Below are 72,089 nucleotides of genomic sequence, written 5' to 3'. Positions count from 1 at the left end.
TATGAGATGGTCTCCTTAGAAGAGCATCTGGTTACACAGTTGGATCCAAGCAGCCCTCTTGGGGTTCATGGTCGTGAATTCAACGAGGCCTGTCAGCATGACTGTGCTTTCTGCCGCCCTATTATAATGCCGGCGTGGCCTTGGGTGGGTATCTGGACTCAATTAGGTTATAGGTTTGCCAGGCTAGCACCAAGCAAGAAAGATACCAAAAAAATCTGAAATTATTTGCAAAGGGCTTATAATAGCTATTAACCATGAAATTTGTGGTGGGTAAGGCACAATCATATGAAGCAGGTGAGAGATGGTTAAATGACAGTAACACCAATGGATTCAGGGATCTTGGTGTTTCTGAAAGGCTTCTGGATTAAGCGTGAGCTGTCAGGATAGGAAGAATAGTAAGAATAGGCTGCATGAAATTTAGGTTTTAGAAGGGATATAATTATTGACAAAGTCTAGTACCATTCATGAAGTACGAAAGACAAGTCTAATACATTCAAGTATGAGGTATTTCTCTTTAAACTTACTGAGTAGCTCTCTATTATTGGCAATATTAAAATCGCCACTCCAGGCCTTTGATAGTTCAACTCTTTCCATGCCCAATTCTAATTTGACCTCTCACCCCTCTCTCTAACGCACCTGACACTTCAGAAATTCCAAACTATCCCAGTTTCTCTTAATATCACTTTTACTTTAGGACATCTTTATATATAAATACTGTTCCTTTTCCTTGCAGTGTTTTTTTTCTTCCCTGCCTAGTTGATAATTTCCATTATGCTCAATCACCTGTGAACTTTTTCTTGATGATTTATTTATTTACATACATGTATATATACATACATAATGTTTATTAGGAAAATAGGAGTTCCTTGAGAAAGAAGGCCAGCTTACTCATGTTTGTACATATTGTACCTAGTAGAAATGCCTGATACATAGATATATTTGAGATGAATAAATGGAGAGATGAATATTAATCATTTCATTTCTTGACAAAGTGTCAAGACTCCACATCCCAACACAGTTTAACTCTCATTTATGGCTATTTCCTTATGAAATCAAAGGCCACTAAGTTGATTGAAAAGTACCGGCTACTAATACAGAAAAAAAAATGTTTCTATTCTTCATATTCCCCCATGAGCCAAGTATCTTCAGGTTGTCATAACCCAGAAGGTCCAACAATCCTATAGCTTCCCTCCTACATGAGTTAAAGCACACACTTATAACTCATCCATACGATATGTTTCAAAAAGCCCTATTTCACAGAAGTCTAAACATACCTCGTTATAATAGGAAGGCTTATATTGAATAGCATCATTATATTTTTTAATTGAAAAATAGTATTGTTAACCAAATGCTGTAACTTAATTAAAAAATAACCTGGGGATGCAGGAGATACCTAATAACTTCTGAACTCAGCAATTAATGCGCATCTTGACTTAGTGCAAAGGCAGCATGACTTGTAAGAAATATTACTCTGTTGACTAGCATTAAGTGGGAAAAAAATAACTAAAAGTATCTGATACAGCACATGTGAAATAGGTAAGGTGCTAAGTAATGTAATGGAAGTCTCCCCCAAGCCACCAGAGGCATCTCCAAAGAGGGAATTGTAGCAGAATGGTTATTTTGTGGTTCAGCTCTTTTTTTCTTACTGAAAAGATAGGAGTGGCGGCTAGCATGTGTCTTACTTCCTGTATTAGTTCTTCCCATGAGTCACTGCAGTAACAGCATATGACTAGGACATTTACAAGTTGCCCAGAGAATTCAAAGCTTCTTTTTTTAAAAGAAAATAGCAACTGTTGCTTCTCTATCTACAGACTGTGAGCAAAACATTATTTCACATTTTTGTCTTTGAGGGCCTTGGGAACCATAAAAAAGCCACAAGATGCTCTTGTCTTAAACCACTAGTCCTGGGAGATGACTGCTCAAAACAGAATGGTGAAATCTCATCCACCTATCCTGTGGGGACTACTGGAATCTCTCACCCAAGCAAATAAGCTTCATTCTTTCAATTTTTCCCCCACTCAAGAGGCAAAAACTTTGGGTAAACCAATAAAGAATTCCCCAATAGAAAACTTCTAGAAATGTATAAAAATAATGATGAATGTGTGTGTGTGTGTGTGAGAGAGAGAGAGAGAGAGAGAGAGAGAGAGAGAGATCTATAAGTACAGAAAGAAATGATTAGAAAATTTGAAGAAAATCTTCAGAGCAAATTCGTGGAGATGCCCATGAACTGAAGCTCTGACTGACTGAGGGATTCAGCTGATCTTAGTAAGCTCAGGCTTAAATCAATACACACATAAGGATGGGCAAAGAGGTCTTGAGAAATTGTTATTGAGAACTCCATCCACTCCGTATATACTTTGGATGAAGATATGATAAAAACATAAAATAGGAAAAAATTCCCACTGATGGAGGAAGACCAAAAATACAGTTTGCCTGTCTTAGCCTGGGTTTTGCTCAGAAAATTTTAAAATCTCCTGGAAATTTATTAGTGCAATAGGCTGGAGGCCTGAATGCAAGTATTAATACAGTTCAGAAATTCCTACTTCAAGAAAACAACATTTAATACAGTCTGAGCTGCTGCAAAACCAGCAGGACCTGGAAAACGCAGATAACACCACCACCTCTCTTGAGGGTTGTACCTATATGGCCCTAAAGTTTTACTGCAAATAAACTCTCACTAAAGCTTTTCTCCCAAATTCCCAAATCTTACAAATATACTAGAAAATAACCCAACATTAGTGTGAGCCAGCAGACACAACAGGGAGCAGGAAGAAATACTCAAGAAGTGCAAACTTTATCATAGAACTCTCAGATATGAACAATACAATGAGTCCAAATGACCAAGAAATAAAAGCATTCATCAGAAACATAGAACGTCCAGATCAACAGACCATAAAAAGGCATATTTAAAGAAAACAGAAGCATGAGTATTGAAAAATAAAGTAATTGTAGTCAAAAATTAGTTGAGGCTTGACAGTAAACAACAAAATTCTGTAAAGCAATTATTCTTCAACTAAAAAATAAGTAAATTTAAAAATGCTTACAGAAGAAATGAAAAAAAATAATTAAACACGCTAAGGAGTCAGTTAGAGCTAAAAAAATAATTGGTGAGATTGAATATTAATCTGAAAAACTAGTGAGAATTTAACAGAAAGTTAAAACAGATATGGAAATATGAGAGTGTAATAAATACAGAAGTTAAAATAAGAAAATCTAAGGAAAGGCTAAGATAGTTTTTTTTTTTTAAATTGGGGTACAGTAGCTTTATAATGCTGTGTTAGTTTCTGCTCTACAACAAAGTGAATCAGCTATGCAGATACACATATCCCCTCCCTCTTGGACCTTTCTCCCACGGCCCCCCATCCCTCCATCAAACCATCTAAGTCAGCACAGAGCACCGAGCTGAACTCCCTATGCCATAGAGCAGGTTTCCACTTAAGACTATTTTAAAATTTTAAAAGGAACTACATTAAAATCACATTAATCAGTGAAACTACTACACTCTGTTTTGAAAGAAATAATTTCTAACTATTTGTTCATACAGAGAAAAGCAAAAAATAAAGACTATCCATCAAATCATTATTTATGATTGACTTTAGAGGACTTTCCATTCATTGTATATTTCTAATGTTTAATAGCCCTCATAGTCAACAAGTCTGAAATGTAGTCCCTGGGTGCAATCTCACAAATGACAGAATGATCTCAGTTCATCTCCAAGGCAAACCATTCAGTATCACAGTAATGCAAGTCTATGCCCCAAACACTGATGCCAAAGAAGCCGAAGTTGAAAGGTCTATGAAACCTACAGGCCTTCCAGACTTAACACCAAAAAAGATGTCCTTTTCATCATAGGGGACTGGAATGCAAATGTAGGAAGTCAAGAGATACCTGGAGTAACAGGCAAGTTTACCCTTGGGGTACAAAATGGAGCAGGGCAAAGGCTAACAGACTTTTGTCAGGAGAACACACTGGTCAGAGCAAACGCCCTCTTGCAACAACGTTCTCATGGGTTATCTCTTTTACACATGGTGGTGTTATATGTCAATCCCAGTCTCCCCATTTGTCCCCACCCCGTGTCCACATGTCCATTCTCTCATCTGCATCTCCTTTCCTGCCCTGCACCCAGGTTCATCTGTACCATTCTCTGGACTGCAGGTATATGCATTAATATGTGAGATTTGTTTTTCTCTTCCTGACTTACTTCACTCTGTATGACAAACTCTAGGCCCACCCACATCTCTACAAATGACCTAACTTCATTCCTTTTTAGGGCTGAGTAATATTCTAGTTCAGGGGCCCCCTGTGATGCCATGTTGAACCAGAACCATTCTCTTTCCATTTTAAAACTTTATCTTATTCCGTGTCAGATACGACAAAATTTTTAAAATGGAAAGGGAATGGTTCTTGCTCAAGATGGCAATGCAAGAGTTCCCTGAACTCATTTCTTCCCACAGATACACTGAATCCACACCTACACACAGAACAATTCCCCCGAAAGAAATCTGGGAGCTAGCTCAGCAATTCCCACACACCCGGTGGGCAAGGAAAAACCCACATTGGGTAAGAAAGGTGAGACACACTCTCACCCCCAGCATACCTCCAGCACAGGAGCAAACCATCAAGAGGGAACCCACAAATCCCAGCCTCCCTGAGGAATGAAGGGTTTCAAGCCCAAATTTTAAGACTTCCACCTGAGGGACAGGCCCCCAAATCACCTAGATCTGAAACCCTACAGGGCTTTTGTCCATTAGACCCAGGAGACAACAGCCAGCAAAGGAAGAGTCCCCGAAGTCCCCAGGCCCGCTGCAGCTGTCCCCGGGGACCCGGCACAGTGGTGGCAGACAGCAGTGCACACCTCCTGGTCTCTATCCGAAGAGGTCTGCAGTAAGTGCCTACATAAGAGCCTGTAAGCTGTGAACTTTCAAAGATGTAAATGTACCCAGACATCCCAGGATGGTTTTTCCAGGAGAACAGAGACAACTGAATCCAGCAAGGGACCGGACCCTGTGCCTTCAACATCAGGCATGAGTTACTCACAATTTCGCCATCTGCAAGCCAAGGAAAGAGGCCTCGGAGAAACCACCCCTGCCAGCATTTTAGACTTCCAGCCTCCAGGACTATCAGAAAAAAAAAAAAAAAATTCTATTGTTTAAGCCACTGAGTTAATGGTGTTTTTTAAAATTACTTCCCTGGTGGCTCAGATAGTAAAGCATCTGTCTGCAATGTGGGAGACCCAGGTTCGATCCCTGGGTCGGGAAGATCCCCTGGAGAAGGAAATGGCAGTCCACTCCAGTACTGTTGCCTGGGAAATTCCATGGACAGAGGAACCTGGTAGGCTACAGTCCATGGGGTCCCAAAGAGTTGGACATGACTGAGTGACTTCACTTCACTTCACTTTTAAATGACGGCCAGTGCAAACCAGTATAACCAGATATCAAAGTATATAAATATTCCACATATATTTTATATATTTTATGTAAATATATAAGTATAAAAATATACATGGATACATGAAAATCTATTTTACAAAAGTTGATTTTAAAAATCTGTAGCTATATAAAAATCTAGGATAAAATTCAAACTCTCTAAACAACTCTAAAAAGAAAATTATTAGCATAATAGAAACAGATGCATTGATCAAGCATGATACATACTGGCAAAACATGAGAGACCTTTCCTTTAAAAGTCAGGGACATCAGAGAATGCTTACTACTGTAGTTTATAAGCAGTGACATAAAAACAGGGGAAAAAAATAAAACCACAAATGTTGGAAACAAAAAAGGAAACTCACTATTTACATGTGTTATAATTGTGTAAATGGAAAATCTAAACATATTTACAAACGTTTAGAACAAAAAGGCAAATTCAGCAAGTCGGATGACAAGAACATTGTAAAAAATCTATTGCTTCCCTGCAAAATAGCAACAACAGCAATAATAAAAAAATCCTTAAAAACTCAACTTTACAATGACAAATAAACCTATAATTTATCTAGCAAATAAAAACTCTAGCAAAGATATGTAGTCTCTTCATGGAATTTTTAAACAAGAGTAGATACATTAATTGAAGATTCAAAATTGGAAAAATGTCAATTCTGCCAAAATCTCTACAGCCAAAACAATTCCCGTCAACGCTAAAACAAGCAATTTGTATTTTTCTGCTGTTGCTTAGGAGAAACTTAACAAATGGATTCTAAAGTGTATATAAAAATTTCAGTGTCCAAAAATGACCAAAATACCTAAAGATAAACAACAGTGATACTTAAGAATGTTATTATAAAATAATAATAAATAAAATAGTGTGAATTTGTGCAAGAACAGACAAGCAAACAAGTGGAATTCAAGAATGCTTGGGCCTGGAATCCCACATTTTTGGAAACTTGATACAAGATATAATTATCATTGCAGATCAGTGGGGAAAGAATGCCTTTTCAATAATTTGTTCTGGGATGATTGACTTCTCATGTAGAAAATGAACAAAATGATTTTAGATCCTTACTTCAAACCACATACAAAAATAAATGGATGGACTTTTTTGGAATAAAATATGGAAGAATGTCTTATAATTTCAAGATTAAAAGGAAATTTTTATATAAAACAAAATTTAAAAATTTAATATGAAAGATTGTCACTTCTGCACAACAAAATTCAATGAACGAAAGCACAAACCGTAAGAACATACATGTAATCTATGCCAATAAAAAAAAGGTAAGTATTTAATATATTTAAAGAATCCCTTTAAACCAACAAGAAAAAGAATCCAATAAAAACATAAGCCAAAGAGAGCGACCAATTTGCAGAAGAGTCATATAGATGAAGGACAGAGTTGTCCAATGTGTTGGGAAACCACCTCTTCTTCTAGGTACTTTCTCACTTTACATGTCAAGTTAGGAAACTTAAAACCTAGTTTTCAATTCAGACTTTCCAGTTATTTGGGTGGATCTTTTAGCTGTCCCAAGTTTTAGGTAATCCTCTTTCTCTGCTGAGAATCAGAGTGCTGACTATTGTTTGTGTTGAAGAAACAGAACCAGAACACAAAATCTTCCCTTAACCTAGAAAATTTTCCACTAAAGTAGAAGAGAAAGAAAGCAATTTTATTATTGAGTGAGCAATAAACCAGAATGTGATGTGCCTGGCACACAATCCAGCAGAGGAGTGTGAAAACAAAAAGAAATCTCACCTTTCACAGAGCCAAGCAGATAGAGCCCATTGCACACATGTTCTTAAGATCAACAACTAGTCCTCACACAAGAGGACCTGACAGCACCATATGCCACATACAGCTCACACACGGAGTTCACTCACCCACATAGTTGGGGTAGCCATCTGTGTTCACTTTGCCAACTAACATCCGCAGAGTCAAAGCTATGGTTTTTCCAATAGTCATGTATGGATGTAAGAGTCGGACCATAAAGAAAGCTGAGGGTGGAAGAATTGATGCTTTCAACTAGTGGTGCTGGAGAAGACTCTTGAGAGTCTTGGACTGTAAGGAGATCAAAGCAGTCTACTCTAGAAGAAAATCAACCCTGAATATTCATTGGAAGGACCGATGCTGAAGGTGAAGCTCCAATACTTTGGCCACCTGATGCGAACAGCTGATTCGTTTGTAAAGACCCTGATGCTGGGAAAGATTGAGGGCAGGGGGAGAAGGGGATGACAGAGGATGAGATGGTTGGATGGCATCATCAACTCGATGGACATGAGTTTGGGTAAACTTTGGAAGATAGTGAAGGACAGGGAGGCCTGTCATGCTGCAGTTCATGGGGCCTGCATGGACTAAGGTTGGACACAACTGAGTGACTGAACAATAATAAAAAGAAAAAAATAAATAATATCTTTATGAAAGGGAGTGCTTTGTGGTTTGGAGGGAGGAAACTACCAAAGCAGACTTTCATCTTCCCACAGACACTGGAAGCTAGAGGTGCTTACTAATAATTACATTTTAAAGAGATAGTGAAAGAGGAGAGTGAAAAAGTTGGCTCAACATTCAGAAAACAAAGATCATGGCATCCAGTCCCATCACTTCATGGCAAATAGATAGGAAAACAGTGGAAACAGTGGCTGACTTTATTTTGGGGGGCTCCAAAATCAGTGCAGATTGTGACTGCAGCCATGAAATTAAAAGACACTTACTCCTTGGAAAGAAAATTATGACCAACCTAGACAGCATATTAAAAAGCAGAGACATTACTTTGCCATCAAATGTCCATCTAGTCAAAGCTATGGTTTTTCCAGTCATCATACATGGATATGAAAGTTGAACTATAAAGAAAGATGAGCACTGAAGAATTGATGCTTTTGAACTGTGGTGTTGGAGAAGACTCTTGAGAGTCCCTTGGACTGCAAGGAAATCCAACCAGTCCATCCTAAAGGAGATCAGTCCTGAGTGTTCATTGGAAGGACTGATGCTGAAGCTTAAACTCCAATCCTTTGGCCACCTGATGCGAAGAGCTGACTCATTGGAAAAGACCCTGATGCTGGGAAAGACCAAAGGCGGGAGGAGAAGAGGGCAACAGAGGATGAGATGGTTGGATAACATCACCGGCTCAATGGACATGGGTTTGGGTGGACTCTGGGAGTTGGTGATGGGCAGGGAGGCTTGGCGTGCTGCAGTCCATGCGGTTGCAAAGAGTCGGACATGACTGAGTGACCGAACTGAGCTGAAATGAAAGAGACAGTCCCTGGGACCTTGAGAAAGTTAATCCTGAGTGATAAATGTAGCCAGAGGCTTATTTAACTTTTAAAAGTATTTACATACATCTTAAAGAGATAGAGAAAAAACTTAATTGCAAGTTTTCTAAAGTAAATGCTTTAAGAAAAGGGAAGGGAGAAAGTCTTTTACCTTCAGCAGAGAGAATCAAGTATCTTATTTAATTTGTATTTGCCCTTACACTTGTCACTTAAAAACCTAATGAATGGACTTCCCTGGTGGCACAGTGGATAAGAATTCACCTGTCAATTCAGGGGACATAGGTTCAATCCCTGGTCCAGGAAGATTCCACATGCCATTGAGCAACAACGCCCATGGCCACAACTATTGAGCCTGTGTTCTGAGCTCGCAAGACGTAACTGCTGAGCCCATCTGCCATAGCTACTGAAGCCTGCGGTCCTCGACCCACAACTAGTGAGCCCCTGGGCCACAACTACTAGAGCCTGTGCTCCACAACAAGAGAAGTCACTGCAATGAGAAGCCTGTGGACCACAACTAGAAGGTAGACCCCTCTCTCTGCAACTAAAGAAGGCCTGCATGCAACAATGAAGACCCAAGGCAGCTGAAAATAAATTCAAAATAAACAAGTCTGGCAGTGTGTAAATATAAAGAAACCCTAATGAATGAAGAGAGATGCTATCTTTAAAAATATATTTGATAGATTTTGAATTTTTTATGTTCATATAGTATTTATCATGAATACAGGTATTTCAACTTAAATATTTATATATATACTGGATCATCAAAAAAGCAAGAAAGTTCCAGAAAAACATCTATTTCTGCTTTATTGACTATGCCAAAGCCTTTGACTGTGTGGACCACAATAAACTGTGAAAATTCTGAAGGAGATGGGATTACCAGACCACCTGTCCTGCCTCTTGAGAAACCTGTATGCAGGTCAGGAAGCAACAGTTAGAACTGGACATGGAACAACAGACTGGTTCCAAATAGGAAAAGGAGTACATCAAGGCTGTATTTTGTCACCCTGTTTATTTAACTTATATGCAGAGTACATCATGAGAAACGCTGGGCTGGAGGAAGCACAGACTGGAATCAAGATTGCCAGGAGAAATATCAATAATCTCAGATATGCAGATGACACCACCCTAATGGCAGAAAGTGAAGAAGAACTAAAGAGTCTCTTGATGAAGGTGAAAGAGGAGAGTGAAAAAGTTTGCTTAAAGCTCGACATTCAGAAAACTAAGATCATGTCATCTAGTCCCATCACTTCATGGCAAATAGATGGAGGAACAGTGGAAACAGTGGCTGACTTTATTTTTCTGGGCTCCAAAATCACTGCAGATGGTGACTGCAGCCATGAAATTAAAAGACGCTTACTCCTTGGAAGGAAAGTTATGACGAACCTAGACAGCATATTAAAAAACAGAGACATTACTTTGTCAATAAAGGTCTGTCTAGTCAAGGCTATGAATTTTCCAGTAGTCATGTATGGAAGTGAGAGTTGAACAATAAGAAAGCTGAGCACCGAAGAATTGATGCTTTTGAACTGTGGTGTTGGAGAAGACTCTTGAGAGTCCCTTGGACTGCAAGGAGATCCAACCAGTCCATCCTAAAGGAGATCAGTCCTGGGTGTTCATTGGAAGGACTGATGCTGAAGCTGAAACTCCAGTACTTTGGCCACCTGATGTGAAAAGCTGATTCATTTGAAAAGACCCTGATGCTGGGAGGGATTGGGGGCAAGGGGAGAAGGGGACGACGGAGGATGAGATGGTTGGATGACATCACCGGCTCAATGGACATGGGTTTGGGTGGATTCTGGGAGTTGGTGATGGACAGGGAGGCCTGGCGTGCTGCAGTCCATGGGGTTGCAAAGAGTCGGACACGACTGAGCAACTGAATTTGACTGAAATTATGGGGCTTCTCCAGTGGCTCAACAGTAAAGAATTCATCTGCAGTTCAGGAGATACAGGAGACACGAGTTCGATCCCTGGGTCGAGAAGATCCCCTGGAGGAGGGCATGGCAAGCCACTCCAGTATTCTTGCCTGGAGAATTCCATGGACAGGGGAACCTGGCGGGCTATAGTCCATAAGGTCACAAAGAGTCAGACACAACTTGAAGTGACTGAGTGTACATGCATGCACATGTAAATTATACAGTTTTTACAAGAGAGAACTAAAAGAAAAATGATAATCCAGTTCAGACATAGAAAGTTAAAAAACTGACTTTAATTGTTCTCTGTGTAATAACTATATAAGTAATCCCAACTATTTTTCCCATTCACTTGTTTATATGGAATCAGACTAAACTCCAAGAGGCAATTTAGAGGCAGATTAATCCTTGTTAATTCAACAATGCACTGCAATGAGCTACGAGGATGGGGGCAGAAACAGATTCTGATTTGTGGTCACAACAGCACCTCTGACTTTGTCACCACCATGTTGAAATAGCATTTTAACATTTTGAAACTCAGCAACTCCATTTAAAAAATACAGTAAGTCTAATTGCCAGCCTCATCAGGGTCTTACTTGGTTGATTAAGCCTTATTGAAAGGTCTAGTGGGGAACCTCCAAGCTGCTCGGTTGTCTAATAAGCTTGTATTAAGCGATTCCCCTCACTCATAGTACAAGCAATTCCGAGACACAAGGGACCTAGTTAGGGGATGGTTTTTAAAAGTGTCTGGTAAGCTTCTTAATTAAAAGAAAGAATCTCTGCTACAATCAGGATATGAATTTTTTTAAAGGCTGCCAGAAACCAATAATGTATACCTGAAATGTGAATGTTTTATGGCTATGCATCTTATTAAAAATTATTTTCAAACAAACATAAAATATTCTGTGAAACAGTTTTTTATTTAATCAAAGTTAGCATCATATTGGTCTATAATTGTCTTATATTCCAGAATAAATTCCTTGACGCCTTTTCTTAAACATCTCTTCACAGGTAAACTATTTCAAATTGATCCAGTCCTTTAAACATCACTATGATATTCTTGGTAAACTTATTAAATCCTCAAGCATTCCTTTCAGGCTTGACTCACACGGTTCTCAGAAATGCGTCTCTCCTGTATATCAGTGGCAATTTCACACATTTTCAAAGTAGGACCAAACACTAGAGGCATATCTAGCTTTTGCATTTCATCCCGGTTTTACTTGCATTGCTACTTAGCCATTTGTTTTGTTTTGTCCAGGTTTCTATTTGTTCGCTTGCTTTCCTGGTGCAATTTGTTTTTCTTTCCCAAGAATTTTTGTTCCCAGTGAGCTCCACTTACTTCCTTTATGGTTGTGGTTCCAATTCTCAAGGGTCATTTTCTAATCATTCTGTCACTAAAACTGACCATTCACAGTGGCAGAGGGAAGAGTTCAAGCTGGTAAATTGGATGAAAGACAAGTCACCACTGTTGGATTAAATGCCTTGAACTCTAAAGGAATTCAAGGGAAAAAGAGGGGAAGCACGATCAAAATCATCACACCTGTCACTGTGAAAGGTGATTGCCAAAGAGTCCTGACCTGTGGGAGAACCATCAGTCAGGGCCCCCATGGACAGACGGCCACTCCCTACAGCAACCAGTAGGATCTGGCCAAGTCGCGCGGCTGTATTCCCTGGCCCCGTGAACTTGAAGGATTTGAATAAAGACCTTTTCTTTTCAGGGAACATGTCTTTTATTAGCTTTAAAATTTCCTAGTAAATTAATTTACAACATGTTTCCCTTTGAATAATTCACTGTGTGTGTGCGTGCTAATTCGCTTCTGTTGTGTCGGACTCTCTGCGACCCCATGGACAGCAGCCCACCAGGCTCCTCTGTCCACCCAGTTCTCCAGGCAAGAATACTGGAGTGGGGTTGCCATTTTCTCCTCCAGGGGATCTTCCCAGCACAGGAATCCAACCCACATCCCTAATGTCTCCTTCACTGGCAGGCAGGTTCCTTAATGCTAAGCACCACCTGGGAAGCTCTAATTAGTCATAAGGTAGAGGAATTTTTTTAAAAGAAATTGTATTGAAGTATAGTTGTTTCACAATGCTGTTAGTGTCTGCTAGACAGCAGAGTGAATCAGCTCTATGTACACATACATCACCATAGAGCGCTGAGTAGAGGTCCCTGTGCTGTAAAGGAGGCCCTCGTTGGTGATCTGCTATATACCTAGTAGTGTATGTTGTGCCAATTGCACAGGCGTGGATGGACCTACAGACTGTCATACAGAGGAAGATGAGTCAGAGAGAAAAACAAACATCATAGATTAATGAACACATGGAGAATCTAGAAAAATGGCACAGATGAACCCATTTGCCAAACTGAATACTGTCTTGCTTCCCTGAGCTCTGCCCAAATCCCATCTAGCCCTTCACTCCTTGCTCTGAGTGACCCCAGAAAATCAGGTGCCCCTCAGGCTCTCTCTGTGAAATACTTACACAGATCTTCTCCTAGAAGTGTGATACTTCAAGTGGAAAAGTGAGCTATCCATCAGACCATCATCAGGAGACCACATTCTGCCTCCAAGCTTCCCACGTCCACTGCCACCACACGCCTTGCTACCTGAAAGGAGAAACAGCCACAGGGGAGGTGTAAGCCATCAATGAAATGCTCTTGACGTCACCTCTTCATAGAGCCCCTCCTACATAAATTTTACTTTAAAAGCAGAAAGAGAGTCACAGATGGAGAAAACAAATTTATGGTTACTGGGGAAAAAGGAGTGGGGAGAGGTAAGTACGGTGCTTGGGACTGACATATATACACATCTGTATATAAAATAGACAGCTAAAAAGGACCTCCTCTATGGCACAGGGAACTTCACTCAACACTCTGTTATGACCTATATGAAACGGTTGGATGGCAGCATCAACTCAATGGACGTGAGTTCAAGCAAACTCAGGGAGATAGTGAAGGACAGCGAACCCTGGTGTGTTTCAGTCCGTGCGTTCACAAAGAGTCGGACATGACTAAGCAACTGAACAACCACATGACCTATATAGGAAAGGAATCTAAAAAAAAAGTGGATATATGTATAACTGATTCACTTTGCTATACGGCAGAAACTAACACATTTTAAATCAACTATAGTCCAATACAAATTTTAAACACAGATAATGTATCACATCTTTAAACTTCTAGCCACAAATACCCATCAAATCTGTAGCAATGCACACAGAATTTAGCAAATTCATTTACTGTAATTATTCTTCCCTGTCTCTTCTTTGTTTTTATTTGTTTTACATGTACTGTTACTTTTTTCTTGTTCTGTGTTGTTTTCTGTGTTGCATAAGACCTATGAGCTTGTTAAAACTCTTTATCACACACTCAATACTATTTTTGCTTGATGTTTGCTTTTGCTGTTGTTACTTTGAGCAAAATAATACTAAGGGATGTCAGAGGCAGTATCAGTCAGCAAGCATGCAGGTGCAACCAAGAATGATCCTGCCTACAACATACTTCACAACTCAGCATAGCCCAGCTGACCAATCCATAGACAAGTCATTCAAGGTTCAGGGGGCAATGATAAACCCGATATGGGCAGGGTGATGTGAACAGAGGGATCTGCCAAACCAAACTGAGATAGTTAGAGAAAATTTCCTACAGAAGGTGATAGTTCAGTTGCTCCTAAAACAACAATATATAAACAGGGGATGTTGGCTATTTCAGGAAGAAAGGAAAGTGTAAATAAGTGTGGTAAGCAAGCAGCTCTAAGAATGTTTTGTATCACTGATTAATGCACTGCAAATATATCATGCTTCTCTCTGAACTGTTTTTGTTTACCCTTCAATTTCAGTATGAGACACGCTCCCGCAAAAGGAAACCTACTTATTTAGTAGCCACAGGTAAAGTTATAATTGGTTACAAGACAGATATGTAAATAAGTAGAAAAGATAAAACCTTATGTGTCACCTCTGGAAACATTCTCCACTTAGCACACAATTAAATTATACCAGGAAATAACAAAAAAATTATTTGAAAGGTGAATTACATTGTGTCTAATAATTGGGACCTCATTCAATCTCTTGTCCTACAAAGTTAGTTAAGGATCTGTGCTTTGTTGCTGTCTCCTTGTAAGGACATCTTGCTCGAATTTGATTTGTATTTGGATGAGACATTCAACATGCTAATTTACTGGTTAATATTCCCCTTCGGCACGTACGGGCAAAAGATAATTGGCAGTAATGTGATTTAAACTTACTTGAATTTGTAGCTGTAAATTGAACCTTCATTCTTAGTAACTCAGCACCACAGCATAGAAATAACTATATTCACAAAAGATGTTCCCAAATCTCCTTCTGAAGAGATAACCCTCAGTTTGGGAAAGTTTCTGAATCCACCCTTCCATCTGGAACACAGGGGATCAATTCTAAATAACCTCCAGCATTATCATCTATACTCATGATTTGGTGATAATGGAATGGGCTACTTATCTATTTATCTCTCAAGGAAAGGAGAGCATAGCACTGGGTGAGGAGGAGTCATTAATCCAAGGAGGGGACTTTGAGCTAATTTCAGTGAGGGATGAATGTAGTCAAGAGGGATTCTAAATTGCAATGATGAAGAAAGCAATCAGCTGATGCAGATTTTAGATGCTGTACCAGGAACAATAATGAGAAAAGAAGATACTTAATCACATTCACAGAAGAATTATAGGAATACATAATTAAAGCAATGATAATGAGCAATAAAACTCGTGGTGAGATAGCTTTCAAATATCACTAGTAAAGGAGAGCAAGAAGCAAAAGAGACACCTCTGTCTCTATTAGTGACAGAGATTTTGCATAGAGATTCAAGAAGACAGTGGGTAAAGAGGAAATTCGAAAGCTAAGTGGAAATAGCCATTGGATTTGTGATGAAGGGGTTTATTTGACAAATTTGTAGGGTGTACACTATACACAAACCAAAAGACAAACTGCAAGAAGACATCTAGTAGTTGTATATATTCTAAGTGCACAGAAGTAGCAACAAGGATTTTATACATGAAATTTAGGAAAAATTGCAGAAAAAGTAAATGTCTTTCAAAAACACCAATGTTAGCACAGAGAAACAAAAGATCTGAAAATTAGGGGGAAAAAATGGAAGCAGGTAACTTTGTAGAGAAAAGTATTAGTAGATGATTAAACAGAATATGACAGTGATTGAAACAGATTCACTGCAGGAAATAAACTTGGCAGGGCATATGTTTTGAATCCTCCTTTGAAATAGTTTTAACATCTTGGTCCCTCATTAACTGATATATCAGAAAAAATATCTGACATGTATTCTCTTTTTATATTTGTATGAGTCATACTCATAACTTTAAAATATTTTATCTTTTAAACATCTACTTGCATGTGTATATGTATAGAGTAAGTATAAACATACAAGGAAATTAACATGCCATGATTGTATGTATACACAAATGCATGTGGGTTCCCCCAACGGCTCAACAGGTAAAGAATCGGCCTGCAAGGCAGAAGACACTATTCTTGCCTGGAGAATCCGATGGACAAAGGACCCTGGCGGGGTACAGTCAAAGCGCCACAAAGAGTCAGACACGCCTGAGCACACACAAGTGCACGCACACACACATACACACACACACACATATGCATGTATACAGAAAATATAATGGTGTATGTGGCAAGATAGAGAGCCTGATACACAACACATGTAAATATTACATACATAAATGAGAATTAATACTCCTTGTGACCACCAGGCGCCATGTACAGTTTTAAGTGATCTGTACATTCACCCCTTTAATCCTCGTAATTACTCTATGAAGTGGATATGAGGTAGGTCCCACTGTGGCTCCATTTTACAGAAACATGACATTCTTGAAAAAATACTAAGTAGCAAAGTTGAGGTTCTGAACCCAGGACCCTTAGCTCCATGGTCTCACCTAGTTTTACTATTCTCCACTGCTTTCCATGGTACAGAGCTGGTTGCGCACAAGCAGACAAAATTTCCTTCAAAGGAAATTAGCAACATTTTTCAAGAACTAAAAGAGGTGATCCAAAATGCCAGGCTTTAAACTGTATTTTCTTTGCTCTTCCCAAAAGGCATTAAGCGTGATCACAGCTCTCACATAAATTTCCACGTCGATGGCATAGAGACTGTAAACAGCAGTTCACCAGATGAGAGGCTGCTCAGTCAGGCTGCACGCTTTCACGTGCCCGAGACCTGATGAAAGTGACCCTGGGGCACTCAGAAGCTACTGACAGAATCTCAGTGTCTTTACCTATTATATTTAAAGGCTCACTGAGGGACAGTGAGATCCCGTATGTCTGCGCAAATGCAGACATATTACCCACTTTACAAAAATACATAAGTACGTAATGTTATCCTCAGGAATTGTAGACTAGTAAACCCAACAAAAGATCTGAAAAGATTCTGCCACAATAAATGAAGGAATCAATGCACAAGACTCCCACAGTTATGGGGGTGATGCGTGGGAATGAATATAGACTCATCAAGATGGATAACAGCTCCCAACTGTGCTAGCTGCCTCCTCCTTTGAAGCAAAAAATTGAGCTTGTGAATGTATCATGGGGTGTTAAGGAGAATGGGTGGAGAAAATACAAGTGCAGTTTTCAGCTTTATTAAAGGATGTTTCAAACATTTTCCACAAGTCAGTTTCTCTGGCAAGTGTTCTATTTTTACCTTATTGGTGCTTGTATGATAACATAACTGACCCTGCATTTAAGCAAACTATAAGTGTCAGGACCGCGCCAATATACACTTTGTGTTACTGTCATGTCCCATAATCAGCATGCAACTCCTGAGAACAGGACCTAACTGGGCACAGAAGCAGAAAACTGATCTAATAAGCTCTAGCTCCAAGTCCTTCCTGGTGATAACACCGCTCATCCAACATGAACTTCCTTATCTAACTAAACAGTAGAGGTCTTTGCACATTATTTCATTATTTCAAATAGAACAGTTCTAGTTGTTCAGCGCCACCTTTTGAACAGTTTAATTGTTCAAAACCACCTTTTTTCCCCGCTTACCTCCCAGTTTCTTTTGTGTAAAAATCTCTGTTTAATGCTTTATTTTTCTATTTAGAAATAGAGTATGCCCTTGTTAAACAAGATGGCGCAGTTGTGCATAACTGCAACATCTCATCAAGTTGTGAAGATGAAATAGGGCCCAGGAAACTGCCTTTTGGGCAATGTCCAGAGCTGTTTTTGTGTGTGGAGAAGTTGGAGCATGTGGAGACCACATAGTCTGAAGTGTTTTGAAAGGTTTTCAGTGAAAACTCCTCTTCATTCTGGGCAAGTGCATTAGAATGAGGGTAACGTGGTTTCAGGGCTTCCTGGGTGGCTCAGTGTAAAGAATCTGCCTGCCAATGCAGGAGGCACAAGGGACCCAGGTTTGATCACTGGGGCGGGAAGATCCCTTGGAGTAGGAAATGGCAACCCACCCCAGTACTCTTGCCTGGAGAATCCTATGAACAGAGGAGCCTGGCGGGCTACAGTCCACAGGGTCACAGAGAGATGGACATGACTGAGTCACGTGGTGCAGAGAATCAAGGTAGTCTCAAGATAGGCATGCGAATAATGGAACAAATCAGCCTACTTGTAATTTTATACTGATGATTTGTAATTATAATTTGGAGATCATCTGTAAAAAATAAAACTATTTAACATTTATACTTAATAATATTCTATTCTTTATGACTTTTATTAGATAATATAGTCACTCGAGTCTTGATGCTTCTCCTCCGGAAAAGATGAGAATAAAATCTTAGCATCAAGTATATGGGATTTCACTATCTGCATAGGGCTTTTCACATTTTATTCAATTACTCAACAGAATTGTTTACCTGCAGTCAGACACCATCCTGCCACAAGCTTGTAGAGAGAAAAGAAGAGAACCCAATTGAATATCCAGTAGGAATGATAATCTGCTAGAACTTTCAGTATCTATATCATACAACAAAGTTCAAAGAAAAGAGAATTACAGTGAAGTACTTCATTGTCTTCAAAAATAGCTAAGCTAGCTCTCCTAAGTGACAAGATAGCATAATAAAATCCAGGGGCAGAGAAGGGTGATAGTCCGTACTTCCATAATGTTCTTATCTTTAGGAGAACTGTTCACTTATTTCTGTCATTCAAAGCTTCTCTGTTTATTAAAGAGGCAGAGTGGTAGGGGTGTGATGGATTGGCTTGGAGTAGATCAGAAGAGAGGATAACCGAATATCTGGGAGTTTTGTGAGGTTTAACACTACTGACCGTCTAACTGTGGCCACAGTGGGAGTGTTTATATCACAGAAAAGTGCGCGGTGAGGGGTTTGTCTGGTTTTTTTTTTTTGTTTTATTTTTTGTTGTTGTTTTTCGCTTTTTTACCCCAGTTTACTAGGGCATCAGTGTTGCACACTGTACAGTGTTGAGTTGTACGAGGACAGCACAAGACTTGGAAGTTTGGTGGATGTAAGCCTGAATCTTTGCCCTGTAATCACTCCCTCTGTGAATTTCAGTACCTCTTTGAACTTCAGTTTAACTTCTCCATAACAAGGATGACAAGTTTCCCACATGGCTCAACAGGATCCACCTGCCGATATAGGAGACACAGGTTTGATCCCTGGGTCAAGAAGATCCTCTGGAGGAGGAAATGGCAACCAACTCCAGTATTCTGGCCTGGAGAATCTCGGACAGAGGAGGCTGGTCGGCCACAGTCCATAGGGTTGCAAGGAGTTGGAAGCAACTTAGCAACTAAACAACAACAGGGATAAAGTTACTTATTTGGATAGAATTAACTTTATATAAACAACTTTGGTTAAAGCACCTAATCATTTATAAATGACACCTACTATGCCTCACTGGCCTTGTAAATTTTGCCTCTTGGGTTTCAATATAATTAATATTCTATTGCTTGAAATCTCCATGGCCTTCATCACCAAGAATTTTTCAGATTTGTAAAAGATAATTCCTTCAAGGTGCTGTTCAGAATGTCAAAAATCTGGTAAAATTACAAAGCAAGACATTCTGAAGAAAAATTGCTCAGAAAAGTTTCAATAGAGGCAACACATTTTTTTAATTTGTCTTGAAATACATCAAGGTAAATGATTTTTTGTAATTTAATTCCAGAACTGAGCAACCAAATATAAATACTTACTCTACATTTTCCCTTAGAAAATGTACTTCTTTTGCTCTATAGTGGGATTAGTGAGCAAGCCGTCCAGTTATTTCATAGGTGACATTTGTTTGCCAACAAAAGTCCATCTAGTAAAGGCTATGGTTTTTCCAGTGGTCACGTATGGATGTGAGAGTTGGCCCATAAAGAAAGCTGAGTGCTGAAGAATTGATGCTTTTGAACTGTGGTGTTAGAGAAGACTCTTGAGAGTCCCTTGGACTTCAAGGAGATCCAACCAGTCCATCCTACAGGAGATCAGTCCTGGGTGTTCATTGAAAGGACTGATGTTGAAGCTGAAACTCCGATACTTTGGCCACCTGATGCGAAGAGCTGACTCATTGGAAAAGGCCCTGATGCTGGGAAAGATTGAAGGCAGGAGGAGAAGGGGATGACAGTGGATGAGATGGTTGGATGGCATCACTGACTCAACGGACATGAGTTTGAGTAAACTCCAGGAGTTGGTGATGGACAGGGAGGCCTGGCGTGCTGCAGTTTGTGGGGTCGCAAAGAGTCAGACATGACTGAGCGACTGAACTGAACTGACAAGATACCTAAATAAATGCATTCTTTTGAAAAAAACTTTACCTCTGTTAAAAAAAAACAAAACCTTAAAGAAATCAAATCTCAATATGTCATTAATATTAAGAAAAATGAGGTTAGCAAGGTTCAATATAGGATGAGAGTTTTTTCTTTGACATTTAACCCATCATATTAAAAGCTTCTTCAAAGGAAAGAAATATCAGCTTGTCACCTGGAGATCAAAATTGAGCTGTTCTAAGACAAACTGCTGTTTCTTCCCTATGATGAAATTCATAGAATGGACAAAAATGTCAGGATAAAAATACACCACTTGGGGGGAAAAAGTCATCTGGAGAAGGATAGATATTGTTATAATTACAATTAAAAATCATTTAAAAACCAGTTATTTCTTCCTGGTAACAGAGGAAAAAAACACCTAGCACCTTGATTTATACTGTTAAATACTTAGGTGAGAATAAGATGTGATAAGACAATTCTTATGGTAGTCTCTGGATTTGATTTTAATAAAAGATGGATCATGGATAACATGGCATTTTAAAGAATGAAAAATATTTTAATTTATAGTATGTGAAGAACATACCACAGGCTGGCATTCTAAAACCCCAGTGTAACAAAAAGGAAGATACATATGAATATTAAAAACCATGCAAAATAGTGGAAGGTTGGAAACAAAATATACATATGTTATAAGGAAAATTTCTGAAAAGTCAAGAGTGACAGAACAGTAAATAAATCTATCAATAAAGATCAATAACTTGCATTTTCTGGCAATTTAAAATTTATCTTGGATAAATGTCATAGAACAAAAGCAGAGAGCTCAAGATGAAATCTATTACTCCTAAACACATTTTCCCAAAGAGGAGACTGAATACAGTAAAATCTTAGGCTTTTCTGTATGTGTGAAATGGAAGAATATGAATTTGTGCAGATTTTATGAAAATCAAATACTGTTTGCCACTGGCCACCCCATAGTGTTAATTGCTCAGTTTTCGATGTTATATTCTGAGAAAACTATTAGCTACTTTATGAAGAACTTTATCCTGTAGGTTATATTCCATTGTTATCTAATGAGATTTTAATCCTTAGCAAATGAATACAGGTATCAATCACATTTAGATTTTACTTAAGAACTATAATATCACTTTTTGATAACTCATAACTCATTTTCAATTACTCAGGGAAGCATTTTCTAGTCTCCTTATCTTTATTTTACACTGCTTTTCTAATCCATATTTCTCCTATACAAGGAATAATGCAAAGAGAAAAGTTCAAGTCAGGTATGGACCAATATCCAGTGTGACTTTAAAGAAAATAAATATCATAGTATGTGATACATCTGGTACATCAGGTTGGCAAAATATTAACTTTGCAAAAGCATTGGATTTAAACTTAAATAGTAAGAGAAAAAGTACAGAGGGCTTAATGAATTATTTTGGGCTATGCATAATATATGTTACAAAAGGAATAACTAGTCACCATACCATCAGAACTAAACCTTCAGAACTAAAGAGCCTCTTGATGAAGGTGAAAGAAGAGAGTGAAAAACCTGGCTTAAAGCACAACATTCAAAAAACAAAGATCATGGCATCTGGTTCCATCATTTCACGGCAAATAGATGGGGGGTGGGGGGGGAATGGAAACAGTGGCAGATTTTATTTTCCTGGGCTCTAAAACACTGCAGAAAGTGATTGCAGCCAGCAAATTAAAAGATGCTTGCTCCTTGGAAGAAGAGCTATGACAAATCTATGCAGCATATTAAAAAGCAGAGACATCACTTTGCTGACAAAGGTCCATATAATCAAAGCTTTGGTTTTTCCAGTAGTCATATGTGGGTATGAGAGCTGGACTGTAAAGAAGGCTGCGTGCCAAAGAATTGATGCTTTTGAACTCTGATGCTGGAGAAGACTCTTGAGAGCCTACCTTGGACTGCAAGGAGATCAAACTAATCAATCCCAAATGAAATCAACCCTGAATATTCATTAGAAGGGCTGATGCTGAAGCTGAGGCTCCAATACTTTGACCAACTGATGTGAAGAGCCAACGACTCATTGGAAAAGACCCTGATGCTGGGAAAGATTGAAGGCAGGAGGAGAAGGGAGTGACAGAGGATAAGATAGTTGGATAACATCACTGAATCAATCAATGGACATGAGTTTGAGCAAACTCTGGGAGATAATGAAGGACAGGGAAACCTGGGGCGCTCCAGTTCATGGGTCACAAAGAGTCGAACATGACTTAGTGACTGAACAACAACAACACCTTCAGAAACAACAACAACAACAAAAATAAAGTGTAATTCTGTTAGACTTAAGACTTGGTATATTTTAGTTTCCCAGAGTGAACACACTGGTTAGTGTTAGAAGAGTAGAATGGTAGACAGTGTCAATTTTCCAGTTTATAATGACAGAAATGTTTTCCATATCTGATGTGCATTTATGGCATCGTGAAGTCGTACAAGAAAACTAACTGCCTTAAACAGAGATAATTCACACTAAATTCCAAAATGCATAACAGCTACAAACTTAATATGCAAAAATGGCGGAGGAATAGGACAGGGAGACCACTTTCTCCCCTACAAATTCATCGAAAGAACATTTGAATGCTGAGCAAACTGCACAAAACAACTTCTGATTGCTAGCAGAAGACATCAGACGCCCAGAAAAGCACCCCATCATCTTTGAAATGAGGTAGGACAAAATATAAAAGATAAAAAGAGAGACAAAAGAGCTAGGGGCAGAGACCCGTCCCGGGAAGGGAGTCATAATAAAGAAGTTTCCAAACACCAGGAAACCCTCTCACTGGTGGGTCTGGGGGAAGTTTTCAAATCTTGGAGGGCAACCTAACAGGGAGGAAAAATAAATAACACCCACAGATTACATGCCTAAAAGCAACTCCCAGCAGAAAAGTACCCCAGACGCTCGCATCTGCCACCAGCAAGTGGGGGTGGAACGGAGAGGAGCGGGCGGCATTGCTTAAGGCCTGAATGCCCTGAGGGCAATCGGAGGGAGCTAAGTGAGATAGCAACTTAAACTGTGGGATAGCAAGAAAGAGAGAAAATTAACCGGCCGAAAAGCACACTAACCGAACACACTGCTGGCCATTCACAGAACAAAAGAAAGGATGAGCCATTCCAGAGAAGAGCTAGCCGGGTGCGGACCGGCCCATTCCCTGCCGGAGGCAGGAGGCAGGGGGGAGGGGAAAGGGGCAAACTTGGCCCCAGAGAGGGCATCCCCTACCAAACTGCAAACAGGCTCCCAGTTTCTAACCGAAGACTTCCTGAGATTCTGGATGGTTGACATCCATCGGGAGGGTCGTGGCTAGAGACCAGTTCCCCAGAACAGACACAAGGTGCACCCGACCGGCGCGCCTGGAAACTGAGGCTGGGACCGCGGAGGGGATAAGGCGCACCCCACCCGGGGAGAGTGCACCCATCAAGCTCCTGGCTGCCTTAGCTGCTTGGGTGGGGAAGGCACAAAACGGAGTCTGCACTTTTGTGGAGGACCCGAAAACTGGAACCACGCGTCAAGCAGGGCCCACTCCATAAAGAGCAGCCGGCAGCCTGAGCAGTAGAGACGGGGAAAGCACACACCCGTGAGCGGGGGCAAACCCAGTGTGGCCAAAACACTGCGAGTGCTCCCCACAAACTCAAGCGATATCTGTCTGCAGCGCCCCTCCCTCCCCACAGTGCAACTGAACTGAACAAGCGAAACTGAACAAGAGACCACCTCCACCAGCTTGTGTCAGGGTAGAAATTAGACACTGAAGAGATCAGCAAACAGAAGCCAAATAAACAAAGGGAACCACTTCAGAAGTGGCTGGTGCAACAGATTAAAATCCCTGTAGCTAACACCGACTATACTAGAAGGGGCCTATAGATATCAAGAAGTGTAAGCTGGAACGAGGAGCTATCTGAAACTGAACCGAACTCACACTGCCCGCAACAGCTCCAGAGAAATTCCTAGATATATTTTTACTATTATTTTTTTAATTAAAAAAAAATTTTTTTTTAATTTTTTCTTTTATTTTCTTTTAACATTCCCTATTACTCCTCTATTACTCCTTAATTTTCATTTTCATATAATTTTACTATTTTGTTATTGAAAGAATTTTTTTCCTTTATTTTCTTTTAAAGTCCTCTATTACTCCTCTGTTACTCCTTAATTTTCATTTTCATTCTCATATATTTTTACTGTTTATTTTAATTAAAAAATTTTTTTTTCTCTTATTTTCTTTTAAAGTCCTCTATTACTCCATTACTCCTTAATTTTCATTTTCATTTCACTATAACCTTGCAAAAAAAAAGACCCTATTTTTAAAGTTAACTTCATATATATTTCTTAAATTTTTTCTGTTTTTCTTTTTAATATTGTATTTTTAAGAGTCTAACCTCTACTCTAGATTTTTAATCTTTGTTTTTCAGTATTTGATATCAATTTTGGACATTTAAGAGTCCAATATTCAGTACCCATTTTTACTCAGGAGTGTGATGATTACTCTTTCCCCCTTTTGACTTGCCTTTTTCTGCTCCAGATCACCTCTGTTTCCTCCCTCCCTCTTCTCTTCTCAGTCCAATTCTGTAAATCTCTGTGGGTGTTCTGGGCTACAGAGAACACTTAGGGAACAGAGTACTGCATAGATCTGTCTCTCTCCTCTTGAGTCCCCCTTTTTCTCATCCCATTCATCTCTGTCTCCTTCCTCCCTCTCCTCTTCTTCATGTAACTCTGTGAACCTCTCTGGGTGTCCCTCACAGTGGAGACTCTTTTCATCATTAACCTAGAAGTTTTATTATCAGTGCTGTATAGTTGGAGAAGCCTTGAGACTACTGGAAGAATAAGACTGAAAGCCAGAGGCAGGAGACTTAAGCCCAAAACCTGAGAACACCAGAGAACTCCTGACTACAGGGAACATCAAGTAATAAGAGATCATCCAAAAGCCTCCACACCTACACTGAAATCAACCACCACCCAAGAGCCAGTAAGTTCCAGAGCAAGACATACCACGCAAATTCTCCAGCAACGCAGGAACATAGCCCTTAGCATCAACATACAGGCTGCCCAAAGTCACACCAAACACACAGACCCATCTCAAAACTCACTACTGGACACTCCATTGCACTCCAGAGAAAAGAAATCCAGTTCCACGCACCAGGACACCAACGCAAGCTTCCCTAACCAAGAAAATTTGACAAGTCAATTGTCCAACCCCACCCACTGGGAGAAACCTTCACAATAAGAAGGAACCACAGACCACCAGAAGATAGAAAGGCCACTCCAAACACAGCAATCTAAACAAGGTGAAAAGGCAGAGAAACACCCAACAGGTAAAGGAACATGAAAAATGCCCACCAAGCCAAACAAAAGAGGAGGAGATAGGGAATCCACCTGAAAAAGAATTTAGAATAACGATAATAAAAATGATCCAAAATCTTGAAAACAAAATGGAGTTACAGATAAATAGTCTGGAGACAAGGATTGAGAAGATGCAAGAAATGTTTAATAAAGACCTAGAAGAAATAAAAAAGAGTCAATTAAAAATGAATAATGCAATAAATGAGATCAAAAACACTCTGGAGGGAACCAAGAGTAGAATAACGGAGACAGAAGATAGGATAGGTGAGGTAGAAAATAAAATGGTGGAAATAAATGAAGCAGAGAGGAAAAAAGAAAAAAGAATCAAAAGAAATGAGGACAACCTAAGGGACCTCTAGGACAATGTGAAACGCCCCAACATTCAAATCATAGGAGTCCCAGAAGAAGAAGACAAAAAGAAAGGCCATGAGAAAATACTCAAGGACATGATAGCTGAAAACTTCCCTAAAATGGGGAAGGAAATAGTTACACAGGTCCAAGAAACCCAGAGAGTCCCAAACAGGATAAACCCAAGGCAAAACACCCCAAGACACATATTAATCAAGTTAACAAAGATCAAACACAAAGAACAAATATTAAAATCAGCAAGGGAGAAAAAACAAAAGCACACAAGTGGGATTCCCATAAGGATAACAGCTGATGTATCAATAGAAACTGTTCAGGCCAGAAGGGAATGGCAGAACATACTTAAAGTAATGAAAGAGAATAACCTATAACCCAGATTACTGTACTCAGCAAGGATCTCATTCAGATATGAAGGAGAATTCAAAAGCTTTACAGACAAGAAAAAGCTGAGAGAATTCAGCAACAACAAACCAGTTATTCAACAAATGCTAAAGGATCTTCTCTAGACAGGAAACACAGAAAGGTTGTATGAACATAAACCCAAAACAAAGCAAATGGCAATGGAACCATTCTTATCAATAATTACCTTAAATGTAAATGGGTTGAATGCCCCAACCAAAAGACAAAGACTGGCTGAATGGATACAAAAACAAGACACCTATATATGCTGTCTACAAGAGACCCATCTCAAAATAAGGGACACATACAGACTGAAAGTGAAGGGCTGGAAAAAAATATTTCATGCAAATGGAGACCAAAAGAAAGCAGGAGCCACAATACTCATATCAGATAAAATAGACTTTAAAATAAAGGCTGTGAAAAGAGACAAAGAAGGACACTGCATAATGATCAAAGGATCAATCCAAGAAGAAGATATAACAATTATAAATGTATATGCACCCAACATAGAAGCACCACAATATGTAAGGCAAATGCTAACGAGTATGAAAGGGGAAATTAAGAGTAACACAATAATAGTGGGAGACTTTAATACCCCACTCACACCTATGGATAGATCAACTAAACAGAAAATTAACAAGGAAACACAAACTTTAAATGACACAATGGACCAGCTAGACCTAATTGATATCTATAAGACATTTCACCCCAAAACAATCAATTTCACCTTTTTCTCAAGTGCACATGGAACCTTCTCCAGAATAGATTACATCCTGGGCCATAAATCTAGCCTTGGTAAATTCAAAAATGTTGAAATCATTCCAGTCATCTTTTCTGACCACAATTCAGTAAGACTAGATTTCAATTTCAGGAAAAAAAAAAAACTTAAAAAATCAAACATATGCACGCTTCTGAATAACCAACAAATCATTGAAGAAATCAAAAAAGAAATCAAAATATGCATAGAAATGAATGAAAATGAAAACACAACAACCCAAAACCTATGGGACACTGGAAAAGCAGTGCTAAAGGGGAGGTTCATAGCACTACAGGCTTACCTCAAGAAACAAGAAAAAAGTCAAATAAATAACCTAGTTCTACACCTAAAGCAACTAGAGAAGGAAGAAATGAAGAAACCCAGGGATAGTAGAAGGAAAGAAATCTTAAAAATTAGGGCAGAAATAAATGCAAAAGAAACAAGAGACCACAGCAAAAAATCAACAAAGCTAAAAGCTGGTTTTTTGAAAAGATAAAAAAAAATTGACAAACCATTAGCAAGACTCATTAAGAAACAAAGGGAGAAGAACCAAATCAACAAAATTAGAAATAAATGGAGAGATCACAACAGACAACATTGAAATACAAAGGATCATAAGAGACTACTACCAGCAGCTCTATGCCAATAAAATGGACAACTTGGAAGAAATGGACAAATTCCTAGAAAAGTATAACTTTCCATAACTGAACCAGGACGAGATAGAAGATCTTAACAGACCCATCACAAGCACATAAATCGAAAGTGTAATCAGAAATCTTCCAGCAAACAAAAGCCCAGGACCAGATGGCTTCACAGCTGAATTCTACCAAAAATTTAGAGAAGAGCTAACATCTATCTTCCTCAAAATCTTCCAGAAAATTGCAGAAGAAGGTAAACTTCCAAATTCATTCTATGAGGCCACCATCACCCTAATTCCAAAACCAGACAAAGATGCCACAAAAAAAGAAAACTACAGGCCAATATCACTGATGAACACAGATGCAAAAATCCTTAACAAAATTCTAGCAAACAGAATCCAACAACATATTAAAAAGATCATACATCATGACCAAGTGGGCTTTATCCCAGGAATGCAAGAATTCTTTAATATCCGCAAATCAATCAATGTAATACACCACATTAACAAATTGAAAGATAGAAACCATATGATTATCTCAATAGATGCAGAAAAAGCCTTTGACAAAATTCAACATCCATTTATGATAAAAACTCTCCAGAAAGCAGGAATAGAAGGAACATACCTCAACATAATAAAAGCTATATATGACAAAACCACAGAAAACGTTATCCTCAATGGTGAAAAATTGAAAGCATTTTCCCTAAAATCAGGAACAAGACAAGGGTGCCCACTCTCACCACTACTATTCAACATAGTTTTGGAAGTTTTAGCCACAGCAATCAGAGCAGGAAAAGAAATAAAAGGAATCCAGACAGGAAAAGAAGAAGTGAAACTCTCACTGTTTGAAGATGACATGATCCTCTACATAGAAAACCTTAAAGACTCTACCAGAAAATTACTAGAGCTAATCAATGAATATAGTAAAGTTGCAGTATATAAAATTAACACACAGAAATCCCTTGCTTTCCTATACACTAACAATGAGAAAACAATGAGAAATTAAGGAAACAATACCATTCACCATTGCAACAAAAAGAATAAAATACTTAGTAGTATATCTACCTAAAGAAACAAAAGACATATACATAGAAAACTATAAAACACTGATGAAAGAAATCAAAGAGGACACAAATAGATGGAGAAATATACCGTGTTCATGGATTGGAAGAATCAATATCGTGAAAATGAGTATACTACCCAAAACAATCTATAGATTCAATGCAATCCCTATCAAGCTACCAACGGTATTCTTCACAGAACTAGAACAAATAATTTCACAATTTGTATGGAAATACAAAAAACCTCCAATAGCCAACGTAATCTTGAGAAAGAAGAATGGAACTGGAGGAATCAACCTGCCTGACTTCAGACTCTACTACAAAGCCATAGTCATCAAGACAGTATGGTACTGGCACAAAAACAGAATATAGATCAATGGAACAAAATAGATAGCCCAGAGATAAACCCACGTACCTATGGACACCTTATCTTCGACAAAGGAGGCAAGAATATACAATGGAAAAAAGACAACCTCTTTAACAAGTGGTGCTGGGAAAACTGGTCAACCACTTGTAAAAAAATGAAACTGGAACACTTTCTAACATCATACACAAAAATAAACTCAAAATGGATTAAAGATCTAAATGTAAGACCAGAAAATATAAAACTCCTAGAGGAGAACATAGGCAAAACACTCTCTGACATAAATCACTCTCTATTATCCACCTCCTAGAATATTGGAAATAAAAGCAAAAATAAACAAATGGGACCTAATGAAAATTAAAAGCCTTTGCACAACAAAGGAAACTATAAGCAAGGTGAAAAGACAGCCTTCAGAATGGGAGAAAATGACAGCAAATGAAGAAACAGACAAAGGATTAATCTCAAAAATACATAAGCAACTCCTGCAGCTCAATTCCAGAAAAATAAACGACCCAATCAAAAAATGGGCCAAAGATCTAAACAGACATTTCTCCAAAGAAGACATTCAGATGGCTAACAAACACATGAAAAGATGCTCAACATCACTCATTATCAGAGAAAAGCAAATCAAAACCTCAATGAGGTGCCATTACATGCCAGTCAGAATGGCTGCTATCCAAAAGTCTACAAGCAATAAATGCTGGAGAAGGTGTGGAGAAAAGGGAACCCTCTTCCACTGTTGGTGGGAATGCAAACTAGTACAGCCGCTATGGAGAACAGTGTGGAGATTCCTTACAAAACTGGAAATAGAACTGCCATATGACCCAGTGGTCCCACTCCTGGGCATACACACCAAGGAAACCAGATCTGAAAGAGACAAGTGTACCCCAATGTTCACTGCAGCACTGTTTATAATAGCCAGGACATGGAAGCAACCTAGATGCCCATCAGCAGACGAATGGATAAGGAAGCTGTGGTACATATACACCATGGAGTATTACTCAGCCATTAAAAATAATTCATTTGAATCAGTTCTAATGAGATGGATGAAACTGGAGTCCAATATACAGAGTGAAGTAAGCCAGAAAGATAAACACCAATACAGTATACTAACACATATATATGGAATTTTAAAAGATGGTAACAATAGTCTGATATGCAAAACAGAAAAAGAGACACAGATGTACAGAAGAGACTTTTGGACTCTGTGGGAGAAGACGAGGGTGTGATGGTCTGAGAGAATAGCACTGAAGCAAGTATACTATCAAGGGTGAAACAGAACACCAGCCCAGGTTGGATGCATGAGACAAATACTCAGGGCTGGTGCACTGGGAAGACCCAGAGGGATGGGATGGAGAGGGAGGCGGGAGGGGGGATCGGGATGGGGAACACATGTAAATCCATGGCTGATTCATGTCAATGTATGGCAAAAACCACTACAATATTGTAAAGTAATTAGCCTCCAACTAATAAAAACAAATGGGAAAGAAAAAAAAAAACTTAATATGCAGTTTAGTCATGTCCGACTCTTTCCAACCCCATGGAATGCAGCATGTCAGGCTTCCCTCTCCTTCACCATCTAGGTTCACTGTCTAGGTTAAAGCCCTTTAAATAGAATTTAACATGGTATTTGAGTTTCACCACAGGTGCAAATAACAGAATTAAACATCTACACAAATTGTGTGTTTTTTCCAGCCAAAGTTAAATTTTCAAGATCAGCCATGTTAGTTAACTATTCTATAGTATAGGATCAACATATTTTTTTTTCACTTCCCTAATAAAAAATATCTAACTTGCCTCCAGTACTCTACTTACACAAACATACTTCAGTCATGTCCCTGCTTGGAAGTGAAGGCTAGATTTTCAGGAGTATAATAACAAACATTGAATTGTTGAATAAGATATAAGAATTTGCAAATTCACTACTATGTATTTCCCTCCAAAGAGGCTGCACTAGACTAAGATCCTACAAAATATAAATGACAAGTATCATTCCTCCGTGGTCTGGTCACCACAAGGTTGCATCTTTTTGTGAATTCAGTGGGCATGAATTAGTATTTTATTTTTGTTTTAATTCTTGTTTATCTGATTACTAAGAGGTTTTACATCTTTATACATAAGTAAATCATTTTATGGGCTTCCTGGATGGCTTACGTGGTAAAGAATCTGCCTGCAGTGCGGGAGACCTGGGTTCGATCCCTGGGTGGGGAAGATCCCCTGGAGGAGGGCATGGCAGCCCACTCCAGTATTCCCGCCTGGAGAACACCCACGGACTGAGGAGCCTGGCAGGCTACCATACATAGGTCACAAAGAGTCAGACACAGCTGAGCGACTAAGCACAAGTCATTTTATGGCCAATTTTCTTACTAATTTCTCCACCAATTTTGGTTGGTTAGAAGACATTCTTATGGTTTCATTATCAAGCCCTTTGAAAACTCTGCCAGTCTATTAATCATCTGTGAAAATTTTCTGTAATATTCTCCACTGAATGAAATTCCTGAATTTTTCTGTAGATAAATTCATTGAGTTAAAATCATATACAATGTGTTTTTAGGATTCTGAAAGGAACTTTCTCCCCATCCCCATATGTAATAGCTTTTCTATTTAAATGAACACCATTAACCTGTAGTTCACTATTACATGTGGTAGGAAATAGGAAGTCAACCATATTTCTTTATTATGGATTAAATAACTAAGTATAAGACTGGATACTATAAAACTCTAACAGGAAAAGACAGGAAGAACACTCTGAACGTAAATCACAGCAATATCTCCTAAAGTAAGGGAAATAAAAACAAAAATAAACAAATGGGACATAATCAGATTCTAAGGCTTTTGCACAGCAAAGGAAGTCATAAACAAAATGAAAAGACAACAATGTGAGAAAATATTTGCAAACAGTAGTACCAACAAGGGATTAACCTCCAAAATTTATACACTGTTCATGAAGTTCAGTATCAAAAAAAAAAAAAAAAAAAAAAAACAGACAGCCCAACCCAATCAAAAAATGGACAGAAGACCATGGACAGAAGACCTAAAAAGACATTTCTCCAAAGAAGACATACAGATGGGCATAAGGCACATGAAGAGATTTTCAAGATCACTAATTATTAGAGAAAAACAAATCAAAACTACAATGAGATATCACATACCAGTCAAAATGACTGTCATCAAAAAAATCTACAAATGAAAATAAATGCTGGGGAGGGTGTAGAGAGAAGGGAATCTTTCTATACTGTTGGTGGGAATATAAGTTGGTACAGCCACTATAGAGAAAAGGTTGGAGGTTGCTTAAAAATCTAATAATAGAACTAGCATATTACTCTGCAATTCTGCTTCTGGGAATATATCCAGAGAAAAACATGATCTGAAAGGATACATGCACCCCAGTATTCACTGTAGCACTGCTTATAATAGCCAAAACAATGGAAGTAACTTAAATGTCCATCAGCAGAAGGCTGGATAAAGATGTGGTACATATATATACAATGGAATATTACTCAGTCATTAAAAAGAATGAAATAATGCCTTTTGCAGCAACATGAATGGATCTAGAGATTTCGTACTGAGTGAAGTGAGTCAGAGAAGGATAAATATCATACAACATCCTTCATATGCAGAATCTAAAAAATGATACAAATGAATTTACATACAAAATAGGAACAGGCTCACAGAGAATGAAATTATGATTGCTGAGGGAAGATTAGGGGAAGGGATAATTAGGGAGTTTGGGATAGACATGTGTACACCGCTATATGTACAATTGATAACTAACAAGGACCTACTGTATAGCACAGGGCACTCTTATCAAGGTTATGTAGCAGCCTGGATGGGAGGGGAGAGTGCATATATGTATAAGAAGATTCCTGGAGAAGGAGATGGCAGCCCACTCCAGTACTCTTGCCTGGAGAATCCCACGGACAGAGGAGCCTGGTGGGCTACAGTCCACGGGGTCACAAAGAGTCGGATGTGACTGAAGTGACTTAGCACATGGCTGAGTCCCTTTGCTGTCTACCTGAAACATAACACTGTGAATCAGCTTTTTTCGCTGTTTGTTGTTTAAGGGATTGAACCTGCATCTCCTGCACTGCAGGTGGATTCTTTATTGCTGAGCCACCAGGAGAGCCCTGTAAATCAGTTATACTCTGATATAAAATAAAAGGTTAAGAAAAGTAAATAAATACATTTTCAAAACAAAATGAGTAAAGAATAGGCCTTCTTCTGGCCAAGAGGAAATAACTAAAATTTAAATCAAGCAAACGGGGGAAAAAATCTGTGTTAACATTTAGATATAGATGTATTAACATCCATTTTTATTCTATGTATACCAATGTGTGTGTGTCTTTATACATTATATATTTGTATATGTATATATACATATATAAAATGCATTTGAGCTTATATTGTTCATAAAGTGCAAGACACTTGGCTTTTATTTACTCAAAACTTTACCATAAATGTTTTACTAGTTAATAGTATTTTCTAAATTGTATATAACCTTGAAATTGATTGAGCCAGGGTTGGCAGGTTAAAAATAGAAAATAGCTGCAGTTATTTTTTAGCTGTAAGAACATTATTTTTAAGCTGTAAGTTTTGAATTGTTCTTACTCATTCCTGGATAAAATACTTTTTATCACTCCTAGGTATTAACAAGAACTCCTACTTTGTGGGGGGGGGGGGGGGGGTGGTGGTCAGGGTGGAGTTAACAAGTCATTTGCAACCTAACATCTAAGCATGAATCTCTCAACCAATTCCCTTTTCTTATTCTTTCCTCCCTAATCCCAAACAATTAGTAACAGACATTGTTATCTTCTCTCCCATGGAAGAGGGAATGTTTGTGGATTCCTTGGTGGTCTTCCTCCCTGTGAATCCAGTCAGAGACACAACACTTGTCCCCAAAATTAACACATCCCTGCTTAGCAGTTCCTTTCAAAATCATTAATCCCCTCAAAGGCTCGTCTGTCCTTTCTAAGGGCTCTGTGTCTGGCTCCCACTGGAAATGTGTATTTTTTTTTAATTGACTTACAATGTTATACTCTCTTTAGGTATATAACTTAGTGATTCCATATTTTTGTAGATTATACACCACACAAATATTGTAAATATTGACTGTGCTCCCTACACTGTACATTACATCCTGACACATATTTTATCTCATAACTGCTAGTTGGTACCTCTGAATCTCCTTCACCTGTTTCACCCTTACCCAATGCTACCCCCATGGAAACCACTGATTTGCTCTCTGTCTCTGTGAGCCTGCTTCTGTTTTGCTATATTGGGATTCCACGTATAAGTGAACGCACACAGTCTCTGAGTTGCTCAGTCTGACTTATCTCAATAAGCATAGCACCCTCCAGGCCCACCCGTGGAACAGCGCCTCTTTACACCATCAGTGGGTATGCACCAGGCTCCCCCTCCAGCTTTCTTCCTGTTCTGCCAGCAATTATCAGGCTTTTCAATTTTTCCTCACACCTGCACCAGGTAACAACCCCTGTGTCTGCAGCACGGAACATACATGTCAGGATCCCCAAGTGCTTTCCCAAAGGCTCGTCTGAACTTTAGACAGAAAATGTACCTCGCCTCCCTAAAAATTTTTGTCCAAGAAAATTTCCACTTAAAAACATTCTGTAATGAATCCCCAGGTCTTTTTTTTTTAATATACCTGGATGGTTCAATGATGCAGAGTAAGTTTCAGGCCACCTTCTTTGTAATTCACAGATGGCCTAAAACAGCATCTCAGCATATGGGAGAGGGTGGCTTCTACTTTATTTCTGGTTTTGGTGCTTCAGCTAAAGTTAAAAAAAAAAAAAAAAGTATCATTGATCATGCCCTTTAGATGTGATTTTCAAAGTTGTATAATGTAAAAGACTTACATGATGTATCAAGACTTAATTACCTCCCAAACTCTTGCACAAGGAAGGTTGTCTTCATGTTCTTTGTCTTCATTCTCCGATATAACAAATGTGTACAGTAATTGCTTACTATGAGCCAGACACTGCTGTGAGAACTGGAATTGTAGTAGAAAATAAATCTGTTCTCATGGAATTTACACTGCGAGGAAGACAGCAAGGAAGACAGACATAAATAAATAGTTTTATAATAGGTAAATGCCACAGGAAAAATATGCAGTGTTGCTAATAGAACTGGGGGCCTATTCAGTGCAGTTAGGAAAGTTAATGAGGAGATAATTAAGTAGAAGTTGTGACGCAGCGGCAGAAGGAGGCACGCTTATGCTATGGAACAGCATCCAGGCAGGTAAAAGGGCCCTGAAAAGATGAGTACTGTCCTTAAAAGAAATGCAAGAAGACCATGAGAACTCTAAATATAAGTGGCAACTCTAGATGTAAAGTTCCAGAGCCACAATCTCCTTTTTCTCATGCTCCACTACCTTGATGCGAAATTCACATTTCAATCTGCACTCGGAAAGCAAGTTGTCATACATTCTACAGCCTTTTTGCTGTTGTCTACCAGACACTGGCTCAGTGGTAAAGAATCCGTCTGCCAGTGAAGGAGACCTGGATTCGATCCCTGGGTGGGGAAGATCCCCTGGAGAAGGAAATGGCAACCCACTTCAGTATTCTTGCCTGGAGAATCCCATGGACAGAGGAGCCAGGTGGGCTACAATCCACGGAGTCGCAAAGAATCAGACACGGATGAGTGACTAAACAACAGCAACCAGACATTTAAGTGACAGAGCTTTCCTAGAGACCAGTTGGACTGTCCCCTTCCCAAAAGCTCAAGAAAACTCTGAAACAATGAAACAATACATGAAAAAAAAAAATACAGACTGTATAACTGACTTGTTTAAGGCTGAAATTTTACTGGACTCATGCCTATCAAGTATTCAAATACAAATGGCCACATTTAAATAAGAGATAAGCCATGTATATTTGGTTATCTCCAATTACCTAATTCTTTAATTTTCTCTGAGTGAGCTGGTAAACATCAGTCTTGTTTCATTCAATAGTTTTAGTAAATTTCAGTTATATTCTTTTAGAATCTAAAAAGGTTTTTTTTTTAATATTAAAAATGCTTGTATTGCATAAGCTCATAGCCATCTGGGGGAAAGAGAACAAATAACATGGACCAGAGTCACAGACAGGCTTTGCAAAAAGTACAGAGAAAGTACTATGGGTATAATTTGCTGGCCTTAAAAGATGGCCCTACGTTCTTCGACGTGCCTAGTCTTTTCAATTTGCGCACAACTGTGACTGCCTTGACCTACAGATGACAGAGGAAGTGATGCTATGTGACTTTCAAGGTGAGGTCCCAAAAAGCATACAGCTTCCATGGGCTCTGTTGGAAAGCTTGCTCTCTGCAAGAGAGGGCTGGGAAGGGAGGGCTTCCTCCACAGAATACAGTCCTCCTAGCAGCTTGCCTTGCTGGGAAAACCCTGAACTGCATGGAGTCAGCCCATGTAAGTGCCTGAATGGCAGTCAACGGAGTCTTCTGGTCAACCCAGCTGAGGAACCCTGACTTGCAGGTGAAGAAAGCTCCAGATGGCCCCAGCCTCAGACGTGTCCCCTCCACCTCCTGAGTCTCCCCAGGAGCAGACCCAGACAGGGAACTGAGACAACCATTCCCGAGATGCTGTTTTTTAATCCTGATCCACAGAAAATCAGAGCATAATGAAACGGTTGACATTTGACAGCCCTAAGTTTGGGGTGGCTTATTATGTTGCAGTAGATAAATGGGATCATCTGTTTCAGAATTTTGTATGGCTTTTAGTTCAAACACTCAGTAACTTCAATCCTTCACAATCCTTCGGATTGTCAGATATTGAGCTAGAATTCTCTTTTGAGAACAGCACACCCCATATCACTTATTCTGTTTGGGAAAGTTGGGGAAGGCTTCAGAGCACATATACATTTGTCAATATTATCGGAAAACAGCGCAATCTATTTGATGTGTTCTCTGCACCCCTGGTCAGGGCCAGCACTCAAAAGACTTTCATGTTTTGAAAAGAACCTCCAAATCATTTCTCTATCTCATATTACTTGATCCTCGGTTTTGTCATCTGCCTGAATTTGGTACAAACTCTGTGTCACTCTAGAGGTGATTTCCCAAGGCAGGCCAGTCAGTATTGTGACAGCGATGAAGGAAAAAAGAAAGCTGCCTTCTTTTGTCCCTAAAAGAATAAGAAGGAAGGTGAGAGGGGGAAACATGCAAGGATTCTATTGCCTTTTCATCTTGATATATTATCACTGTCTGTGTCAGCATTGCAATGTAGAGGCATCATTTAGTCTTTGCAACCGCAATAAAAAACAGGGGCATTTTTCTTCTTTTTTGCTAACCTAATTTTTAAAAATCACTTAATTAGGCCCAGAGGCTGTGCAAAGGAAGTATACAGAGTTTAGAGAAAATAAAACCAAGGAGTGAATCAGGACATTTTGTATGTTTGAAGCTTTCAGGAGGGTAAGCGCTAACGGAGGACATGTACATTGTTATGATGACTGATTAGTCCTGAACAACATGATTTCAGAAAGAAAAGGAAGAACCCACTGCAAGCAGCTTACTGTCAGGTCTCCACAAAAAGAATTTGCGATAGAAGACAATGAATGCTACATTCAGGCATCATTAATCTATTGTTCCTCTATATAGACTTCCCATTCATCTGTTCATTATAAATCTATTCCACATGTCAGTCTCCTTCTGAGTATTCCTACTTGATTTTGTTCCCCTGCCTTCAGCTCTCTCTCTGCCCCAAACTCTTTCCTACTCTCTGTTCTGATGAATCCAATTCCACAAGCTATCCCTTGCCACAGTATCACAGCTAATTTTCTCCTTTCAATTAAAGGTCATCGTTTGTTTGAGAAGAGCAAAAATAACTGCAAGAAGCATATTGACATTGTGTAAATGAGAGTAGAACATCAAGGGGTGTGTGGTTAATGAACAAAGGATCATTGCTTAGCGTCTAACTGCAGCAGTAAGTCTTCTGGTTTAACTTCATGCAAAGGAGACGTGCCAGAGGACAGTCCGCCAGGCCCAAGGGCGCCCCTTTCCAAGCGGTGGGTGCTCTGGCTTCTTCCTATATACAGTCTGATTCTTTGGACGTAAGTGTCTTTTTTAATTAAGTTTTTTTTAATGTGGGCCATTTTTAAAGTCTGTTTTGAATTTGTTACAGTATTGCTTTTTTTTTAATGTTTTGGGTTTTTGGCCTCCAGGCTTGGGGGATCTTAGCTCTCTTACCAGAGATCCAACCTGTAACCCCTGCATTGGAAGGTGAAGTCTTAACCACTGGACCACCAGGGAAGTCCCTTAAATGTCCATTAATGAGAACAAAATGCATTTGTTTCTCTTATGTAGAGCTATATAGAGTAGTACTTATAACACATGTGCTGGTTTATATTATTCAGCACAACAACCTGTGTAATGAAATTGCCTCTGTTCTCCTGTGGGCCAGGAAAAAAAAATGCACAGAGGAAAGATCATTCTGAAGCACATATTAGATATTAGACCTAAGATTCAAAGACCAGATAACTGCAAATAACAAATGCAGCTAGAACTGCAGCTTATGATTTAGTCACTAAATAAAGCAAAATGATAAACACTTATTTAAGAGGAAAAGTACAACAGATAAGTTGCTGGAATATATTTTTATATTATGTAAGGGTGTTTGTAGTTAGAGTCATACTTTTAAATTAGTTATGTTACTCTGAAGTAATGTGTGTGTGCGTGTGTGCATGTATGTGTTCCATAAAGAGAAAATGAAATATATTTGTACATTTTAAATCTCAGTGTCAACTTTTCATTGGAATGTAACTTTGGTGTTTGCTGATAACTCACTAATACATGATTGTAGAAAAAGAAACATGAGTAGACTTGCAATTTGTTATAAAACTATCTGACCTGAAAGATTTATAATATAAACAGAAATCTTACCTTTAATACAAATTTTATGTTTTAATTCCTCATTAAATGTGACTGTCAATTATCAGTCATACATTATTACCATCACTATAGTAAGTAATTAACACATTTGGAGTTAGTTGAGAAGTAAATCATACATTTCATATTTTAGATAGCCTAAATTCTCTGTTTTAAGTTTAGTCACTCATCTACAATAAAAAAGGAAATACTACCTCTCCTATTCACCAATAAAGATGCTAATGGACAATATGTAAAGTGCACATTGTAGAAAATTGGGACCATTTCAAAAAGGCTAACAGAACAATTTTGCTATAGTGTCTTTCAATGCTCATTTCATTTCTATGGTTAATTTTCCTTACCTATAAAAAGTAAGGTTTAAATTACCATGCCCACCTCTCTAGGGTTCTATTGTTAAAAGTTAATCACTTGCATAAGTATTCTTTGATAAAAATTAGAGATAGTCTGTTTAGTAACTAACAAATAGTTTCTTCACTTACAGTTTAATCTTTGGAATTATAGAACTATAGGAAATATACAAATATAAGATATCCCCTCCAGGCAAGAATACTGGAGTAGGTAGCCATTCCCTTTTCCAGGGGATCTTCCGGACCCAGGGATCAAACCCAGATCTCCAGCACTGCGAGCAGATTCTTTACCAAGTGTAAGACACACACTCTATTCTAAAAGGATGAGATGGTTGGATGTCATCACCAACCCAATAGATATGAGCTTGAGCAAACTCCAAGAGATCGGGAAGGACAGGTAAGCCTGGCATCCTGCAGTCCACCATGTCACAAAGAGTCAGGCAGAACTGAAAAACAACTATCCTAAAAAAGGTATCACTTCAGGAAGCAATCTAACACACACAATATGATCCAAGACAACACAAAATTAGGACATCAGAGTATTATACAAGCTGCAAGAGCTGGGAAAGCTCAGGCAAAGAGGTCAACGACGCTAGAATAACTGGTTTGCTTTCATGAGGGAAGTTTCTCATTTGACACTCCAGGATATTGAATGCTCTTAGCTAGCCAGCTAGTTCACTGTGCACCTAAACTTTTACTATAAAAGTGTAACTACATTTGGAAATGGAAGTAGAGGAAATTATTCTCTTTTCATTTTAGGAAATGTTCATTGGCACAAATTCAGAAGATTTTCTATGAAATATGTGATTTTACTTGCAAATTTTTAAAGTGTACAATTCACAAAAGATAGTAGAATCAGTAATGAATGAAATATTAAAAAGAACAATTTTTGGTAGTCTAACAATCACCTAAGAGAAGCTAAGTCTAACTTATTAGTTTTGTATTCACAAGTTTGAAAGTAAATTATTCAGGAGAAAGAGGTTCTCCCAGGAAGAATGAAGAGGAAAGTCAAGTCAGAACAATGCACACCTACTAAAGAATTAAAAAATGCTTCTCTCAGCAGAATTCATAAATTAGGTCTGGGCCAGCAGTCCTATAATTTGAGTCTGAATTTAACTGGAAGAAAATTTAAATAATAACTCATTATGTGATCACTAGGAGCAAACACTCAACAATATTGTCCTTAATTTACCAATGATAATAATATACAGAAATGCAAGCATCTGATAACCTATAGGATGAGAGTAAATGGGGAACATAATGGACTTTCTGGCCACCCTCAAGATCAGAGAGGAGAGATCACACACTGGGAAAGAGACATTGGGATAAACAAGATAAATGAAGAGGGAAAGATTCAAGGAATCTGTAGAGGTAGCGACAAGACAGATAAACCCACAACAGCTAGAAAGACACAGGAGAAACTTACATGGATGATTACCCAGTGGCCGGCAGGGTCGAATGTACAGTACATAAGTAAATCCTCCTTAGTTAATTTCTACTTTGCAACATGAGGAAAGTGATTGCATCAGAGTGCAGGGAATGTAAACACAAACTAGTCAGGAACACAAAATAAGAAAATGCTAGTTGTATCCCACTAAAGTAAACAGTTACATTTTAAAATACATGTTGAAAATATATGAATATTAATAATTTATAGATACATCCTCAAAGAAAAAAATTAAAGATGTTTATATTGATGTAATCAGATACTTTCAAATGTTCAGATTTTTTTTTCGGTGCCTTTTTCAACCAGAAGAGAAGAAACTAGCTTGTACAAAATGCTACATCAAATTGTACTTTCTTCATCATTCCCCACAATGATCTCTGGAATACCAGTTGGGTAAATTTAGCAGTCATGAGTAAGTGAGAATCAGATTAAAATTGGAAAACATAAGTCCAGTGAACTATTTATGACTTCAAAACTGTGAGACATTGAGAAATTTCAGAAAATGGAGGAAAATGTACACATAAACTCATTATTTCACTGATAGTGTATGGAACACGAATATTTTGCCTTATTTGAGAAGAAATTTTTATTCCACAAGGAAAAAGACAAAATTGAGCACACCTCTAAAAGAATGGGCTTCCCAGGTGGCTTAGTGGTAAAGAAACTGCCTGTTAACACAGGAGACATAAGAGATGCAGGTTCAGTGCCTGGGTTGGGAAGATGCCCTGCAGGAGGGCATGGCAACCCACTCCAGTACTCTTGCCTGGAGAATCCCATGGCCAGAGGAGCCTGGCGGGCTACAGTCCATGGGGTTGCAGAGTCCGACATAACTGAAGCACTTAGCGCATGTGTCAATTTGAATCTTGAATCTAAAAGAAATAGTAAACATTCTCTGCATTAATAAAATGGGATTTCTGCTTCGTTTAGGTTTTGCCCTTGTGGGTTGACCAAACATGGCAGGAAGTGACTGTCTTCTGAGCACTAACTGCGGCTGATGACCGCGAGGCACTACAGCCCTCACTGGGAATGAACAGTTAATGTCTCTGTTTTCAGTAATCCACCCACGAGAAAGGACAGAGAGCAAAAAGTCAGAGGAGTCCTGGGAGTGGCTTTAGTAACTGTGAGGACCCTTTAGGCAAAAGAGCCTCAGAAGAGTATCTAAGTCAAAAAAGCCATTAGACTCTAACTTTTTTAGCTTATGACATAAAACAGGGCAGTGGGGAGCAGGAGCGCTTCTTTGAACGCAAAGCCTCAGGAGCATATTCTCAAGCAGAAGACAAGAGGCTTGTTATCCATTACCCAACTGCCTTGTCTCCAAGGAGAAAAAAATAAAAATCTCTCTGGCGTTCCGTGTTCAGATTAAAATAAAGCATACACAGACATCAAACATACTAGGCTTCCTAAAAAAAAACCATGAATATGTATTTTATATCTAAAATGTATTCAAATATAAATAATACAAAACACATTTTAAAAGAGAATTTGAAATAGTTGTATTTGTATAAACAGGGTAGTAATAACCATGCAATTCATATTTTTGTTCTATCAATACACCTTTGAGTACAATTTTCAAAAAATATACCAAACAGTACAATTTGCATAAATTCAATATATTATGGTATCATAAACAATGTAGTAAAAGTCATGTAATACTGATTCTAGAGATAAGGACTAAGATTTATAAAGAATTAATCCTTTTTTTTCAGTATGTCTCTAACATACCTGGTGTTCACCCTGGCCTGGATGACTCCCTGATTCTCCTGTGTGTCTGGATATCTCCCTAATTTGCTAAAATTTCTACTCTATGTTGTTTGTTTTACTTATTCCCCAGGTATGTCTAGACTGACTGAAGTGGTCACCCTAATTCCCCAGGTGTTTGTACACTGACAAGCGATTTTTCCTTAACTTTCCAGGTTTGCCTACTATAACCAAGGGTTTCTCTCTAACCCATTCAGGAATTTCTAAACTATCTTTGGATGTTGCCCTAATTTTGCAGGTTGCAAACACTAACAAAATATATATATATTTCTAAATATATATATCCCTGAGTGTGTCTACACGAACCTGGGTTGAACCTATAACTTCTAAGTTCAATCACTGTCTTTAGATCTCTGCTCAGTTCTTCAGGAGTGTGTTTTCTAATTTGGGATGCCTCTTGAATTAATCAATGTTCTTACACTAATCTAGAATATCTCCCCATCTCCTTATGCTTGTCCATATTAAGCTGAGATGGATCCCTCATTTTCCAAGTGTTGTCCACTCTAATCTTTTTTGTGTGCAGAATTCCCCTGATGAATCTACACTGAATTAGGATAGACTCCCAAATTCCCTAGGAATTTCTACACTGAACTTGCATGCATGTATAAGCTCATTTAATTTTATTTTAGGAAATATGATCTAAGTTGGAAGAAAAACCATTGGAAATATTGGAAATACCATAGATTACAATCTTCATAAAATATTTATAAATCTTATTTATGAAAGTGTTTGAATAAAAAAAGCATACCTTGAAAGAAGAGAACTATTAAATTTATAGAATATAACAAAACTTGAAAAGTGAAAGTGTTAGTCACTCTGCTGTGTCTAACTCGTTGAGATCCCATGGACTATAACCCATCAGGCTCCTATGCCCATGAAATTCTCCAGGCAAGAATACTGGGTTGCCATTCCCTTCTCCAGGGGAACTTCCTAGTCCAGGGATGGAACCCAGGTCTCCTCCATTGCAGGCAGATTCTTTACCATCTGAGCCACCTGGGAAGCCCCCAGCAAAACTTGAGGATGTTAAAATAAGCATCTTATATATTGATCTACTAAAAAGATAATGTGTGGTAGCCATTATGTACAGCTGGCTAAAATAAGACTTTTGTTTTAATTATTCAAGAAAAAGTTAACATTTTTACTGTCAAAACATGATAATGTTAACATTAGTGATTACATTTCAGTGAAATGCCAGATACAAAGTAGAGCTATATATATGTATTGATAGGAATGGTGTTACCGTAATAAATTAATTCTGCTTGTGCTGATACCCTTATATCATGCAAATAAATGTTCATTTCTTTAAGAAAAGAGTACAGAAAATTGCACTTTAATATTTTTTTTTTCAAATAATTCACTTGGCTTTGTAAGAAAAGGGATGTCCTCAGGGAAATTTTCAAATAAGGATTAAATTCAGACAGATTGCCTCAAAACAGAGATAGTCAACTGTATTTGCAAATGAGGCATCAATGCAGAGCATTTGTTAACATTTCCATTTTAATTACTAGTTAAATTGTACTTATTTGTAATTGTGAAAATCAACACTCTGAAAGCTATTTTTAAAGGTTGCACTGCATAAACCTTATTGTTGCTGTGTAACTGAAACCTCATGTACGTTAGCAACACCTAGGATTTAGGTTTTGTCTTCTCAATTTGAGGCTACAGGAACTTGAAGCAATCCAATAATTAAATCATCTACCTCCTCAATATTTCAATACTGACAATTATAGACCAGACACAGGGAACTGAGTCAATTATCTGGATATTACTAAATATTTTCCCATTTCCTATCACACAGGGGACATTGTAGCTATTTAGGACAGTTTAAATTATTCATAAATTCAGTGTCATATGGATAATTTTATACATGTATTTGTTGGGATTTCTAGACAGCTGTTTAAAAATACCTAAATATCTTCCATGATGAGTACAGCATTTAAAAATATTTTATTGATATTTTAATTTTATCCTAATTAAAATGTAAATGGTATTCCAGGTCATTTTTTCATATAGAATTTTATTTTGAACCTATATCCTCCTAACTTTTTGACCTTCAGCAATTGGTAAATTACTGTAATATTTCTTGAGCGGGGACTATGTAAAATGATAATGTAGTAGTGAAAATATGTACATGTAATATTTCATACATATGAGCTTGATTTGTTTGAGATTTTGATTCTAAAATACAGAGATGACTGCTACTCTAAGATGTTGAATATATGTTGTTAAAAATGCAGTTATCAGATAATTAAACATTCAAGTACATAAGATATAACTTACAGTTTGAGACTCAATAATATATTATTTTCCAAACACAGAAACCTAACAGTAAAGATATTTGTCAAATGCTATTTGAACATATCATTTTTAAAAAAATAGTATTTAAGAAACTTATTTCACTCTTTTAAAATCATATTAATGAAATTCTTGTATCCATAGTTGAAGAAAGAAATCTCCAAAGTCATATATACATATATACACATGCATAGAGTCAAAACATGCATTTTATTGTAGTAAATGGACTTTTTAATGATCCATTCAGCAAGGAAAAATTGTTTCCCAGCAGGAATTCCACAGATTTCAAAACTGTCTGAATGCACAATAATGAAATTACTGGAGCTCAGGTATTGCCTTTTTTATTATTTTTAGCATCTGCCATTCTTCCATGAAAGCACATTCATTCATTCTGTCACCCAATTAGCATCACAGCAAGTTATAACAAACCAAATAGCATGGGTAGGGAATCAAAGATAACATATTTTGTCCAGAGAAATAATTTTATCTGTTTGCCTTCTTTTTCAGACACATCTCAGGCATCGTAATAACTCATTCTTTCAAAATCAGGCTTAAATCCAGTCACATTGCTGTGGATCATTCTGAATAAAATCTGCATTCTATGGAAAAGCCAGTGATCTGAATATTTGATTATGCTAATAGAAATGGCTTTCTAAATTGGGGGATTTTCAAAACTTTTTTTCTGTATTGTGAAAATACTTCTGAACTTTAATTTTAATCCTCTTTGTATTTTACTTGTTATTTTTAAAGTACAGAAGTGCTTTGCCAAGAGAGCAGACTTACTTGCTTTAGTAAATGTGATCAGGACTGGTTTTTTGTTAACTTTAAGCTATTACCATGACAAAGAGAAGCCCACACCCCAGCACCACACCCAGAAAGTAGCCCCCACTGGCTGCAACAGCAAAGACTCTCCACCTAGTCCTCAGGTGCCTCATTGTGTCTGAATCTTTGTGACCCTATGGACTGTAGCCTGCCAGGCTCCTCTGTCCATGGAATTCTCCAGTAAGAATACCAGAGCGGGTTGCCATTTCCTACTTCCAGGGATCTTCCTCTCCCAGGGATTGAACCTGTGTCTCCTGCGTCTCCTGAATTGGCAGGCAGATTCTTTACCCCTGAGCCACCTGGGAAACCCATTATGAAAAATGTCTTTCATTAACTCATAATTAATGAATAACCTCATCAAACAAATTTGTGAAACATTGCTGTGACTTGGGTTGAGAAGTCTGCTAGCAGTGCACTTTATCATTTATAACAAATTCTAAAACGGTGGGAATTTTTGTTAACATTTCTACTTTTGAAAGCTTAAATCTGTTTATTGAGGTTAACCACAGGCTCAAATTCATCACTGGAAAATACATTCAAATGTCTAAAAAAAAGCCCTTTAATCATATAATTATGTAAATCATCTTTGACCAGCAGGAGCTGATGTATAATGTTTTTATATAGGGCTTCCTGACAACTTAGAAACAAAATTCCAGAAATATAGAATAAAACCACATTAGGAGTTGACCTTGCCTCCGGGGAGCTCTGCAGTTTGTGTACACACTAGTCATGAGTCATGGTAAGCATTTTTCAATCAACAGACATTTATTGACTCGCATTTACGTGCCCATCATTGTGCCAGAATGCTAAGAATATGGGGATGAAGTATGTTTAATACCTCAAAGAACTACACAGTTACAATCCATCAGGGAATAAAGACAAGAAAATGAATAACATTTGAATATCATTATAGGGGAACACAGCAGATACAATAGAAGTGAAAGAACATGTAACCAGACTCGAAGGAAATGAAAAGGGCTCCTCTGATGGCTAAGATGAAGTATGCTAGCCCAAGAAGAGGAAGAGTGATTTCTGTCACTGTTATTTGTGTATTATGAAGTAACAAAAGCAAATACTTTTACAGAAAGACAATATGATTTAAGTTCAATGGAACTAGAGCTGAATTTGGTGATTTCTCTTGACCAAAATAGCTGATGCTTATTTTAATGCTTTAATAGTTTCTATATGTTCTTCTATATTTTTCACTTCTACATGAAGAAACTCCTTATTATAGAAAAATATAAATTTTTAATAACCTCTAACAACTCCACCATAAAAAAATAACTGATATTACTCCTTCTGTGTATTTCTTTTCATTGCTTTTTCAAAAGAGCTACATAATTTTTTATTAAATTGAAATAATTGTAGTTTACACCTGTTTTTCTCTTAATGCTGTGACTATTTCCCCATGTTGCTAAATATTTGAAATTCTTTGTTAAGATAATATTTTCAGTGACTGTAAATACATCATCATCAAAATGTGCCAAAATATATTTACCCAAACCCCTGGTTTTTGCACTTACGTGTTTGCTATGGACTAAACTGTGTCTGCCCTTTCTAACCCCCAATGTCATGGTATTTAGAAGCAACACCTTTGGAAGGTAACTAGGCTTAGATAAAATAATGAGGATGGGATCCCCATAAAAGGACTAGCTTTCTTGTGAGAAGAACAGATACAGCTAGAAGACAGCCTTCTGCAAACCAGGGAAAGGACGCTCACTGAGAACCAAATTGGTCAGTATCTTGATCTTGAAATTCCCAGACTCCAGAGTTGTGAAAAATATATGTGTGTTGTTTAAGCCGCCCAGGCTCTGGTATTTTATTATAGCAGCCCAAACTGACTAAGACACACTTATTTTAACAATAATAATAAAATTAACTTATTAATTAAATTTTTTAAACTAGCATTAAATTTTTTAAAACTAGAAAAAATATCAGTATACAACTACTTGTGATGTTATCCCTGATTATTTCTTTAGGATAGATTTAAGAAGTGGGATCACTGGAGAAGAGTATACAAACATTTTTAGGGATATTGATGTGAATTTCTAAACTACTATCCAGAAAGAATGCATTCCTACCAATGGAATATGAGAAATGCTACCTTCTAAGCATCTCATCATATTTTTAATCTTTTATTTATCTAGATATTTTTATCTGGGTCTTTTATTGTGAATGTGCAAAATAAATTTGAAGGTCCTCTGTCACATTACGTGTACTGATAATTATTAAGCCACTATGATACTCATTGGAGAAGGGAATGGCAACCCACTCCAGTATTCTTGCCTGGAGAATTCCATGGACAGAGAAGCCTGGCGGGCTGCAGGTCATGGGGTCACAAAAAGTTGGACACAATTGAGCAACTAACACACACACATGATACACATGGTTAAGTTAAAACTTTAAAAACTTGAGACTTAAAACTTCAATTTTCTCAAATGATAATATTATAAGCATAGCTTTCCTCGATAGTTGAGGTTTTTGAACCCTCCTTATCAGTGACTATCCATGGGCCATATTAATAAGGGGATATGATGAAGAAAAGAAGATGAAGCATCAGATTCACCTTCTCTCGTTGACTTTCTCCTCCACAGCTTTTTTCATTATGCTACATACTGAGACTACATAATGTAGAACTTGTCTTAGAATTTAGAATGTTTCTGTACATTTTGTAATGGTCCAACATTACCTAGAATGGGACAAGTTCTTTTTGTTGAATGTATTCTTCTTAAAATCAAAAGAAGAAAATTGAGTAAAATGTTAAACTCACAAACTCCAATCCCCTTGACCAACCTCTAGCCAATAGTATTTCCAACTAAGATTACATCCTTTCAGAAGATTCAGAGATGATTATCAACAATGTTTGATGCCCAGATGAAGTCAGAGTCAGCATTCACTGTCACTAAGGAAATCACGAAATGCATACCACTGTTTCCCATGGGCAGAACAATTTTAGTTCACTCAGAAATAGTTCCTGAGTATGTCTCCATGTAGTTCTAGATTAATGTAGGTCTCTCGACTAAAACTTAAAATTCTTACAAAACATATATACATATGATTGAAGATTCTGTAAAGCTTATGTACAGTTACTTGTAACCTTATAGTCCAGAGGATAAAATTAAATTAGCTACTGCAAGAGATCAACTTCAAAAAGTCTTGAGAGCTTAATACACATGTATTTCTTGTCCACTTGAACTTCAACAACCTGAGGTCCAATGTTACCATCTGGAACAGACACCTCCAACATCAGAAGAGAAGACAGAGAGATTAGGGGAGACCCACCTGCCTTATCTGCCTCAGTTCCTAGGGACCTTCCATCTCTGCTCCTGGCTCATCAGTCAGAACAGAAGGCTAGGGAATGGAGAGGAGCAGAGGGAGGGTGGATGTTACTGCTTCTTTTTACCTTGTATCCTAACTGATCAATTCTGCTGCTGCTGCTAAGTCACTTCAGGCGTGTCTGGCTCTGTGCAACCCCATAGACTGCAGCCCACCAGGCTCCTCGGTCCCTGGGATTCTCCAGGCAAGAACACTGGAGTGGGTTGCCATTTCCCTCTCCTAACTAATCAATTCTACAGGTCTGTAATATACGGAAGAGTTAACAGACCTCAAATCTCTACCACAAAATGTTTACTGGTTCACGGAGCTTTTCAGGTCTACAGTATCCTCCTACTTTTCTGTCTGTTCGTTCTGTCAATTTTTCAGAGCTTGATATTGGAACTCCCAACTAAAAATCTTAATGTATCTACCTAAAAACAATAGTAATATGTAGTGGAACTATATCTAACTTTGTTTTGTATTTTCCAAGTCTACTATAAATGTGCCATCATAATTTCATAATTTAAAAAATCAAAAAGAAAGAGGATCCCCTAAAAATATAGATGAGAAACAAGGATATACTATATAGCACAGGGAATTACAGTCATTATCTTATTGTAACGTTTAATGGAGTATAATCTGCAAAAATACTGAATCACGAAGCTATATACCTAGAACTAATATATAATACTGTAAATCACCTATAAATAAATAACAAAAAATGTTTATTGAATGAGTCCTCAATCTTATTTTAGACACTATCAGAAAACATATGAAATTTTTATGTTTCTCTACCCACAAACTCTGACATTAAGGAGTTGACAAAAAATGTACAAATAATTTAGGGGCTGTTTTTTGCAGCACAGAAACTGAAAATGTTACTATGAAAGGGGGAGACCCATGAATAATTAGAGTAGACCTCATAAAGAAGTTAGGGTATTATCCCCCAAGGACACAATAGTGGGATTTATACAGGAGGGAGGAAAAGGAAAGAGCAACGGAGGCCTGATGGTGGGCTTCAGGGAAGGGAAAGGTGAGAACAAGTGTGACAGCCTCCGAGAACCTGGAGGAAATGGATCTAATTAGAGCAGCGAGGGCCTTTTGAGAAATGGTGGGAAATAAAATCAAACAGATGGAGCAGAAACTCTTATAAACCACACAGAGGAACTTAGAACTGATACAGTAGAAAAGTGGAAGATATTTAAAGTTCTTGAGTAAAAGACGGATCTATTTGGTTAAGAATTATACTTCATCTATTTCCATGAGGACACGAAGTAGCTTACAAAATCAGTCCTCACAGGATAAAATCAAGCAAAGTCTGCTTGATGAATTTAATGGACTTAATGAATTTAATGCAATAGAAGGAAGAGATGCTGGGCTATATGGCACTTGAAACCTCAGCTGGGCAGTGATTGCTCAACTGTGTCTGAGAATAGCTCTTCATTTTCTTCCTTAAAACAAAAAAGGAAAGAGATTAGGTTGCACAGTTTTCACTGGCTGGGCCAAAAGGAAACGATCTTCATCCGTGTATGTTATGGTACCAGCAGTGTTTGAGAAGGGTTTGATTGATCATGTTCTCCAGGGTGAGTTGGAGTGACTCCCCAGTGTGGGAGAGAACAAGACCACCATCACTAGGGCCCTGCACCATTCTTGATGATCGACACCCAAAGGACCAAAGTAATATGTTGGTGGCAGGGACTCAGTGATAGAACAAACTGCTGGGTGTGAGTTTGTCATTAGCATCCCTAAATGTTCTCTGAGACGTAAGTTCTCCTAAAGGAAGGTGTGGGCATTCCAGAATTTTCACGTATTAAGACATCTGTGAATCTGAACCCAGGAGCCATGCACTGAGGCTTCCACAAATACAGCTAGAGCCCTTTTCTTTCAACTCATCTCTTTTATCTCTGTCAACAGGCATAATATTGATGCTGCTAAAGCTTCACACATGTTGGCATTGATTATTTACACGAGATAAGGAAATGGCTTATACGAATACTCTAACTCACCATGACTAATGGTATTGCTTGAGGAACAACCAAACTCCATTCAGAAAAATCACACAGTCTTAAAGCTGTTAAGAAACCTTTGGTGATCACTCACAGCACCTTCTCTTTTTCACATAACGCTGCATCTAAATCATTATAATGACTACTATTTTAAGTCTTTTGGAACAGAAGATGGCATACTTTCTAATTGATAGTTGCCTTAGACACCATAAAATATATCCAGTTTACAGACTGCTGTTTTTATGGAGAAAGATGACTAACGGTAGACTCTCCATAATACAGAATGAAGAAACCAATGTAAAAAAATATGTTTAAAAGTGCAATTATTTTTGTTTTAAAATAAAGTGAAGAAAGTTAAGATAAAACACTGTTCCTTGAAGTTTTCTATGTTCCTTTTTCAAATGACAAAACCATAATAACACATCTTGTGTGACCACTTAGAAAAGATTTTTTATAAAAGTATGTGATCAAAAATTAATAAAAAATTAAATTAAAATGTTTTAGAAGCAAGTTTTTAAGAAATACACATGATTTTTACAAGAGGTAATGACAACTGGCTTCATCTCGTTTTTCACTATCTGCTATGTAATACAGGAAAAAATAAATTTTAAAATCTGCTCAAGATAATATGAACAATTAAATAATTACAATGATATATCACCATAGTAAATCATCACACTTTCAGTTGCTTCCACCAGTTGTTATGAGTTCTGAGTAATAATTCAATCAGCATTAGTCATGCACAGGTATCTGTTGATTTTCTCTACATACCATAGATGATATAGTTTTGCTCCCTGGGTTAATATGTGACAATCCACCAAGTTACTGGTCCTAGACTGTGGATCTCAGAACTTACTAGAGACATTATGACATGCTGGGGCCCCTTTGAAAGAAAAGATACCAGTCTATTCATTTTATATTCATAGGCTGTGCTATAGTACCAACATAGAAGGTTTCACAAGCCTAACTGCACAGAATGTCATTCTATTAAAAAAAAAAAAGCTGAACTCAAACAAATATGAACATTATGACTAAAAGTCATGTTTCCTTTCAATTAAATAATAAAACCTATTAATCTTTTGAGACTCTCCAAACAATGAACTAATTCTTTGATTTTGTCAGATTAAATTAAAGATAAGTTACAAAGTAAGTCTCTTGTTTTAACTTTCTCTTTTTAATGTTTTTTGTTTGTTAGCCTCTTTCCTTTGTTTATCAATTTTGCTCATTTCTTTAGAATGGAGAAGTCAATGGAAAATGCATTAGAAAAGGTAACTTAGATAAATGCATAAATGGATAATTTTGAAATCATTGTTACAGTAGCAATATAGTATATTTAAGAACTTCCCTGAAGCCTCACTGGTAAAAGAATCACCTACAATGCAAGAGACAAGAGTTCAATCCCTGGGTTGGGAAGATCCCCTGAAGAAGGAAATGGCAACCCACTCCGATACTCTTCCCTGAGAAATCCCATGGACTGAGGAGCCTGGTGGGCTACAGTCCATGAGGTTGCAAAAGAGTCAGACATGACTGCAACTAAACAACAAATAGTATCTATGAATATGTAGCTTGACATCTTTAAAAGCATTTTGTCAAACATTCTGACCCTATCTAAGTCAAACTGGGACATTACTGACATTCAAGTTAACAAGCATTTAGACATTTTGGAACCTCGGTTGTTCCTTTGATAACTTAAGACTGCTTCTTTGTAAACATCATGATCTAGAATTTTCTAAAAGTATACCGCTATTTTCATTATCTAAACATTATAGACATAAAAAGCCTAAAATACTTTAAATAAACCAATAGTTTATTCCAAAAGAAAGTGCAAGAAGAAAATTTCAATACTCATGGTAAGACTTTCAGTTCCTAATTTTATAAACTGAAGAAATTTCAGACACTCTAACTTCAGGTCAGTTTAATTTTTTAACAATCCATCTCAACTGAGAGAATTGTATTGACTTTTCTATGATTTACAAATGCTCAAAATGCATCATTTTTGATTTCCAAAACCTCCAGGCATCTTGGATATTGATGTGGAACAAAGTAAGTTTATAACTAGATTCAAGGTGTCAGAATCACTAACATCATTCTCACATCTCAATGCTGTCCGAATGGCATAAGAAATCATTAAGTTCTAATCTTATCAAATGGCAGTTTTGTGGAGACTAAAGTTCAGTTCTCAAAACCTTAAGCCAAGAAATTTCCTTCCAGTGAGAGACATAAAACACCAATGCTTCCCTCCAACCAATCAGAAGTATATTTACTTGTAAAGATAAGATTTCATTTGCATATTTACTCTACATGCTGTAAGAAAGTGCCTATGGGTTTATACTCACAACAAATATATTTGCAACTCTGATTATCACTATCATTCATATGTAAATGTATATAAATATACTATTGGTCATATTTTAATTTTAAGTCCTTAATAGGTAAAGAGCCTATACTATACACACTGTAAGTATTTCACGTGTGACATGTAAAAACAGGCACGTCTCAGAGATGTCTGCGAACAAATAACCTCTGACAATCAATACAGCAGACCTACTGTCATAGTTGTGTATTTCGTTGGGCACACATATTGATTCTACTTCCGCGTGGTAGACCATAAAGCTGGCATCAGATAGATACATATTTTTAAAACTTACAAGTATTACAGCCCCACAGAAATAATGCAAAACTGTCAATATTTTTTCTAAGAATAGGCCCCACTGTATTTTATATTTTAATAAACTGGATATTTTCCAACTCATCTCATCTCTCTGCCAGCCCTTATCCTCATAATGTTTCTAATAAAAACTGGCATTTAGGTGCAGACTGTAATTATGCAGAAGATGCCAGATGAGTGCATCAGCTGTTTTACAATTCCAAGGGTAAATTTATTGATAAAACTGTAGGACATGAACTAACCTGACTTCCGTCAGTAACAGCAGATTCTATCAGTTTTCTGCCATTACCTTTTCCTCCTTAAGGCTCAAACAAATGACTTTTGTAACAATAAAACAATGAGCCTTGGTTAAACAGCTCAGAAATTTTCTTTTCCACAAACTTAGAAAAGATTTGTTTAGATTGAGTGTTTTAACCTCATATATATGTTTCTTAAAGCCTCGTCCTTAATAACGTTTGCATCAAAGTGTACTTATGATGCCATCTTCAGGACGTTTTTAGATAACAGTTCTAGGCAGCGAGTTAGAATGTAATATCGTTGATGGATATTTTTTGAGAATTATTTTAAAAACATAAAAATTTTTGTACATATACTAACATTTTTCATTAAAAATGTGCTTATTAAAATTCTATTGTAAAGCAAAATAAATGTAAACTCTCTGTGGCAATAAAAATTTATGAAAAATTTTATATGTACATATATATATTACACATACATACATCTTTAAAGTACTTTACAGTTTCCAAAGCACTTGCATATCATCTTATTTCATATTTACAGCATTTCTGTGATGCAGTTAGAGCAGACACCAGTATAATCCTTTTTCAAATGAGAAAGCTCAGGTAATGTTTCAGCAAGTAAAGAATCTGCCTATAATACAGGAGCTGCAGAAGACACGGGTTCAATCCCTGGGTTGGGAAGACCCCCTGGAAGAGGAAATAGCAACCCACTCAAGTATTCTTGTCTGAAAAATTCCATGGAGAGAGAAGCCTGCTGGGCTACAGTATATGGGGTTGCAAAAAAATCAGACATGATTAGACACACACATAAAAATGCTAAAAAACACACACAAGACATAAATTAGTTTGTTCAAAGTTTAAAAATTTTTGAACCATGTAGCTAACATTTCAAGCCTACATCTTTGTACTTTAAGAAAATTGTTTCTAAAAGCATAGCGATTATCATCTTGACAATCAATGAAAAAAATATTTGTGCTGCCTAATTATTCAGTAAGTTCTTACAATATCTATAATGAAAGTTGGGATAATTCTTACCTAGGATGGTCATATATCACCAATAATCAGACATTAATATTCAGGTCAATTCTTTCATCATTCCTGGATTTTAAGAGACATATAGTAAAACAAGGACATGTGGAACTAATAGAAAGTTTTAGGAGAATTATACAAATCACTTCATATATTGCTTTTATGATAAACCAGAATCTACAAATAAAAGTTTGCTCTTTCCTTATCTCTAAGATATCAACACAATGCATTAATGTCATTTTGGGTAACCATACATCCCAGTTTACTTGGGACAGTAGTGATTACTAACAGAGTACCTTTTTCATACAAACTTGGACAATATATTAAACCATTAGCTGAAGATGGTCTATGAAGTAAAGCAGCACATCTGATCTGATGGTCCTAGCTACAACCTAACGTGCCCTCATTAGAAATCCAACCTTTCACAGGCATCCTGGAAGGAGACCTAGACCCAGCAGACATACCTTCTGATTCCAGCATAATGTTTTATGAGGCTGGTGAATCTGCAAGTCCCTGAAATTCTCTAAGCCTCTATTTCCTCGTACCAGGCTAATAATACCTCCTCACAAGGTTTGTGTGAGGACTAAATAAAACGACCATGTGAAATCAACTAGAAATCTGCCCCACACCAGGACAGGAGGAATGAATGTTCCCCATACATCTGCGAGTCTCTGAGGTTGAGAGTGATGACCTGGAAGTGAACAGATGGCTCTACTGGATGGATTTTAAGAGACAGGGAAGCCCTTATCTTTACAAGCGGAGATTATTTTTTAATATTAATATAACCTAATCAAGCTCACCTATGTTTTAGATTTTATGGTACACTGGCTCATAGTCAATTAACTACATTGTGTTAGTTTCAGATTGTGCAGCGAAGTGGTTCACTGATACATACAAGTGTATCCATTCTTTCAAATGAGATGGTTGGACGGCATCACAGTTCCAATGGACATGATTTTGAGCAAACTCCAGGAGATAGTGAAGGACCGGGAAGCCTGGTGTGCCGCCATCCATGGGGTTGGAAAGAGTCGGACATGACTGAGCCGCTGAACAACAACAAAGTCAACTAAATTGGTTTCTGATTTCAGAGTCAAACGTAAAGCTATTGCTTGTGCTTGTGACTGTAGGGGGCTTAGTACCATGAAGGCAGGAAGATGATGTTAGCTGCTGGTGAGGGACCAAGGAAGACAGACTTTGGAGAGAAAGGGTAGGGTAGATGGACGGCATGATAGAATGTGAAGGAAGTGCAGACACAGGCGTCTTCCTGCCCGGGAAGAGGCCTCTGGTGTACTTCAGCAAGGCAGTCCTCCCTACAAAGTTGTTCTCAGTGTTCATGCTAAGGAGACTATTTAATTTGCATTTGCACAAAAATGAATGGTGGATGAGGGAAACATGAGCCCTGGACAGTGTTATACATCCTTGAAATAAAGCAATCTAGACACACCGTACTAAAGGAAACAACTTTTCTTACCAAAAATCCCAAACAAAATAAATGGGAAATGAAAGCATTTTCAACAGCAAGTGTACACATTTATTTACACATTTATTGACCTTGTTTCCAAAAGAATGTGAGAGGACTTCAAAAGGAATGGAGGATTTGTTTTTTTCATATTAATTTCGAATTCAGTGCATTAATAATGAAACACTGAGAAAGGCAGAAGAGCTGGTTCAATCAGAATACTCCGATATGCACAACAAAAATGGATTGCTGAGCTCAAGGTCCTTACACACAGACAAGCCAGTTCTTGATGAACACACCTGTATCAGAGCTATTAACCATTCGAAAGAAAGCCACACTCGGGGTGATCTTTGCTGTTGTTGGTTGTTTTCAGCAAAGACTAACCCCATTAAAGTAATATTTGCAGTTAGATTCACATTTCAATTTAGAAACAGACTGGTGAAAACATTAATTGATTCTCGAGTGTGAAGGTTAGAAGGGAAAACTGAGGCTAAACAGTTCACATGTAAAATAAGCAGTGTGGACCATCTCTTAAAAGGTAATTGGTGCTGCAAGAAAAAATATACCAGTGAAAGGCAGAGGAGGAAGCACGGCTGGGGAAAACACAGGTAGCACCGGTGTGCATCGCATACGATAAAGACGCAAAACAGATGCAGGGGAGACAGGCTTCTCAAAGGTATGGCCAGCTAGATAATTCAGATCTTTCTATGCACCCATGTCACCAATTCCGCTGCCTGGTTTTTCTGGCAAATTGTGATGAGTTTTAAATAAGTAAGCTTACTTTGTTTTAAAAACAACTGTGATGTCTCCATTTTTGTCAAAGAAAAAAAAAATCCTCCAGCAAGTATTTTAATGTATCAAATAATTTGTTGTTGTTGTTAGTCACTCCTTGTGTCTGACTCTTTTGCAACCCCATGGACTGTAGCCCACCAGGTTCCTTTGTCCATGGGATTCTCCAAGCAAGAATACTGGAGTAGGGGGTCCAGTATCCTCCAGGGGATCTTCCCCACCCAGGGATTGAACCCACATCTCCTGCATTGGCAGGTAGATTCTTTACTGCTGAGGCCCCAGGGAAGCCTGTATTAAAGAACTGGCTGTGTTAAAAGCAATTTGAGAGAGTTTATGAATATTATTTTTGAGAGACCATTAATGCCATTTTCTGATAACCTATGATACCAAATGGCTCAGACGGTAAAGTGTCTGCCTGCAGTGCAGGAGAAACGGGTTCAATCCCTGGGTCGAGAAGATCCCCTGGAGAGGGAAATGGCAAGCCACTTCAGTACTCTTACCTGTAAAATCCCATGGACAGAGGAGCCTGGTAGGTTACAGTCCACAGAGTCACAAAGAGTTGGACATGACTGAGCAGCTTCACATGGTCATGGTCATGATACCAAAACATTATGCCACAGATGATGGTTTATTAAAAATTGCATAATGCTTAACTTATCTTAAGCTCCATGCAGCTCTGTGGAAGTATCTAGTCACTAGAAAATGACTTAAATACATGTCTACAGATAAACAAATGAGTTTGTATCCTGCACTTTAGATTGGGAAATTGAGTAAGTTTTGACTGCCAGGTATACTACATATAAAATACTTCTCAGCAAAAAGCAGTCCATCATTCTTTCAAAAACTAAATAATTTGGGTGACTAACCTATCTGATTATAAATATTTGGCCCTAATCTTTTCATTTGTTTTGTATAAGCAAATAGGACTATTTGAAAGTAGCCCACCACTTGTAACCTTAAAAGCACAGAGGACAGTCTCTTTCATTGCTTATATCCATGATTCTCAAAAGCATTCCTGATAGACGCTATATTAAAAGGAACTAGGATATCATATATATCATAAATACTACAGTCTGGGGGAAAATACATAAAGAATTTGTCATGCAAGTGTTGAGTTTGAAAGCAGGGGAGAGAAGGAAAACACAGGGTTTGTTGGGCATGTGTATAATGGGTGCGGTTAGAATATGGACCTATTCATCAAATATATACCAATCCATCATTAGGTTCTTTTTTAAACCATTTTCTGATCTATTACAGAAGACTGGTTTTCTATCACTTAGCATTCCAGCAGTTTGCATGACTATATGCCTGTAAAATCTCTACAACTAAACACGATATTATCTGCAGCATATCCTTCGCTTGGCTGCTGATCTTGAGTCCTTTTGTTGTTCAGTGGTGTCCAACTCTTTGAGACCCCAGGAGTGCAGCACACCAGACCTCCCTGACCTTCACCGTCTCCCAGAGTCTGCTCAGACTCAAGTCCATTGAGTCAGGGATGCCATCCAACCACCTTATCTTCTGACCACCTGATACCAAGAGCCGACTCATTGGAAAAGACCCTGATGCTGGGAAAGAGTGAGGGCAGGAGGAGAAGGGTGTGACAGAGGCTGAGAGTCCTTGTTATTCTCAAGCTCAGCGGTCATCTCCAGACCAAAGCTCAGCCCCAGGCCCACTGTTGGCATCTTGGCTCCCTCAGAGTGCCAGGATCCCAGCTTCTGCTGTTTGAGGCTCAGGTTTACGCCTGTGCTTCTCCTCAATTACAACAAGGTCTGGGAAGCGCACACCAACCTTCACTCTGCGGAAAACCTGTTTCGGTGGCTGTGGCAGAGAAAATGCTACTTATTCCCCAAATCTAATTTCCTTTTCCTCTAGGCAAGCAGCTAGATTTTATTTCCAAGCCTTGCTGACAGCTACCTAGAGCCATGTGACTGAGGGCCAGCCCCAGAAATGTGGGCAGAGATGGTATATGTCACATCCAGGTCGCCCAGTTTGTTCCCTGTTCCGTTATCTGTGGGAAACTTCAGGCTTTGAGAACCATTTGCTAAACGTGCCTGGTCTCTGAATGCTTACACGGAGTAGGGCGCTTCTGACACACTCCTCTGTGACCTAAATCAACAGCCACAGTGTTTGTGAGAAGCTCACCCTTACTTGACAAGCCCCTGGAACCCTGGGTTGTTTATTTCCATGTAATTTGCCGTGATTAAGACAGTTTCTGAGGGTTGATGGGTCGGGATGCTACTGTACGATGTTTTCACATATTTTAATGAGCCCACTGTCCTCAACAAGAGGTTGAGAGCATGGGTATGAGGATTTTATAAACAAGGAACAGCTCATGAGAGAAAAGGGCTCAGAGGACAGGAAAAGATCCCAAGAAAAAGAGACATCTCAGATTGTAAGAGGTGGGGTATCATACATAAATGCTAGTCCTGAAGAAGACCCTTGAGAACAGCTTGTTTTTCCTAGCTTCTTTCCAAAAATGGGTGTCCCATAGCTCCGGTTCATTTTCTTTTTGCTTGAAGTATAGCTGATTTACAATATTATAATAATTTCAGATGTACTGTGTAGCTAGTGATTCAGTGATTTTGCAGATTATATATACTCCATTACAGGTTTTTACAAAATAATGGCTACAGTTCCCCGTGTGATACAGTGTATCCTTGTTGCTAATCTACTTTATACACAGTCATTTCTGTTAGCCGTGTACCCCTTATCTGTCTCTCCCCTCTTCCCTCTCCCCCTTGGTAATTACTAGTTTGCTTCCTCTGTCTCTGAGTCTGTTTCTGTTTTGCATATACATTTCATGGTTTTAAATGAATGCCCTAAAGTTGCATGAGCAGTTGGAGGTGGAGCTAGAATGATAACTTCAATTGATCATTACACAGTGTTATCCTAGAAGACTACAGAAACTCCTGAACACTTTTGTGCCATTTATTCCTTGAGAAATTTAATGGAACTCAAGCCTGCAAAGAATTGGGAAGGAAGTGAGAACCAAGGAAGAATTCTTGGAGTTTAAATAAAGGACAGACTCAAAACTGCCAGACACGCTTTTGATCTTCTCCTTCAAAAATTCCCCAATGACACCATGTAGGGCAAATCCTGTCACCTGTGTGTCCATCCTGGGGATGGGGGGAGGGACCTGGACACTTAGAGAACTACGCTGTGTTGCATCATCCGTGAGCAGCTTCATCCATTTACCCAAGCGTGTGATATAACTATCATCCTTTTCTGCGCCTGACACAAGAAAAGGAATTGGTGTAGGCACTGCTCTAGGGAAAGCTTGATGCCTTGGCAGAATGGCACTTGGAAATGTGAGCTCTGCAAGAACCCTTTCTGATCAGGAGGAAGGAGACGGAAGTGAAATCGATTTCCTTCGATTGATTCAGTAACTAACAGCTTGTGTCTCACTAACCAGTGAGGAACCTCAGTCTTGCAAGCAATGACTTATCAACCCAGTGCACTAACGTTCATAGCTACCATACGTGCCAACTCACCCCACGTATACTTTAATCCAAGGTTTGGCAAACTGCACCCCACAAACCAGAGCCAGCTTACTGCTTGTTTGCATAAACACAATGTTGTTAGAACACACGCAGGCATGTTCATTTATGTGCTGCTGGTGGCAGGCTTCTCATCACTGGAGCACAGTGAAGGACTTGGAACACAGACCATATGGCCTGCAAAGCCTAAAGTATATCCTAACTGGCTCTTTATACAAGAAATTTGCCAGTCTCTGTTTTAATGCACTGATATCTAAGTTCCCAATTTTATATTTCTAGGTCATTCCAAATCTAACCATCTATGTTTGGGGCTTTTGTCTCAACAACAGCACAGGATTAAAACAGATTATTTTATAAATAACAGATTATTTTCTAAAGAACAAAACATTTCCCTAGGATGTGGCATGGCATTCTGATCCTTACATTTCAGGACATGTCACTGCCACTGTGTTGAACTGGCAGGAAACTGATGAAGAGAAGGACATATTAGTTGGAGATCATGAAGAAAGTGATAAATTGGGGGAGGGGAGAAGGGTTTAACTGCTAGAAATGAATGTCAGTTGAGTCACTGATCTCTAGCCAACTGAACACTACTTTTTGAAACCCCTGTTTGAGCCCCCTGGGGGCTCAGTGGTAAAGAGTCCACCTGCCAATGCAGGAGATGTGAGTTCGATCCTTGATCCAGGAAGATCCCACAACCTGTGGAGCAATTAAGCCCACACACCACAGCTATTGAGCCTGTGCTTTAACGCCACGGGCCACAACTGCTGAAGCCTGAGCACCCAGGAGGTCGTGCTCCCCAACGGGCTCCCCAACTTCAGGGAGAAGCCCATGCAAGCCAACTACAGAGTAGTCCCCGCTCCCCACAACTAGAAAAAAGTCTGGTCAGCAATAGAGACCCAGCACGGCCAAAGTAAATAAATACAAGGAAAATTTAACAACTTGTTTTAATGTCTTTTTATGCAAACTAAGAAAAAGGGATTTTTACCTGAGAAGACTCTTGAGAGTCCCTTGGACTGCAAGGAGATCCAACCAGTCCATCCTAAAGGAGATCAGTCCTGGGTGTTCATTGGAAGGACTGATGCTGAAGCTGAAACTCCAATACTTTGGCCACCTCATGTGAAGAGTTGACTCATTGGAAAAGACCCTGATGCGGGAGGGATTGGGGGCAGGAGGAGAAGGGGACGACAGAGGATGAGATGGCTGGATGGCATCACCGACTCGATGGGCATGAGTTTGAGTAATCTCTGGGAGTTGGTGATGGACAGGGAGGCCTGGTGCGCTGCGATTCGAGGGGCCGCAAAGAGTCGGACACTACTGAGTGACTGAACTGAACCCCCTTTTAGACTGAATAACACACTTTCTGAAAGTATTGCCTCACCTGAATTCCATAAAACATGATGGGACAACCTACAAAAGTCCAGTTAACTTTCAAAGTATACCACAACACATCTTCACATTGTTTTATCTGTTGGTATTAATATCTCAATTAATTTTGTGAGTTTTTTTTTGGGGGGGTTTGCTTTTGTTTGCTTGATTCTCAATTTTACTTGGATTAAGACAATATAAATATGTATTTTTTTTTACACTTAGAAGTGTTTTAACTCTCTCAGGTCACTGGAGTCAGGTAAAGTACAAATCATTTGTATCACTTGTATTGAATACACTCCTTGGTGTAAAAACAAATGTGATAGAGAACAGAGTTTTGTTGACTGAATGGTTCAATGAATAAATGATTCAAATAATGAGTAAACATTTATTTTGTACTTTGACCCATAGTTTTTCTGAACTTGCTAATGTTCCATTTTTAAGTTTGTAATTTTTAGTGCTGAATTTTTTTGAAAATATTTTTTGATAATGTACAGTAGAGTGTGTTAATAATAGCTTGCTATTCAAAACTGTCAAGTTACTTATACCAACTTGCATTTTTGTATTGAACTGATTTTCAGATTTTACTAGACTCATGTATCTAGTACTGGCACACTTCATTTCAGATGTTCTCCTACACATTTAAATATAATGTACTCACATATCACTTTTTATTATGAAAAAAAACCCTGATGAACTGCATTGATAGTTTACTATGATCCAAACAAAACAAACAAACAAAAAAACAACCAGATCATCATACGGAATGGAAGAAAATATCTGCAAATCATATCTGATAAGAGGTTAATATTTAAATATATATAAGGAGTTACAACTCAAAACCCAAAAGAAAAACAAATTTAAGAATAGGCTAAGGAGCTGAATTAACATTTCTCTAGATGCTCAACTTCCAAATCAGCAGAGAAACATAAAACCAAACCATGAAGTATCACCTCATACTTGTAAGAATGACTTTTATCAAAAAGCAGAAGACAGCAAGGGCTGGCAAAGTTGTGGAGAAATTGTAACCCTTGCACTGTTGGTAGGAATGCCAAAAGGTACAGCTGCTATTGAAAACAATGTGGAAGCTTCTCAAAAAAATTAGAACTACCATATGATCCAACAGTTCTGCTTCTGAGTATTCATCCCAAAGAATTGAAATTAGAATCTCAGAGAGACATTTGCACGTCCATGTTTACTGCAGCATTATTCACAGAAACCAAGATTTGGAAACAAACTAAATGTTCATCAACAGATAAATGGATAAAGAAAGTGTGGTATGAAAAATAATAGCACACTATTCAGTCTTTAAAAAAAAGGAATTATGCACCAGCATGGATTAAACCTGGGGACATGACACTAAGTGAAATGAGCAAATCAGAGAAGGACAAATACTGCATGATTCCACTTTCATGAGACATCTAAAAAAGGTAAGTTCACAGAATCAGGGAGAAGGCAATGGCACCCCACTCCAGTACTCTTACCTGGAAAATCCCATGGATGGAGGAGCCTGGTAGGCTGTGGTCCATGGGGTCGCTCAGAGTCAGACACGACTGAGCAACTTCACTTTCACTTTTCACTTTCATGCATTGGAGAAGGAAATGGCAACCCACTCCAGTGTTCTTGCCTGGAGAATCCCAGGGACAGGGGAGCCTGGTGGGCTGCAGTCTCTAGGGTTGTACAGAGTCAGACACAACTGAAGTGACTTAGCAGCAGCAGCATAGAATCAGAGTGGGATGGAGGTTATCAGGTACCGCGGGTAGGGAGCAGGGGAAGAGGAAAATGGAAATTACTAGTCAATGGGCATAAAGCTTCAGTTATTCAAGACAACTAGGTTCCATGAATTTTATTCAGCTAAACTGAGGTGGATGAACCTAGAACCTGTTATACTGAGTGAAGTAAGTCAGAAAGAGAAAAGCAAATACTGTATAATAACACATACATATATGGAATCTAGAAAAATGCCACTGATGAACCTCTTTGCAGGTCAGGAAGAGAGACACAGACATAGAAATCAGACCTGTGGACACAGAGGGGAAAGGAGAGGGTGGGACATATTGAAAGAGTAGCACTGAAACATATTCACTATCTTGCAAAATAGATAGCTAGTGGGAAGCTAGTTCAGCCTGGTGCCATGTGCGGAGTGAGATGGGGGTGGGTATTGGAGGGGGACTCAAGAGGGACAGGGCGTATGCATATACTTATGGTGGATTCATGCTGTTGTAGAGCAGAAACCAATGCAACATTGTAAAGCGATTATCCTCCAATTTAAAAAAAAACAAACTATGTTCCAGAGACCACATTGTACCTCAAGTCAACAGTGTATTATACACTTAACATTCTTGCCATAATAAAATGAAAAACAATTTATCTTAATAGACCACTTATTATAATCTACTCTTGAACTCCTCAGGTCAGTAGATGCTCAATATGCTACTGAAGAAGAGTGGAAAAATAACTCCAGAATGAATGAAGAGGCTGAGCCAAAGCAAAAACAATGCCCAGTTGTGGATGTGGCTGGTGATGAAAGTAAAGTCTGATGCTATAAAGGATAATATTGCATAGGAACCTGGAATGTTAGGTCCATGAATCAAGGTAAATTGGAAGCGGTCAGACAGGAGATGGCAAGAGTAAACATCAACACTTTAGGAATCGGTGAACTAAAATGGACTGGAATGGGTGAATTTAAATCAGATAACCATTATATCTACTACTGTGGGCAAGAATCCCTTAGAAGAAAATGGAGTAGCCCTCATAGTCAACAAGAGAGGCCAAAATGCAGTGAAAATAAAAGTTGCTCAGTCGTGCCCAACTCTTTGTGACCCCACAGACTATACAGTCCATGGAATTCTCCAGGCCAGAATACTGGAGTGGGTAACTGTTCCCTTCTCCAGGTGATCTTACCAACCCAGGGATCAAACCCAGGTCTCCTGCATTGCAGGTGGATTCTTTAACAGCTGAGCTACCTGGAAAGCCCCCAAAATCCAGTACTTAGGTACAATCTCAAAAATGACAGAATGATCTCTGTTTTTTTGCAAGGCAAACCATTCAATATCACAGTAATCCAAGTCTATGTCCCAATCACTGATGCCAAAGAAACTAAAGCTGAAAAGTTCTGTGAAGAACTATAAGAGTTTCTAGAACTTACACCCCAAAAAAGATGTCCTTTTCATTACAGGGAACTAGAATGCACAAGTAGGAAGTCAAGAGTTATCTGGAGTAACGGGCAAGTTTGGCCTTGGAGTACAAAATGAAGCATGGCAAAGGCTAACAGAGTTTTGTCAAGAGAACACACTGGTCATAGTAAACATTGTCTTCCAACAACACAAGAGAAGACTCTACCCATGGACATCACTGATTTCAATACCGAAATCAGATTGATTATATTCTTTGCAGCCAAAGATGGAGAAGCTCTACACAATCAGCAAAAAGAAGACCAAATTGAAACATGTATGTGAAATAGATGACCAGTCCAAGCTCAATGCATGAGGTAGGGCACTCAAAGCCAGTGCACTGGGACAACCCAGAGGGACGGATGGAGAGAGAGGTAGGAAGTGGGTTCAGGACAGGGAGAAACATGTACACCTGTGGCTGATCCATGACAAGGTACGGTGAAAACCACCACAGTATTTTAAAGTAATCAGCTTCCAATTAAAATAAATACTTTAAAAACTTAAAAAAAAAAAAAAAAAAGCAGCTGACTGTGGCTCACATCATGAACTCCTTATTGCCAAATTCAGACTTAAATTGAAGAAAGTAGGGAAAAACGCTAGACCATTCAGCTATGACCAAAATCAAATCCCTTATGATTATATAGTGGAAGTGACAAATAGATTCAAGAGACTAGACCTGGTAGACAGAGTGCCTAGAGAACTATGGACAGAGGTTCATAACATTGAACAGGAGGCAGTGATCAAGACCATCCCCAAGAAAAAGAAATGCAAAAAGGCAAAATGGTTGTCTGAGGAGGTCTTAAAATAGCTGTGAAAAGAAGAGGAGTGAAAGGCCAAGGAGATGAGGAAAAATACACTCAACTGAATGCAGAGTTCCAAAGAATAGCAAGCAGAGATAAGAAAGCCTTAGTATGTGATCAATGCAAAGAAATAGAGGAAAACAATAGAATGGGAAAGACTAGAGATCTCGTCAAGAAAATCAGAGATACCGAGGGAACATTTTATGCAAAGATTGGCACAATAAAGGACAGAAATTGTATGGACCTAATAGAAGCAGAAGATATTAAGAAGAGGCAGCAAGAATACACAAAAGAACTGAACAAAAGAGATTTTAATGACCCAAATAACCACAATGGTGTAATCATTCACCTAAAGCCAGACATCCTGGAGTGTGAAGTCGAGTAAGCCTTAGAAAGCATCACTATGAATAAAGCTAGTGGAGGTGATGGAATTCCAGATGAGCTATTGCAAATTCCAAAAGATGATGCTGTAAAAGTGTTGCACTCAATATGTCAGCAAATTTGGAAAGTTCAGCTGTGGCCCCAGGATTGGAAAAGGTCCTCCATTCCCAAAGAAAGGTAATGCCAAAAAATGTTCAAACTACTGCACAATTGCACTCATTTTACACACTAGCAAAGTAATACTCAAAATTCTCCAAGCTAGGCTTCAACAAAGCATGAACAAACAACTTCCAGGTGTTCAAGCTGGACTTAGAAAAGGCTGAGACTTCTCACTACTGCACTTGATTAGTAAAAAAAAAAAAAAAAAAGGCTGAGGAACCAGAGATCAAATTGCGAATGTCCACTAGATCATAGAAAAAGAAGGAGAATTCCAGAAAAACATCTGCTTCATTGACTACGCTAAGGCAATTGACTGTGTGGATCACAACAAACTGTAGAAAATTTTTCAAGAGATGGGAATACCAGACCACCTTACTGCCTCCTAAGAAACCTCTATGCGAGTCAAGAAGAAAAGTTTAGAACTGGACATGGATCAATGGACTGGTTCCAAATTGGGAAAGGAGTATGTCAAGGATGTATATTGTCATCCTGTTTGTTTCATGTATATGCAGAGCACATCATGCAGAATACCAGGCTAGATAAAGCTCAAGCTGAAATCAAGATTTCCAAGGGAAATATCAATAACCTCAGATATACAGATGACACCATCTTTATGGCAGAAAGTGAAGAACTAAGGAGCCTCTTGATGAATGTGAAAGAGGAGAGTGAAAAAAGTGGCTTAAAAGTCAACATTCAGAAAACTAAGATCATGGCATCTGGTCCCATCATTTCATGGCAAATAGATGGGGCAACAATGGAAACAATGACAGATTTTATTTTCTTGGGCTCCAAAATCACTGCAGAGAGTGACTGCAGCCATGAACTTAAAAGACACTTGCTCCTTGAAAGAAAAGTTATGACAAACCTAGATAGCATGTTAAAAAGTAGAGTCATTACTTTGCCTTCAAAGTTCCAGCTAGTTAAAGCTATGGTTTTTCCAGTAGTCATGCATGGATGTGAGAGTTGGACTATAAAGAAAGCTGAGTGCCGAAGAACTGATGCTTTTGAACTGTGGCGTTGGAGAAGACTCTTGAGAGTCCCTTGGACTGCAAGGAGATCCAACCAGTCCATCCTAAAGGAAATCAGTCCTGAATATACATTGGAAGGACTGATGATGAAGCTGAAGCTCCAATGCTTTGGCCACCAAATGCAAAGAGCTGACTCATTTAAAAAGACCCTGATGCTGGGAAAGATTGAAAGTGGGAGGCGAAGGGGACGACAGAGGATGAGATGGTTGGATGGCATCACTGACTCAATCAACATGAATTTGAGTAAGCTCTAGGAGATGGTGAATGACAGAGAAGCCTGGCATGCTGCAGTCCATGGCGCTGCAAAGAATCAGACACAACTAAGCAACTGAACACACTCTTCTTTTTAAAAATTATCTACACCTTTTAAAAGAAGACAAAACTCCTAAAATGTACAATAGTAGATAGATTTGTATGAACAAGCTAGATTTTTCTCTTTTCCCATATTGTAAAAATACTTGATAAGAAAACATGAGTGTTTAGCTTCAGAATTTCTCTAGAAAAATCTTAAAGTTACCAAATATATTTTAATTAGGTTTTACATTTATGTGGGTGACTTGTGGGTAGCTGATAGATATTGCAGAGCAAGGGTAAATGAGTCCCTGTCCTCCAGACTCCCCTGGGTATTGCCCTATCAGTAATGAATTATATTTATCCTGTTTATCCCACTGGAAAAGAATCAAGTGTTTTAGCAATTACGAGTAGATAATAAACACAATTTTTAATGTAATAATCATGCTAGAATTCAGATATTGAGAAACTAATTTTGGTGAACCCTCAGTGACTGGTGAGCACACCCAGCTTTACTTTGCTGAGAGTAGGATTTTTATTTTCAAGGATTGAGATCTCTTTCTTCATCTCTCTCTCTCATTCTCTCAAGAAAATTTCTATTTGTAAAAGCTAAAGGAACCCTCTTTTAGTTTTATTGATGCCACACCTAAATTATCACAGAGTCACTTTCTTAATTGTGATATTTGATAAATAGGCTGTTTTCCTCCCAGAGAGTCAATAACATGGTGAAAAATGTTTATCCAGCACTGAAGTGTAATATTAAAGGTTGCTTAAAGACAACGGAGAAATATATTTCCTTAAATATATGTCATAAAGATGCTGATGCAATCAAATTGGAACCTAATTTAATTGAGTTATTGATTGGAAAAGCAATTTTCTATCAGAAACTGCCATTATTCAAAAACTAATTCTATGCTTTTAAGGAGTTTCTACCGTTTTCTTTCCTAAGATGTTGATGGTTAGGAAAAGCAGAAATGAACTGTCACTACTACTGAGAGCGTATTTGTTCAAACAATGTTTTGTTACATCTGATAAAAGGCTGTAGCTGAAAAGATTTTTATTAACTTCAAAAAGTGTCACTTTTTCCTAACAAAGAGACCAGAACCACCAATTAGTTCTTCCAAATATAGTCAGTGTGCTACAAGGGAGTTCTCTAAGTGTGTAAGCAGTGGCGATGGTAACCAGTGGGGGGGTCGCTTACAGAACCTACCTGGGAATACTTACCAGGCAGGTTTCTGACATCGGGGGGTTTAGAGTGTGGATAACAAGCCTGATAGGTTTTGATTTGCATTTCTCTGATGATGAGTGATGTTGAGCATCTTTTCATGTGTTTGTTAGCCATCTGTATGTCTTCCTTGGAGAAATGTCTGTTTAGTTCTTTGGCCCATTTTTTGATTGGGTCGTTTATTTTTCTGGAATTGAGCTTCAGGAGTTGCTTGTATATTTTTGAGATTAATCCTTTGTCTGTTTCCTCATTTGTTATTATTTTCTCCCAATCTGAGGGCTGTCTTTTCACCTTACTTATAGTTTCCTTTGTTGTGCAAAAGCTTTTAATTTTCATTAGGTCCCATTTGTTTATTTTTGCTTTTATTTCCAATATTCTGGGAGGTGGGTCATAGAAGATCTTGCTGTGATTTATGTCGGAGAGTGTTTTGCCTATGTTCTCCTCTAGGAGTTTTATAGTTTCTGGTCTTACATTTAGATCTTTAATCCATTTTGAGTTTATTTTTGTGTATGGTGTTAGGAAGTGTTCTAGTTTCATTCTTTTACAAGTGGTTAACCAGTTTTCCCAGCACCACTTGTTAAAGAGATTGTCTTTTTTCCATTGTATATCCTTGCCTCCTTTGTCAAAGATAAGCTGTCCATAGGTTCGTGGATTTATCTCTGGGCTTTCTATTCTGTTCCATTGATCTATATTTCTGTCTTTGTGCCAGTACCATACTGTCTTGATGACTGTGGCTTTGTAGTAGAGTCTGAAGTCAGGCAGGTTGATTCCTCCAGTTCCATTCTTCTTTCTCAAGATTACTTTGGCTATTCGAGGTTTTTTGTATTTCCATACAAATTGTGAAATTAAGGTACCATTACACGCCAGTCAGGATGGCTGCTATCCAAAAGTCTACAAGCAATAAATGCTGGAGAGGGTGTGGAGAAAAGGGAACCCTCTTACACTGTTGGTGGGAATGCAAACTAGTACAGCCACTATGGAAAACAGTGTGGAGATTTCTTAAAAAACTGGAAATAGAACTGCCATATGACCCAGCAATACCACTTCTGGGCATACACACTGAGGAATCCAGATCTGAAAGAGACACGTGCACCCCAATGTTCATCGCAGCACTGTTTATAATAGCCAGGACATGGAAGCAACCTAGATGCCCATCAGCAGATGAATGGATAAGGAAGCTGTGGTACATATACACCATGGAATATTACTCAGCCGTTAAAAAGAATTCATTTGAATCAGTTCTAATGAGATGGATGAAACTGGAGCCCATTATACAGAGTGAAGTAAGTCAGAAAGATAAAGAACATTACAATATACTAACACATATATACGGAATTTAGATAGATGGTGGCGATAACCCTATATGCAAAACAGAAAAAGAGACACAGAAATACAGAACAGACTTTTGAACTCTGGGGGAGAACGTGAGGGTGGGATGTTTTGAAAGAACAGCATGTATATTATCTATGGTGAAACGGACCACCAGCCCAGGTGGGATACAAGAGTCAGGTGCTCGGGCCTGGTGCACTGGGAGGACCCTGAGGAGTCGGGTGGGGAGGGAGGTGGGAGGGGGGATCGGGATGGGGAATACATGTAACTATATGGCTGATTCATGTCAATGTATGACAAAACCCACTGAAATGTTGTAAAGTGATTGGCCTCCAACTAATAAAATAATATTAAAAAAAAAAAAAAAAAAAAAAAAAAAAAAAAAAAAAAAAAAAAAAAAAACAAGCCTGATAGGACAGCAGATCATGGTCTATAGATTATTTACTCAGCATGTGATCACTGGCTTTAGCAAAAGAGGGAAAAAAGCAGAAGTTTGAAGTTTAGCTGAAGTTTAGAAGAGAATGTAAGCCAAAGAACTATTCCTGCTGTCAAAAAAGCAAAGCATGCAGCTACCGGGGCGGCAGAGGCTTAGAATCTGTGGGGCCCGGATTGAAGATCTGAAGTCTTTTGAACAGCAAATGGCCTTGAGCACATTTGCCTCCCAATGGAAGGTTGTAGAACAATTAATATTGGGCATTTTTCCAAAGATGTGATGAGTTTGCAAAGTCAAAGTTATTTGGCAGGCATAACTATTTGGGGAAGGAATTTGGGGCAACCCTTGGTGCTGTCTTTACCTTGTAAATCCTATTATCAACCATGCAGGCAAGGAAGGAAAGAAAAATGGTCATTTTTCTGATCAGAGCTTTTCAAAGAAAAAGGGGATGGGGGCAACTCATTCTTCCAAAGTCCTTTGTCAGAGGAGCAAAGACAACTTCTGTTGCAATACATTTAGTACAAAAGAATCAGTCCAGGTTGTTTCTGCGGCACAGATCGTGAATTTGCAACAAAGTCTAAGAAAACTGACTAGTACATTAATATGCTGTTAGTGGAATTTGAGAGTTTAAAAAACATTTTAAATTATGGCCATCCCAAATAGTAAATAATCACTGTTTATTCTGTCCTTGTTATGAAAAACAAAGCCAAGACTTAAATAATCCCCAACTAGGCCAAGACCAAACATTGTCCAGAACAGTTAAAGTAGATATTTCAAATATCATGTATTCTTCAACTTTTGTGTTTTTGAACTTTTCAACCATGGTCCCAATGCGATATTTCCATAGTACAGAAGCATGGAAATGTTCACTAAGTCACGGTAGTGGTGTTATTAAATGTTCACAGCATATATTTCCCCAGATCCCTCTGATGCTACAGTTTTAAAGGTCATGGCAGTCCCCCAGATGGATAATGCTAGGATTTTCTGCGTTCATTTCATATGCTAAAATAAAAGAATGGAAAAAAAGGAGTGAAATGTTAAAAAAAAAAAAAAAAAAACCTTAAGTCTAGCTTTAGGACCCTTTAAGTGTGTAGCAATCATTAAGCACTTTTTT

This window comes from Muntiacus reevesi, chromosome 10, assembly GCF_963930625.1.
Source record: "Muntiacus reevesi chromosome 10, mMunRee1.1, whole genome shotgun sequence".
In the NCBI taxonomy this organism is placed as follows: Eukaryota; Metazoa; Chordata; class Mammalia; order Artiodactyla; family Cervidae; genus Muntiacus; species Muntiacus reevesi.
Note: the sequence above shows the minus strand (reverse complement) of the source record.